General features: G+C 40.0%; 3 protein-coding genes across 7 annotated transcripts; 2 read left to right on the top strand and 1 right to left on the bottom strand.

Moving 5' to 3' along the window:
* The first annotated feature begins 799 nt into the window (after positions 1-799).
* dazap1 (DAZ associated protein 1) lies at positions 800-28,251 on the top strand. 4 transcript variants are annotated; one of them, XM_050054660.1, is made up of 13 exons: positions 800-934; positions 2,141-2,181; positions 4,257-4,423; positions 4,985-5,050; positions 7,613-7,720; positions 7,954-8,002; positions 13,880-13,962; positions 17,254-17,401; positions 17,579-17,611; positions 18,230-18,379; positions 20,776-20,940; positions 24,626-24,718; positions 27,359-28,251. In XM_050054660.1, the coding sequence occupies exons 1-13, from the start codon at positions 903-905 to the stop codon at positions 27,529-27,531; spliced, it is 1,308 nt and encodes a 435-aa protein (XP_049910617.1). In that variant the 5' UTR covers positions 800-902; the 3' UTR covers positions 27,532-28,251. The 4 variants fall into 4 exon arrangements, with proteins under 4 accessions (XP_049910617.1, XP_049910615.1, XP_049910616.1 ...); XM_050054658.1 differs by lacking the exon at positions 24,626-24,718 and having other exon boundaries at positions 7,616-7,720; positions 18,209-18,379; XM_050054659.1 differs by lacking the exon at positions 24,626-24,718.
* Positions 28,252-28,922: 671 nt separating this feature from the next.
* Positions 28,923-46,992, top strand: LOC126396263 (dipeptidyl peptidase 9-like). Of its 2 annotated transcripts, none has more exons than XM_050054200.1 (21): positions 28,923-29,081; positions 32,167-32,257; positions 33,327-33,571; positions 34,164-34,276; positions 34,610-34,783; positions 35,166-35,334; positions 35,433-35,543; positions 35,741-35,869; positions 36,396-36,457; positions 36,538-36,638; positions 37,414-37,591; positions 39,148-39,307; positions 39,799-39,878; positions 40,378-40,548; positions 41,225-41,360; positions 41,586-41,731; positions 42,810-42,956; positions 43,299-43,451; positions 43,612-43,754; positions 44,031-44,142; positions 45,685-46,992. In XM_050054200.1, exons 2-21 carry the CDS (start codon positions 32,202-32,204, stop codon positions 45,775-45,777), a joined length of 2,679 nt encoding a protein of 892 aa, XP_049910157.1. In that variant the 5' UTR covers positions 28,923-29,081; positions 32,167-32,201; the 3' UTR covers positions 45,778-46,992. The 2 variants fall into 2 exon arrangements, with proteins under 2 accessions (XP_049910157.1, XP_049910156.1); XM_050054199.1 differs by lacking the exon at positions 28,923-29,081 and adding an exon at positions 31,748-31,972.
* A 1,723-nt stretch (positions 46,993-48,715) lies between these two features.
* On the bottom strand, positions 48,716-52,133 carry LOC126396264 (angiopoietin-related protein 4-like). Its single transcript, XM_050054201.1, has 7 exons — positions 51,426-52,133; positions 51,060-51,170; positions 50,831-50,921; positions 50,129-50,242; positions 49,723-49,818; positions 49,344-49,628; positions 48,716-49,237 (listed from the first exon to the last, which is right to left on the bottom strand). The coding sequence occupies exons 1-7, from the start codon at positions 52,116-52,118 to the stop codon at positions 49,056-49,058; spliced, it is 1,572 nt and encodes a 523-aa protein (XP_049910158.1). The 5' UTR covers positions 52,119-52,133; the 3' UTR covers positions 48,716-49,055.
* Positions 52,134-60,948: the final 8,815 nt, after the last annotated feature.

Raw genomic sequence — 60,948 nt, 5'->3', positions numbered from 1 at the left:
TGTGGTGGTTGTTTTTTATGAGCTACTGGACGGTTGAATTTTCCTTGGATGGGGGATGAATAAAGTTCTTTCTATCTATCTGTTTTCTATGTAATGACAGTGAGAAGAAGACTGACTCAATGTGGAAAAACTGAGACATACAGTTGAAATTGCACTTATTTTTCGTAAGACATCTCAGGCTGTTTATCTGTTTTATAACAGAATGAAGGTCTACAGAGTCTACTGAGAGAGCTGATGGTACTTCTAGGTTATTGTGAAATAGCTTAATTGATCCAGATTATATGAGATCAAATTTGGCTGTATGTAGCTCATGAACTAAAATGAGTTTAACACCCCTGCTGTAGACAGTGTGCTTCCAAAAGGAGGAAAACTATTGATTTTGGTTCACACATTAACTTATTCATTCCACCATGAGCCTAATAATCTTTATATTCTGTCATCAAACCCATTATTTCTTATGAGGGCTTTCTGCTTTTTATTATTTTCCTCATTATTAATTGTTATTAGGGCTGTTTTATTACCAGGTTTTCATTGTAGCAGCAGTTTCCTGATAGGAATACTTAATGAGCTAATAAAAGGACCCCTGGGTGTACAGCATTTAGCCATCCTTGTAGGGTGGTTAAAAATAGTCAAAGGAGTGACTGCGGATTATAAAAAAAAATAGTGAAGACAGTGAGTCCACGCCATGGGTGCAGTAATAATACACGTATAACACATGCATGGTGCGGACTAGTTGGGTGTAATGTTCCTTTAAAGGCCGCTGCCCCCTGCAGCGTCGTCATTGCGCAGAACAGTTTGAACCAAAAAGCGGAGTGACCTTCCTCCGCTCTCAGTCTGAGAGGGGCAGCACTGAAGCAATAAGCCGGTCACAGCTCCTACAGTCCCCCGCTATAGCCTCAGAAATGAACAACAACTTAGTCGGAGATGAAGTCGGGTAAGAGCCATTTAACGAAGCCTTCCGCTGCGGACGCGTCAAACTGTAAACTGCATCGTAACTTATAATTAGCGTGCTCTCTTGTCAAGCTGTCATCTGTCAGCTAACGTTAGCTAGCAGGCTAAGCTAGCTGTAGTAACTTAGCGAGATCGCTAGCCCGAGGAAAGACGGCCAAAAAGTGAAAGTAGTCTTCAAAGTAGCGCAGTTGTTGGTGTTATTGCTTACAGGGAAATACACTTTGTTTATCCAGAGTGCTGCCACTCGGCATGTCAAGGGAATATGGTGAAGAGTAGTTACTTATTTCATTGTTGTTTCCAGTTAGCTCGAAGCACCTGAGCTAGCCTAGCTAACGCTTGCCAGCGAAGCGAAAGTCTCCTCTTCTTGACTTCGCCGATGCGAGGACATTTAGCGGACACTGCTGGAGGATGGAGCATCCTCGTCTGCAGCAACCCTCCACTTTTATCGCAGCCGCCACATTCACCACGAATGTGTTTCAGCGGTGATCTTAATCATTAATGAACTCGCTAACTTGGCTAGTTTGATATTAGTGCCGCTTAAACAGCCGTTAAACTTCCAGTGCTGCAGCCAGCATCGTAGTTCACCGGTCCGCATGCGGGGAACCGAGCAGCCGCTGTCCCGTCCTCCGCTCCGCTCCGGCTGGAGCACACTCGGTGTTTCAGAGGTGGAGGCTGGAGCCGGAGGCAGTCAGTGCCCGCTGGAGCTCCTGGAGCCAGTTTGTCAGCTGAGTGCTGTGTTAGCTTGCTAAACGCTACGGCTCTGTCCCGGGGTAACTTACGTGGCAGGAGGTTCATAAAAAGACCGTTATTGTCGAGGCCATTGCAGTCAGTGTTGGAGGACCACGGTGACATCTACGACTAGGACTGGACCTCAACATGAGTCACACTGAATACATTTTAACTGAACCTGTGTGTGTATCTCCCTCCTTTGCACCAGCTTTGGTGGCAGCGTTGCCTCATGTTGTGTAATATCTGTGTACTTAGCTGTTCAGTCGGCTGTAGCGTTGTTATGGCTCTGAAACTGCTGTCAATCTTCTCTGTCTGTGTTTTCAGTCCAGTAAGGCCCTCTAGACAAGCAGAAATGTCCCCATGCTTTTTGTCATGCTTTTTGTAAAACAGTTTATCCTATACTCTGACTCAAAGTGATCTTTAATGGCTGACTTACTTGTCATTTATCTCCTCTTTGCAGGAAACTTTTTGTGGGTGGATTGGACTGGAGTACCACACAAGGTAAGTCATGCTGTTTAACCTGTGAAGGCTCAGTCGCTTCATGCAAACAGAGCTGTTAAATGAACTGACAGGAATTTGTCAAGGTGACACTGATGTAGCTGCGTGGATTTGTTGTCAGGCTGGAGGATCTGGTTGGTGTATGTTGAGACATTAGAGTTTGAATGGAAGTTGAATAAACTATAGATTATCAGGTGATGTTAAGCTTTGACATACAGAGTAGAGCTGGGCAATACCGTTGAAATGTCCTATTGTCAAAATTGTTGTTAGTGTATGATACTTTGCATATGACAGTTGGTGTTTTCATAACTTTAATAAAATAAGGGTGCATGATATAGTCTCTGACAAAATCATTACTAAGATGCCATGATGGTGTTGCAGGTAGAGATAGTCTTGTATATTTGTTCTTTGATCAGATGTTGCCTTATTTAAATTATTCTTTTGCTCACCTTATATTTATGCTAATGTCACATTGTTACAGCAGTTATAATTCTAGATGATATCAAGTGCTGCATGATGATATTGATGTGCTTATATGACATGGTTTGGACGATATAACACCACTGACTGATGCATTTTAATATGTATAAAATATCAACTCTTCCACTCTGTCGCTCCCTACCAAAGACCCATTTTTGTCTTTTTTTTTATATGGTGGACAGGGGATCTTTAAGAACATATAGCAGGTCAACAGTATATTCCACATAGAAGTGGTATACATCATCTAAAAGCAGGAAAGCTGAATAATAATTTAAATGCAGCTCAGCACTGTGTTTTTCTAGTCATACATATGTAATAAACGTGTTTTGGTAAGGCACCCATTCAAACTTTAAGGTGTGCAGAGGCTTAGAACATTATGATGAAAGTATCTGACGGCCATTCCCATGCTCATTATTTCTCATAAGTTGTTCCCGCAATATGATACCATATGTTACACAGATTTAGCTTGAAAACTTCAAAATTACAGCCTCTGAAAGACAGTAATGTCGGCCAAGGACGCTGCTGTCCCCGCAGAGTGGAAGAGGTTAATGTCTTGATATTAAGTAGAAACATATTGCAATGCAGCGCTGTAGCCCTGCAGAAAACACCACATTGGTGCAGCTGTACGGTTTATTTTTGTGTCTGTAGACTGCAGTGTATTAATGCAAATATTCCAAGAAGTGTCCTCCACACACTTTTGGTGAAGTCTACTTGTGGCCGCTGCTGCTCTTTATTCAGCTTTCCTGTGTTTGGATTGTCATTGGGATTTTTTGATATTTTCTCTCTTTTGATATTGCATAATTACCGATGAGGCGTTGCCAACACTGGTAGTGGAGTTGACCCCCCCTCTACGTTCCCCTCCCCGGACCTACCCAGAGATGGTCTAGATTGTCCAAAGCCCTTTACTGGCTCATGCTTGGTTGGCCATTGTATAACTTTGAACAAGGGCTTGCCTGTGTTAACAGCACTGTTAACATTAGTATCTAAACTACACTGCTCTGAGCTTGTTTCCCTAGCTGATGCCCCAGGGCTTCGCAGCAATGAGAGAAGCTATTGCGATAACTCTCCAAAGTGGCTCCTCATTTGTTCAAACTTGCATGCCTTGCTACTGTGGGTGTGTGCGGGCGTTACAGTGGTTGGGTTTACGTTTGGTGTTCTTTAACATGACAGTGGGTCAGTGCTTTGTCTGGTCTTTGTGAGTGTCAGTGTGTGACTTGAATCTGGCTGTGCTTTGTTTTTGTGTATTTACATAAAAAACAAAGGTAAAATCCCCAATATTCTACCATAAGAAAAAAAAATCAAGGTCACTGAATGACTTGTAGTGTTCCCTGTGTAATTTCATAGAGTGGGGCTTGTGTTTTTCCCCCACATCTGTTTTGGTTTGTGCAGGTTGAAGTGCTGAAGATATTTTCATAGCGTCATGTATCATAATGAAAGCATGAGTTCTATAACTCATGACTACCCTTATTTGTGTTGAGGAGGCAAACTGCGCTGAGTTGTGTCTTCTATTATAATTCCACATTTGCTGTATTGTATGTTTCTGTGCTTGTTTTAATGAAGCACCACTGTTACGTAATTACTTTCTTTCTTTTTCTCAGAGACACTTAGAAACTACTTCTCACAGTATGGGGAAGTAGTAGATTGTGTCATCATGAAGGACAAAACTACAAATCAGTCGCGAGGCTTCGGCTTTGTCAAATTCAAAGACCCCAATTGTGTACGGACAGTGCTGGAGACAAAGCCGCATAATCTTGATGGGAGAAATGTGAGTATTTTAAATCAAAGGAGCAGATAGTCAAATCATCCCCAGTAATCTGCCTGCGCATTGTGTGAGCAATGTGGGGAAAAAAAACCTCATACTGTATTTCACCATTCAGAATAGTTAGAAGTTATTCAAGGAGAAGCACAGTTATGCTGTGGGTTGTACTTGCCTGCAGACATTAGTACAGATGATGCACTTTGCAAAATTGTGACATTTGTTTGCCCAACAAGACTTACCTGTTTAAAGTCAAATTAGCAAAACTGGCAGTTGAACCTGGATTTCTGTGAGACGACTGAAAGAAGCAGCAGTTGTTAATCTTCCTTCTGCATTAATGCTTCCATACAGCTCATAATGGATTACATTTTACCACCTTTGTTCTGCTGAAGGAGGCGGAGAAGGGCATAAAATTTTATTGGCAACATATTTAAATTAATGTCAGTAAATGTATTTCACAGTTTTGTTAGGCGAGTCAATACACTGTAATGGTTTCAGTGGAAAAGAACATTTGAAGGTGCCTTTTTATTTGGGGCTAATGTCAAACGTTTTCTCTCCCCCCGCTGTCAGATTGACCCGAAGCCATGCACTCCCAGAGGAATGCAACCTGAAAAGTCTCGAACCAAGGAGGGCTGGGTAAGAGGAATCTGATTTCTACTGGGAAGGGTAGGCTAGGTGTTTCTGCTGGAATAAGACTCAGGCCATCAGTCTCTCCATCCCCTCCTCCTGAGGTTGAACTCTTTTCATGGGCCTTGAGGAGACCTCGAGCTTCATTTATAAAAGCTGTCTGACTTTGACCTACATTTTGTTTCTTCAAAGAGTGCAATAAAAACAATCACTGTATACAGCCTTTATAACTTTGAGAATGCTTGAAATTCATTTTGGGCTTTGATAAATCAAGGAAGCATTAGCAAATTTATAACTTGTAACAACCCCACAACGACCTCTATTTGTGATGAAGGGACTGCATCAATATAAGCAGATATTTGGTACAGCATACACTTGCCGGGAATGGACACATGATGAAGTCACATTTTCCCAGATTTCACAAGGGTGACTCATAAAGAGGTCATAGGCTCATGCCACCATGCTAAATATTGGAGTTATAATAACTCTTTCACATTTAATTTTTTGAATATAGAACATCATTTAGTACAATTTAATTTTCTCGCCATCTTAAGCTGAAACATGTTCTTATAACCACCCTCCCTCATTGAATTAAACACAAGTAGGGCTAGAGTGCTGCAGGGATGACGAAGTTAGCATCGCCCTCTGGTTCCCTTGACAAAAAGTCAATGGGATTTTTCTTGTAGATTTTGGGTAATTGCAGAAAATAAGCTCTTTGGCAAACAAAAGTTTGGCACTAACATTTTGTTCAGGAAGATAATCTTTATAAGTTAAAACCACTCTTATGATTTTTGAAGTGTAAATGCGATCACCGAAAGTGAAAAATGGATGTTAGGCTGTAAATGAACTACACCATGGTCGCATGAGTTCAGTGTTGCCACAGCTAAGTTTCCAACTTGTAAATTTGATTTTTCACCCTTGCCACTTTTACAAAAGCCTTTCAGTTAGTGCAGGGAAAGGCAGCCTGCAGCTCCAGGGACACATGTGGCCCTTCTTAAGTGGCTCCATGTGACTCTGATGAAAAAAATCACATGGAAATAATTAACATTTTTTCAACATTTTAATTTTCAGTAATCAGTGTTGTAAGCCTTAAGAAATTCACAAGTTTTCCAGTTGTAAACATGTGTAGCCTATACACTGAAAAGGAAAAAATGTTTAATGTTTTGTCATACGAAATATGTGTCCTGCATCTAAGGCCTGTCGCCTTATCTTTAAAATTTGCCGAAGCTCAAAAGCGGTGGCTAGGCTTGAGTCTTCCTCGCTAGGCTAGTAATGGAAATTTAAAAAAAAGAAGAAAAAAAAAGAAAAGTCTCAGAGGAAAACAGAGAATTAATTGTGCATAGTCAGATTTAATGTCTTTCGCCACCAAAAATGCAGTGTTAAGGTACCAAATAATCATAAATAGCTCCCTGCAGAGTTGCCACCCTATGGTAGAGCATATTAATGAATGCTCATCTAGACCTCTGAGTAATGTTTATAGGCAGTGTTACCTTCATTATAAGGCTCAAATATGTTTCGCGGCTTCACACAAATTTTTTGTTAATTAATTTTTGGTTAAAAAATGGCTCCTGATAGTGAAGGTTACTGGCCCCTGCCATAGTGTAACCTGATCTAGCTAGTGGTCAAGATATAAGATTTGAGTTAGAATACTTTACAACAGTAAAGTGTACAGTGTAAACACAATGAGGCTATAAAGGTGGACTAATGAGTAGATAAGTTTTGTGTTCGGCTCAATGATGTTTAATGCCCTAGACAACCTCTGTAGTCTCATATAGCCACATGTTAGCAGCCTTCCATTTTAGAAACCTTAAAGCTTAGAAATTCATGAATGGGTTATTTACTGATGTATTTCATGTCATAGAACAAAACGGGAAAATCTCTTATTATCTTCTCTTATTTCAGCCATTACACTAAAAACCCATAGACTTTGAGACGAGGTAACTGGAAGTGCAAACATGTTAACTCGTTTCCAGGTTTTAGGACTCATTCCTGCAGCACTCTATAGCTCTCAGCAGGGAAATGTTTGAAATCTCTGCAGCGACTTGAGTAATTTGTGGGTCGATCAACAACCCACTGCAGATCTTTTATGGCCATTTTGTCCCTTTGGGCAGTGAAGGTTGTAGTTATTGCACCTTTGCAGTCAATACAAGATTTTAACATGTCAAATAATTGGCTGTAAGCATAAAGTGTGAGTCAGAAGCTTTTATAAATGAGGCCTGCTACTGGAACACTTGCACTTGAGTAGCTGCTGCTGAATGTTTTCCTAACAAAGCAGAAGATTTAATTGTTAAAAAAATCCTTGTTGTAAGCAGCCTCTAGCCTTTGCAGCATGAGTGCAGCGCACAGCAATGGTGAAATGCTTAGTGGTTGAGAGTAAGTGGAGGAAGCCGTGCTCTCTGATCTGTGGAGACTAGTGTTTGCATTGACATGACATGTTAAGAATTATACCCCAGGGCAAGAGGAGAACCTAATTTCTTCTGCACTGTCTGAATAGATGATGGCTAACTGGCCCCTTCCCAGAGTGATCCTTTAACAGATATTGAAATCCATACACTCCCTGTTTTCTTTCAGAAGGGCAGCAAAGCTGATAGCAATAAATCAAAGAAGATATTTGTAGGTGGAATCCCCCATAACTGCGGCGAGCCTGAACTCAGGGACTATTTCAATAGATTCGGAGTGGTGAGTATTGCCAAGTGCATAATGCCGTTCATATCGTAATTAAGACTGCTTGAATGGATGTGACATTGAACAGGGTCGATACTATACTATTAAAAAAATAGGGAATTTACTGTGGGATGGGATTGGACAATTAATTTTTTCATTCAATTTAAGGCTGAATATTTAATTTGTTTAAGAACAGACCCTGTCTGGTTTTCTAAATGGAGCCACTGTTTCCCTTTGTCCCATTCAAGGTCACAGAGGTGGTAATGATCTATGATGCGGAGAAGCAGAGGCCCCGAGGTAAAAGCTGATCCCGTTTTTTCTCTCCCCTCTCCATACCTTACCATCTTAAATCTCATGACAAACTATTCTGGCCCAAAGAGAAAAAGCCCATTCACCCCCAGATATTCAATTCAATTCAAACACTGTAACCCATAACAGGAGTTTTATGTGTGGGGAAGACACACAATAAAACACAAAGGCATGCTGGATAAAACCCCGCACAAAGTCACCACAGCGTACAATCAAATGGAAAATCTGACTTGACATTTCAAGAGGTGGAATGAAAAGCTCAGTGTAAAACCAAATACACCGCTCTCCTGTGAAATACATGAAATTCTTAAACATTTATCATTAAATCAGTACCTTCAGTTCATGTAATGGTTATACATTTTACCGTGTTACATGCATGTAAAATGCCCACGTGACACGATAGTTAAAGGCACCTTAAAAACCTTGTCTCTGCCTTTGTCACATGCTCAAATCTGCAAAGTGTTTTCAGAAATTACATGCTGTTTTATTTGGACTGATGCAGTGTCCTTCATGACCTTGTGTGACAACATGAGTCTGTTCCATGGACACATTTCTACTCTGTTAAATAGACAGCACATGGAAACACAGATCGGTTTGACCTCACAGGGTCTTCATCTGAGCTGAAATAGTGTAAATGGTCATCCTCAAGAGCACCTCAAGGTTCCCTGCACTTGGGTGATAATAATCACTACATCAAACACTACATTCATAGGCACAGCTAATTGTGCACATAGGGCTCTCATACATGTTATAAAACCTCTGAGGAAGATTTTTCTGATTTAAACAGCTCAGTGACATGTCAGATTTTATATGAGGATGTATTAAGAATTACTTGGTTTAAGTCCACTCGTGTTACAGGATAGATTCTGTCTTAAAACAATAGTCAGGGGGTTATACAAACATTTAATGAGCATTTACTTTGTGTAATTATTCCTCCTGTTCACACTGGCTGTTAAACGACACCTTCCTAACATGTTGCCAGTGTAACTGATGGGGAGAAACAATCCACAGTCCACATTCATGTCAATGTAATCAAGTGTTTACTTGAAGCTGATAAATGCTGCCTCAGCAGTGTAACTCTTGCAAAGTAAAGGTCTTTTAACGACTAACCGGAGCCATATTAGGAATGGATCTTGTAAAGGCCAGTATGAACAGGAAGAATGATCACAACAAGCAAAACCTGTTTTAATGTTCAATTGGGCACCTGACTATTGTTTCAGTACAGACTTGAAAACACATGAACATAACCTTTAAAGGACAAATCCACCCTAAAATAAATAGTGACTTTAGCAGGTGATGTACTCAACACTTTAACTGCTTTTCCGCAGTTTTTTGTATTTGTTGTTCCCACTACCATTTATTACTGGCCACATTTAAATGTGATGTCTTTATTTATTTATCCTTTATTTAGTTAGGAAGGTCCTGTTGAGATATAAGATCTCTTCCTTTAGGGAGTTCCGGTCAAGACGGCAGCACAGTTGGCTTAGTCAGTTTCACATAAATGTTAAACCACATCCAAATAGCTGGTGCAGTTAAAAGTTTTCTATTAATTGATTGGTTTTTTTTTTTTTTAAATCTAACTAAAATAGAAGGAGTCTTTGTCTGTATGTCTGTCATTCAGTCAGCTTCACACTTGGTGGGTGTATTGTTGATGACCCAAGAAAGTGCAATGTCAAGTGGAGCTCTTGAGATCTATGGGACATATTTACTAGTAGTGTGTTATGTACACACTGTGTAGTGTGTTGAAAGGGGACCACTATTAACTGTTACACTGCCAAACGGCATGCAGGGTACAGTACAATCAAGAACAAATGAAGAAAGAGAGACCAACTTAAACATTTCAAGCATCAGCAACGTAACTTTTGGAACGACTGCTTTTGTTCTCGGACTCAAGGAAGAGCAGTGTTGAGTGTGAAGTTGTTCGGAGGAGCGGCTCTCAAGAAAGCTACAAGCAGCAAAACCAGAGGCCAAGCAATCGGCCCGCTCCGAAAGGGCGCGTTTTTATAGGGCAGTGCACTACAGTTAGAAAATAGCAAAAAATGTGTGTCATAATTTTCCTTAACACTTAAAGTGCTTGTTTTGATCAATCAAATGTCCATTTTCAGTGAATTTTTGACATAATGCTTAAAAAGTGACGATTAATTGATGACTTGATTGATCAGTCTCTAAGATAAAGTTTGACTTAAGAAATTGTAAGCTATTTAAAACATCAATGATGAAAAGAAGAAAAGTCAATTCAGACATTTCAATTTGTCCTTAGAGTAGCATTTGATAAAGCAGAATGCAATACAGCTACCAGGTGTGTCATATTTTAAGGAGTGTAAGCCCTGAAATAGGACTGGGTGATATTGAGAAAAACAAATATGATATTTTTGACTAAATACCTGGATATTCATATTACAACAATATTGCAGGGTTGACTACTGGGGCCTTCACACAGTATTTACAAATAGAGATTTTTGATAAAAAGAACATCAGTGATGTGGATATGATGTAATGTTCAAGGGTATTTTTTGTCAAATGAACAACGACTACAAGAGCAGTTGTTGCCATTGAAAAACCTGGGTCACAGACTCCCTTCAACAGTGCAATTTAAGTATGTATAAAACAATGATACTTAAAACAATATCCAAAATCTAAGATGATATCTAATCAATATCATGATATTGATAAAATATTGATATATTCTCTGCCCTTCTCTGAAATATGAGAAAGTATCTCCACTAAAACGTATAAAATGCAAGACGTTCATGCATCTAATTGAAAGGTTTTTTTAAAAAGTGGATGGGAAATCACAAACTAAAGGAGAGAGGGCAAGTTGCAGGAAAGTAGGTGCTCCAAAAAATACAGTACTTTATCACAACATGCAACTGGCATATTGAGACCAGTTTGAGTATCTGAAGGGGGGATTTGTCCTTCAAAGAGCCTGGTTTCAGCCCAGACACTGAAGGTGAATATTATATTGTTATCACCAGAACAATGGGACCAATTTAAAAGGTTTTACTTTGCTATTCCAAAAGTATCTCTCTTACTTACAGTATTTCCTGACAGTAGAGCTGACAGACCTTTAAAGTCTCAGAGGAGTTTGTCCATTTAATCATAAATGTATCATGAGTTTATGACATGTGCTGACACTTTTAGCATGGATGGCCTCACTGGGAATCAGACCCAGTGCCACTGGCAGTGTTGGTGTCAGACTCTGCCCGCTGAGTTACAGTCACAGCTGTTACATCTGCATTTGTCCTACATAGCAATGATGCAGCGGCCACTGACCCACAACATGTATTACTGCTCTCCCTTCAAAACCCCCATTCATTCTCTATTGGGAGAAACCCAGAATAGTTTGTCATTGGAATTTAACATGATGTATTGCACCAGTAACAACCATTACATAATCTTTAATAGTATAATCAGTTTCTTTTACTAAAACCATTAGACTTTCAACATTGGAATAAGTTTTCTTTGCCTTGATTTAGACGTAATCGATACATGTATCTTAAATGGCATAGTATGTGTTTTCCCATATGTAGAAAGTTAAGTATTTTTGTAAGTAAGCCCTTTCTATTTTTCTTTCTTCTGTCCCCCTTCTCCTTGTGAATGGTTTGAATGTGATTAACGGTGTCTCTTAAGATTTGTCTTTTCTCCTTTAGGTTACTGTGCATTGACTGGTAGCACAGAGGTACAGGCCAAATGTAAAAGCAACCAAATTTATTACTTGGTCAAAATGGGGTGTGTACAAAGGTGCATCAAATTGTGAAACTGGCTGAAGGCTTATCTATTTTTTTGTGGTTAGAGAGAAAGAGTTTGTTGAGGATTTGCCTCCATAGTTTTACAGGAAGTGAGGTAGTAGTTGTTAAATGAGTTTGTTTGGTGGAAAACAGGCACAGGTGTTGACGTGCATACTCTGAATGGTTATTTCTTACATTTATGATTAAAATTGGAGGGTGATGTGAACTTTATCATAGTAAATAGTAGCTAAAAAAATCAAAACATTAAAAATCAAATCCATTTAAGTCAAATGCGAAGTTGGTATCTTAAGATGTGAAATACTTTAATCACATAATATTGCAATAACACAATCATAGAAAGAATAAATGATTAGGGCTGTAACTAATGATCCTTTTCAGTATTTAATCAACCATTTACCTTCAATATTAATAAATAAATTGAAGCAAGTAGTCGAATAAGAATAAAAACAAAGACTGTCCAGCTTACTTTATGTAGAAGTCCATGGTACTGTGTAGGCTGGCAGTCTGAGGAGCATCTAAGGCACTCTGACTGTAAGTTTAATCCTTTATTAATACATGGATGACAGTCTTCATCAGGTTAATTTGGTTTATAAATGTCAGCTAATATTTACAAATGTTTATTAAAAATAAATTTTCCAGAGTGCCCATGATGATGTTTTAAAATGTCTGGTTTTGTCTGATCAACAGTCCAAAACCCACTGGTATTCGGTCTGCAATCATAAAAAAAGTAAAAAAAATAAAAATAAATAAATAATAATTAATTAATTAAAAAACAGGAAAATATTCATTTCCAAAAAGCTGAAACTAGTTAAGTTTTTTTTAGTCTTTTTTAATGTAGAAAAAAAGCTTTTAAGAATAATTAAAAAATCAAAAAATCAAAGTAGGTGTTGTGGCTCTATAAATGATCATATTTAATTATTTTCCAGTTCTACGTCTAGTAGTCTGAGCCATAGTTCATTGACTACAAGTTTTGTCTCCCTGTCATCAAACATTTTTTAGGAACACATCGTTTTCATCAGTAGTTGAAATCTGATTTGAGTAGTAAGTCTTTAAAATTTCAACTTGAGTGTAACCATTTCGCTGTAATGGAGATATGTCAGACTTTAATGTGTCAACTTGGTATAAATTTAGATTAAGGACGGGTCATTGACAGATGTTATTAATAGCAATAGATCTTGAGGCTTGGGAACGCTTGGCATGGTACTAGAGGTCTCTAAAATCTCACTCGTCTCGTAGGACGTTTAATTGGATTCAGGTTAGGTCCCCAAGTAGAGCCGTGCACACAACCCAATTCTGCCATAGTGGAAAGTTAATCAAGTTGAAAGTAGATCACTGCAGCGCGCCGCGGCCTGATAACGCTCTGAAAAGTCCTGTTTTAGACGAGCTAACTGAGCCGAATTGTTGGGCCAAAAAGTTCGCATTCTAGTTGATGAACTTTGTATGTTCCCATGAAAACTCCTGATCAGAATCAGCAACTCGTCACTTTGGGAAACCAGTTGTGGCCTATATCTTTGTGTTACCGTTGTGAGCAATATTTTAATTGTCCATTGTAGGCTTATCCTGGCTGACTCAAAAGTAAAATACTGAATTTGGGAAAGCTTGGAGAAAGCTTTAGGCATTCTACAGTTTGTGTTTCTCCATGTTTTTGTGATGCATTAACAATGGCTGCTGCGAGTGTGTGCTCCACAGCAATATACCAAGGGACAGATCAAGGTGGGGTTTGGATGAAACGGCATGAAGTAACAAAACGTAGTATTGGTTCAATTGGCATTTCTTAATGTGGAAGGGTGGAAGATCATTTTGACTTTTTTTATGTGACATTTCACATTAAATCAAATGCTGCACTCATCATTCTTCATGTTTAGCAGTTAAGCAGTCCTGTATTGTTATCTTCACAAAACATTTCCCTGCACAGTAAAGAGAAAAGTTTCCTTCAATCCCCCAGGCTTTAGTCTTGGATTTGTGTTGCTCTGCAAGTCTGCGACATCATCCGAACCCCAGGAGCCTCTTGCTCAGTCTTGACGGATCCTCACTCTGCTGAAGCCCAATACTGTTCTTCATCTTGTGTTGTCACAACCCCCCCTGCTACCTTGATTCACTCTTGGTCGTTGGCTAGGTTTTGGATTTATTACTTTCGAGGCCGAACAATCAGTGGACCAGGCTGTCAACATGCATTTTCACGACATCATGGGCAAAAAAGTGTGTAGTTGTAGTTTTATTTTACCCTTAAGATCAAACAGAGGCTTGGGCGACAGAGTGAGAATGATACTGTGATGCTGTTTTATTTGTGCATTTCCCAGTGGCTTCTTCATTGGTGACAGCATCATACAGCACAAAATTTGCCTTTAACATCTCAAAATGATCAGGCTTCTAATTCATTTACTCATTTTATTATCATTATTATTATACTTTGCTCTGAACACATACTAACTTCACACTTATTGCTATGACTTAAAGCTTCCAGAAGCACAACGATCCTTTATTCATGCTGTTATATTACAGTTTCAGTCGTCGCCTAAGGCTTTGTTTAAATCGACCACTCCTTTAGGATGTCTTAAGTACATTAGATTGTACTTAAAATATTAAAGTAACATAATTTTGAAATATGATAAAGCAACAGAAAAGACAAAGCTTCAAAGCTGGATTTCAGTGACTATAAAACACCTAAAGGATTGGTCCAATCAGTTCTGTTTCTTTTGTTTTCTGATATTTTGTTGGCAGGTCACTTACACGTCAACATGTTTTTCTTTCTGTTTCTTTTTGTTTCTCCTTTTGAAAAGTTAAAGAAAAAGCTCAACTCAGTGACCTCAGTTGAAGAATCTCCACACTGTGTCCTTTAGTTCTCGAAATAACAAATGACAGTTCTCCCCGAAACGCTGCTTAGGATGAGACACGAGTCGCACAATAATATTTGCATGTCACTTCTTAGTGTTTGTTTTAACTCAGTGGGTGCACCAGATGGATGGGGTTTACTGCACAAAGGCAATTCAGATAGTGTCAGGTAAGCTGTCCATCCGGGAGAAAACTATAAATGCATTACGGTGTTATATTTGAGACACACCTCCTAACCTTCTGGCATTTCATCTATTGTTCTTTTGCATGAGGCAAACACCACCCACCTGGCATCTCGGCTGAGTAAAACAAACCATTAAAACAATAAAGTACAACATGGTACATATTGGGCTATAATTGGTCCTGACACTTGGGTTTTAAAGGCACTTTTAAAGCTCTCATTCATTAGTAGCCCGCCCTTTTCCCCAATAGAGACATTTTGTAATTAACAGCTTTTAAACCACTCTACAGAGATACCAGAGGAGAGACACAGTCCCCTCTCTGCCCTCAGTAATGATTTGTGGGCATAAGAAAATGATCAAAGTCAAACACAGTGTAGTCAGTCATATCATATCCATCACATGTATCTTGTTTCTGTCCTTGATCTTTACATGGCTGCATTAGTGTTTTGAATATTTGAAGGACAGTCTGCGACACTTGACACCCAGAAGACCTCTGTGCATGTTTGGCATTTGAGGTTTTTAACTCATATTGACAGCATTAAAGCTGAGTTAATGTTTGCTGAATAGTGTTAATCATTGTGGTGTTTCTGCGTTGAATAATGGGGCCTTCTTGTGCTTTTATTTGAAAGTGGACAGTAGCTAGATGACAGGGAATAAGGGGAGAGAGAGATGGGGAATGATACGCAACCAGGCTCCCTGGCTGGAGGAAGTTGCGGTTTGTTGTCAGCACCTCAAACCACCTGACCCCCCAGGGTGCCCCTCCTGTGTTTATACTAAACAAACTACAAAATTAAATTGTTTTTTCTTGTGTGCCAATTCATTTTTTTCTCCCAGAAGAGAGCTACCAGACAGGTTGTTTTGTTTAGACAAGGGGATGTAATGGCTTCCCTGAGCTGGATTTAAGATGTTTTTTAGTATATTAATCAATTATATTGAGACAATACAAGATACTTTTATTGAAATGTCACTGTTTATTACATTAAAAAGATGAACTGAATCCCATTTCCCTGGTAAATGGTTCAACCTGTATACTCTCCAGTGGTACCCGCCCCCCTTGACTTTGCCCTGGTTTCCAGCAGGAATCAAGGCTTGACTTAATCCATTGTTCTTGACTTGACATTACCTTACGCTGGGACTTGAGGGAGGTGGGGAGATATGAGTTACAAAATTAGAAATTGGAGCACATCAAACTGTGGAACAAATCCCAGTTCTGCTGTTGGGGACTGTACAGAAGTCATGGTATCCATCACTCGTAGCTGTGATGCCCACGGGAGAAAGTGCTCAGGTAGCTGCCGGCGGCAGCGAGGCCACTGCCGGAAACATGTGCATGTAATTAGGTCGACAGAGAAGGAAGAGGGGAGGCTGGGGAAGGTGGCAACACCTTAAAGCGGGGAGGAATTTGTGATTCGTTTTCCTCCTGCAAGGTGACCCCAATAACTCAACCCCTCAGTCTATTTCTGGTCGCCCCCCCTAATCTCAGCCTGTTTCTTTGCTCTGGTTAACTGCTGGTAGCTTTGCCTAGTTACAGGAAGGACTTATTTCTGTTTTTTGGGGCAATAAATTTATGTTTGACCCATGGCGTATAACTATTACAGCAATGGATGACATTTAAAAGTAAAATTTAAGTAGTGTAATGGATGGATGACGTCAGTTTGCAGAGTGTTAACGAATTGTCAGTGTTAAGGCAGTGATTACCAAGTAAGTGTTGTTAATTGTTTTAACTGAATCATCAAAAAGAAATTAAGGTCACCATTCTTACATTTGAGATTTAGGTTGTATAAAGACGGTGTCCTCCAGCAGCAATTTGACATTATGTTGAGGTCAAAGTGTTTTGTCACTTGTACTCAATTAAAAAAATAATCTCACTTTTGACACAGTATGAAGATTCAATTTTAGACTGACTGAAAAGAATGTTTATTTGTATTATCTGCATGTTTACCTTATATATTCTGTTAGACCTGAGATACAAATTTCTCTCTACATCCATTTCCCCCCCTAAAACTTATTCCAAATAAAATAAAAATGAGATTCTTTATAAGCGTTAGCTGGAGAAAGGTAAGTCATAACCTTCCATTAGATGTCTTTATCATTATATAGGGCAATTCATTTGAAGAAAACAATAGATCTATGTTTCTCAGGTACATCTTAAGAGGCCATGACCTGGAGATGATGGATTTAAAAAGAAAATGTGCATCATTTTCTGTCTTTGCATTATGATTTTAGGCCACTGTGAAAATCTCACTTGATAATTAGTACCTGAGACACATAGCTGCACATGGCTACACACATGGCTACACAGTAATATTAACTAACATAGTTGGCCCACATTATTCCAATAGACGTAAAGTGAAAGATCTCAAACTGGCCCAAAATGTTGACATTAAATAATCAGCGGTAGGACAGGTCTGTCTAGGTGAGGGACTTGATGGGCCTCATACTGGTGTTGCCAATTGTGCCCTCCTTGTCCTTTGTCCAGGTGGAAGTGAAGAAGGCTGAACCTCGTGACAGCAAAGCTCCTGGCCAGCTTGGCCCGGGCCAGTGGGCACCCAGGGGCATCTTGAGTGCAGCTAATGGTTGGACAGCACAGCCTGCCCAGGGCTGGCAACAGCCTTACGGGCCACAGGGTGAGTGGGAGCAGAGCGAGTGAGGAAGACACTATAGTAACTGTTTAAATGTGTTAAACCTGCTGCTCTAACATTAACTTTGTTACACTGTCAGTGTGAATGTGAAACTGGATTCTGTGAACATTTTACATTCCAGTTATTGTCCCCAGTCTAAAATGATTTTTTCTCTTCCTGAAGGAGTGTGGGTGTCGACTACCGGCCAACCCATAGGTAGGTGTTTGATCTGCACTTGACAACACACAGAAAATATCTTTCCTTACCGTTTTAGAGAATTAGTTGTTTTTCTGTATGTTGCATAACTGTGAATTGATCTGCAAATAGATTTTGTGTCTTTGCCATGTGATCATGTGCTTATCTTGAAACGCTTGTGTCACAGAGCTGGGCTTGCACTCTGTGTGGCCAATAAGCTGATGACAGTTAACAGCACGTGTTATCACTGATTCATAATGGCTGAGGCTGCTGATAATTTGCTGCTTGAGACAGATGGCAGCCTTGAATAGATTCCAGCCTCCCTCTGCTATTGGTCAGGCTCGGTTTCATATCACCACCTCCGGGTCAACCTGCAATGCTCACTGCAGCGTCAGCCTTGCGCTCTCTCAGAAGATACTTTAGTTTATTATTATTGTTGTTATTACTATTTATCAACATTATGTCTGTTTATTCAGCTCTGCAGTAAGACAAATTCAGATTGATCTGTGCTGGGCAGGCTCTTCTTTTCATAATTACTGTTATTGCCTGTGTACTTTATTTAGGTCTTAATAATTTATATAAAACATATATTCATGTGAAAACATTTCTATATAATAGATCTGTTCTCTGTTGGAGCAGGCGGGTATGGACCCCCGTTGACAGCAAGCCGTGGCACCCCCACACAACCTCCGTCACCTTTCAACGCATTCCTGGTCACGACCCCGGCGGGCAGCTTCGCTGCACCTCAGGCCTACCCTCAGCAGGGCTACAGCACAGCACCTCAGTTTGGTCAGTAATACTGACACACTCACTCGTTACACTTGAACGTCACCACAAAGTAGTTACAGGTAAAATAACATATGGAAAGTAACTCTGTGAATTAGAGAGTGAGTTCAAGAGTTTCTGAAAAGTAATTTTTCACTACGGTCACAGATGGTCGACTGTCCTGTGTGTTGAAACACTTCTTCTCTGCCACAAAGTGTTCTAATTCTTATCTCTAGTACTTTTCTCCCTCAGAGTGAAAAAGCCTCACAAAGTACATTTGGATTATTAACACTGAAATGGGTTTGTAAGATGTGTCAGTGGAATCAGGTTTTCAGACAGCTTTGCTGCTGCTGTGGTCATGGAGGAACCTCCACCCTATCAGAGATGGGCAGTTGGGCTGCAAAATATTGTTGTTTTTCTTTCATTGTGACGCCCAGTGGTCGAAATGAGGGGGCATGCCATCCCCTTTGTTAGAAAATTGACCAAAAAGCACCCCCCTCTTGTTAATCTTGACCAAAAACCATCCCCCTTGTTAATCTAGAATCTGTGTGTGCAGGCACTGACGTAATTTTGGGGGGGGGGGGGGGGGGGGGGGGGGGGGCACAGGGGACATGTCCCTCGCACTTCCCGTATCTGTGCCCTCCGTCCCACGCACTTTTTACAGCCGTTACAACCGTTCAGTTAGTTTTTAACATGTGGTAACGCGTTTTTCCGATCCGTCTTTAAACGCACCATGAGTAGGTGGCGCCAGGCGGCATACACACGCTGTCCTGTTGTGATCAGAATCAATCGCACAGACGAGACGTGTGCTGCTGGGCGGTGCTGCTGAGTGTTAACTATGTTCAGCAAACCAGCCAGCAAGAAGCAAAAAACCTTGCACAGTTTCTTCCAAACAAACCGTGTAAGTTCAGTAATGCTGTTGCATATAAATATTGTTAGCTAAATGATGACTAATTAATAGATGCCAATGTATCAAGTTAAGCTAGTTAACAAGAATACTAATGTTATTGTTACCTATGTTAAATCACTTGCTAGCTAGTTTCATGCTAGGAATAAACCCACTCCTCCTTAATTTCTGCGCAGAACTTGTGCTCATTATTGCTTTGCACATATTTTTTTAATCTTTATTGCCATAATATAAAGAGCAGGGTCAGGGAGGAGACAGTGGACCAGAGGCCAGCAAGGATGATCATGCAGGGTCTTCACAGGTGAGGAGAGATTATAACTGACTGAGAGAAAATATCTATAGCATAAACGTGACTTTGAGGTTAATTTCCACAGCTATGTCACCACTACTATTCCTAATTCTATTTCTAAATTTTGCTTTGCACATTTATTATCTATATTATTGCAATAGAAGAGGGACAGGGAGAAACCAGGCAGGTATCAGGACAGGGACCTGACAGCATCACCAATTATCAGCCCAAGGCTTCACAGGTAAGGAGAAATTATAACTGGCGAAGGAAATGTCTATAGAATAAGAGTGACTCTAAGATTAATTTTCACAGCTATTTCAGAACTACTCTTTTTTATACTCTAAAATGTTTTTTTTCTGTACTGCAATAGCAATACTACTGCAATATTTGTGTTTTTAAAGGCAGCAGGTATAGGTCATGCCATTTTTCTTTAGCTTGATTAATTTTGTACATCTATGCTGTCATATTTGATGATGTGTGCACGCAAAAAATCAAAGCAACATTGCATCCCCCTTGTTAAAAATTAACAATTCAACCACTGGTGACGCCTATGCCGACTTGTACGGTAAACACATTGCAAGAGAATGCAATATTGCACTTTGAATAATGTAACAACGTATTAGATTACATTTGGTCTATAGGCACTGTCCTTTCCGATACACATCAAGCTGTTAACTCTGGCCAATAAGACACAGCTTGCCATTAGAGATGGTCAAACAATAATGATTGTCCAAAGGCAATCGAGGAAAGAGTTAGGTCGGGCCAGGGAGCAATATTTTTATGTGTGTTTTATGTCACAATAAACATAATTTTGGCAAAATTGTCCCTAACCTAAATAGTTGATGTCAGTTTGTGTTTTTCTTTAGTTTTGTCATTGTAAAATTGGTCTTAAATTTCAATCTGAGTGGCATTAAAAAAAGTCTTTAAGTCTAAATCTAATTTGCATTGCGCTGTAGTAGCAGAGTGGTCACAATTTCAACCGACCACTGATACTTATAAAAAGCGTGGGTGTAAAACTTTTATTCATACTGGCTAAAGGTTTTTGTACGATGATGCGGTGTGGTCAACAAGGTTGACGAGACTAGATTACTTGTGAAAGAGATTTTATGTTTTACTCACCAACACTGGCGCCGGCCATCTGATGTATGGCTTTTGTACTCATATGTAATAAAGCATCTGTCATAAACTAACAGTCACAGAAATAATCTTATTACTCTCCAACAGGTTACAGTTTCGGCACACCACAAGCAGACCAGTATGCTCCACAGGTTCCCCCTCCACCCACAACTCCGGGAACTGCACCTCTGGGCTTTGCCCCCGCCACCACACCAACTCAGGACTTGAGCAAAGCTCCCACTGGGCAGCCTGACTTCCCTTATAGCCAGTATGGTAAGAAAAGCATTGTGCATTAAGCAGTTTGCTGCCCCTTTTCTCTCCCATTTGATTTGTATTCACCCCTCGGCCCTGCCCATCTCCCTGGATATTTTATTGGGTGCAACTACAGCTCATTTAAGTGCGTATCTACAACCCTTAGACAAGCAGGAGCTTGCTCTTGGTACCATTTAGCTTGAACTGCTCCACATGCAAACATGCTTTTTGCATACATGAACCCCTCTGGCTCTGCCATGAAGATGCTGCTGAAGTTTAACCATATCCGGGAGTCTTCAGCAGTCATTTCTGTCGAGTTTTTCCAGCTGGTCTGTGGATTGGTAAAAAGATTGGTAGGTCTTGGTAGGTTTGAATTAGATCATCCTGCCTTGCAATGTTTTTTTTTTTGTTTTGCATTTTTATTTTATTTTATTCTTTTCAAGGGAGTGCAACCTTCTCCTGACCGACTGTACTAAACATTTCACTTGGTTAAAATACTCCTACCTTTTAATTACTCCCTCCTACATCTCCTCCTCTTCCTCCCTGTTGATGACTTTGCTGGCTTCTTTTCCTGGTCTTGACATGATAGCCATAGAAGAGCACCAGCATGACAATATTTTGCCCGTGAAACCTTATATCTGGAATTAGGCATGTCCAACCTGCCAAGCTACCTATCAAAAATGTTAAACGTGTTCATCAGTTTATCACACCGGAGCTTTGCATGCTTGTCTGCAGAATGTTAACTTTGACCCTCTGCCTTGTGGATACATGCAGATATCAGTAAGATTCCTGGGCAGATCAGTGTTTGACTAATGTGTCTGTAGGTTTCGTTTTCTGGTGGGTGTCTTTGTGGTCTTTGAGCTGGACTGCGTTCAGCCAGGATAATTATTCCTCCTGGATCTCTACTGAGCTGGTAAATTCTTGGCCAAATTTCAGTCAGCGTGTAGAAAATAAGACATTTCATAAAGCCACTTGAAGAAAATGATGTGCCTTTTTAATTTCTGTGAAGAGGTAGCATCTCCAGTGACACTCTCTATACTCATGAAGACAGAGATACAGTGAAAGCTAACCAGCATCCATGGAAAAGGAATAAGCTTCATTCAACATCCACCCATTCAGTCACATAAGCACACAGATAAGAGTCAGATGTTCATTCGAAAGCTACATTCAGTTTTTTGGCTGGCTGGTATTTTTCTTCTGACTTGGCTTACAGCTGCTTCACACTGCTGGATCTACATTTAAAGCAGCCATGTGATTGCTGTCAGTCAGGACAGGCGCCCATCTTGTTCAGTGTTTCCTGCTTGTGCTTATCTTCCATCCAGCTTTTTGCATTTTAGTGTGCGCTGCCCCGTTCAGGCACTTTAGTCCAGTAGTCAAAGTCAGCAGTAGCAACACAGTCTCACAAAGTTTTTGTGAAATGATCAGAAAATCAGAAACGCTGATGATGTTGTGGACACAAGTTACACAACTCAACCATGACAGTTTATGTGACGATATCAGGAACTGGATACGACACTATGATTAGTAAATGGTTTAGGTTAGACAAATAAAGGAAGTCCGATTTTCTGTTACGTTTGGCTTATGTGGAGTTAGGGAGTTAATCTGGATCATGTAAAGATTAAACCAGTGGTTCTGCATGTAATTATTCATTGACATTTTCCAATGCATACAGTGTATGTCAATGATTCCCAACTTCCAGGCAGGCGCTGGCTATACGTTTTGTTATAGTGTACTGTGTCACAATAAACATTTTGTTGACTCTTTCGTCAAAACCCCTTGTTGGTGCATTCAAGAACACTGTGACATTGGAAATTTGACTACTGAAGAGCAACTTAATATGAGTTTCGGAACTCATTACCTGTCGGTCTGAAAACGATAATAATAATAATAATAATAATAATAATAATAATAATAATTTTATTTATAAAGCACTTTTCAAGCCATGCACAAAGTGCTTTCCAAAATAAAACAAACAAACAAGCAAACACAAAAGACAATAAAAACCATAAAACATAATATGTGATTAACTGTAGGCCATAGTGTAGAGGTGGGTTTTGAGAAGGATTTTTGAAAGTTGTGATGGAATCTGTTGATCTTATGCTGAGGGGAAGACTGTTCCATAAGCGAGGGGCCATCACAGAGAAAGCACGGTCACCCTTTATTTTTAATCTTGAGTGAGGAACCATTAATAAATTTTGCTCCTCTGATCTCAAAGGTCTGGCTGGTGAGTACCGTGTTAAAAGTTCTTTAATATATTCTGGGGCCAGATCATGAATTGCCTTATGGGTGATTAATAGAATTTTGAACTGAATTCTAAAATTAACGGGCAGCCAGTGCAAAGATTGGTGTGATATGACATGACCTTCTTGATTTGGTTAATAACCTAGCTGCTGAATTCTGAATAAGCTGTAGTTGTGAAACTGAGTGAGAGTTTAAGCAGGTAAAGAGCGAGTTACAATAGTCCAGGTGTGAAGATATAAAAGCGTGAATAACTTTTTCTTTGTTGTTGTAGCTGAGCATGTGTCTGATTTTTGAAATATTTCTTAACTGATAGAAGCAAATTTGAGTTGTCTTTCTGATGTTGTGTTCAAAGGATAAGCCCCTGGGGGCAACGGCCATATATCCAGGGATCCAGTATAGTCAGCAGACATTCAGGGTAGACTTCCTCCTTCATATGCTAGTTATTTGGGCTAATCTTTATAAACAAATGTCTGTGTATGAATGCAGATATATTTTTTAAAAAGCTAAATCGTTGTTAGAAGATAGCCGATGAGTTTGAGATTCCATTTTGGCCACTGTGTTCCTGCTCTCCACACACACACACACACACAAACACACACAAACACCACTTACCTGCCACCCAAACATGATTGGTCAATGCTACTCTGACTATAAACACGTCCGATACCAAAGTCTTGTGCCGTTGTCTACAGATTCTGCATACATATGTAGATATCTGTTTATAGAGATTAACTTAACATTGTCCCTTCAGTTATGCCCATGGTAGTGATATTTTTTCAACAGTAGGCTATAGCTTAACTTTGGGATGTTAAAACGTCCTTGAATGACGCGCAAACTCCTTTGATTGCACGCTACTCAGAACAGGGGTTTCACCAATAACCTAAAGTTCTGAAAATGATCAGTGCTTGCAGCTCAAGTACACAAAACAGTACCGTACTGTGACACAAAGATAAATCAAGTCAATTTGAAGTCAATTGTCTCAGCGTTCTGAAAGTGAGGAAGATAGGAAATCAATCTAGACACTTACGGCATTTGTTGTGACGTATATACAGGTTGTATTCAATGGACTACAGCATGCAAAACCACTGGTACGGTTGATCTAGTGCCAGTTTCCAGTTGCTTCCCTCTCGTAGTATTATCTTGGTGGGGTCTTTTTTTTTTTCTTTTTTTTTTAATTACGTTACTTGCATCTTAGCACATCATGCACATTTCACAAAATTTAATGAGACCAGGCTGGCATGATTTAAAAAGTCAGGCGTGCTGGCAGATAGCTCACACACTCACACTCCATTCTGTTTTGACTTCCAGATGAAGCTGAGCAGTGATGCCTCTCCAAGCATAGTGCAGACGCAGTAACTGAGTACAAATGTGCAGCTCTGTTAGCTCAGCAAGGGGGGAACTATGATAAGTAGTCGGCCAGCAGTATCTGGGTTCAGTCAACCTGGTCTCCTCATCTCCCTGATAGGCTTGGGTAACTACCCTCAGGACCCCTCTGCCTACGGACCAACGCGTCCTTCTCACAGTTATGGTCAGGATGAGCAGGGAGGATATAGTGCAGGTAGGTGCCAGCATCGTCTTCTCCAACCACAAAGGTAGCATTTGTTCAGTACTGTAGTGTTTATAGAGCTGCAACCTGGTTCTTTTTCTCTTTTCTTTTGCTCAGTGTTTCGTATTTTGCATGTACATTTTGCATGTACATACAAATTACTGTGAATACTCTTGTATAGTAAGACACAGCCGTCGACTGTCAGCTGAGTGGATTTGAAAGACATTTACATTTAAATTTGGCACTCGTAGCTCTAAGTAGTGATCTCCCTCAGTGGCTGTAGCTTTACTATACCAAGACTAACCATGTCCTCCTTTTTTGTCCACTCTCTCTGTCCGCATTGCTTTGCTGATTATAGAAGGATGATCTAATTGTCAGAAAATTTGTTCATGGTTCAGTTGTCTCTATGCATCAGCAGTCCATTCACCCGTTGTTTTTTTCCCCCATGTACTGTCTCCACATTATAGCTAAAGGGATGAGAAAGGAAAGAAGATTTAAAGGAGGACACAATGGCAGTAAATTTCCAATTCCTCTCAGATTCTTCTGTCAGGCGGTCCTGTCGGGACTGCTCCCTGTTCTTCAGATTTCTTATTTTTTGTTCCGTTCATGGAGCACTTTGAACACCCTAAAAGATATGTGTTGTATTTTCTAACTTTTCCTGCCTTTATTCTTTCTTTCTGTCTTTCTATCTCGTCTTTTCACACTAGTTATTTATAAGGTTCCCCCATTCCAGTATTTAGTAGTGATATTTCAAAATCAGTGCTAACCTGGGTGTTACCAGGGTAGGAAAATAGCTGACATGATGCTGGAAAAGATTTGGCTGCAACTGGTTTTCATATTCTACCAGCCATTTGATATAAACCACTCAGTTTGTTTCACCCCTGACGTCCCTTTGGCTCGGACAGTGGCTGGTTAATTTTGGGTTGCCCCAGCCTCTTTTTTTTTCAGGCAGATTAGCTTCCTTCCCTGGGTGTCACTTTGATTCCCTTGTCTGTTTGCAGGGACATGGTGCCATCCAGTGTCTGAGGAGAAGAACATTGTGCGTGTTGCACTGATTATAAAGATAATCTAGAGATTGTTTTCCCCAATGAAGCCCGGTTCAAGTGATTTTTTTAATTCCCCTGAAATTGTCACGTTTGTCTTTATACATTTTAACACTGTTACAGAATCATTTTCAACATTAAAGGGCTCATTGAAGGAATACAGTATTTACAGTATGTAGAGGAAAAATCCATCATGAATCCTCAAGTCTTGCTATACAGAAACACACTATTATTCCAGTCTTGGTCCATTAAGTGGTTTGGTGTTTCACAGTTCAGTCATGTATAGAGCCCTTTATCACAGACCCATCTCAGAGCCCTTTGTAGCCTAACAATAGAAAGAAGCACATCTTTTAGATCCCAATATATATGAAATATGTAGATCTAGTCAAAATTTAATTACTGGACAAAGTAAAAAAAAAAGATATTAAATTGATCTAATTTACCAGTTATCAGGAAAAAAAATCCAGTGTATTAAAGGCTGATTATAAAGTAGTATGCTGGGGCTAGGCTTGGGTGGTATCAATGCACGGTATATCAGAGTATTTAAAAATCCTGACGGTATTATTTTCAGTACTGTCAAAAATACAGATGCTCCATTTTAACACTCAGATGGAGATGCTGTATCGAGGATGTATTGGATGTAGTGCACAGCACGCACCACCATTCTACTGGTGGAGCAGGCAGCTGAGCTGGGAAACATGGCGAGAGATGGGGATAACGTTACAGGTAGGGTCGGGCTGGGAACAAATTCGGCCGTGGTTTTCCTCTGGACCTGCCCTATTGCTACCTGCTAAAACGGAATGGAATTGAATTGAATTAAATAGATTTACAAAGAGTTTACAAAGTGCTTTGACAGACAAAGCAAAAGAAGGATACTTGGAAGACAATATAACGAGTAAAAACCAAATAGTGAGATCAAAAAAAGCAGGTGATATTGATTATAAATACAAAACAAAAAGAGTGAAATGATGTTAAAAGGAACACAAAGACGACATCACATAAAAGTGGGTTTTGAGAAGTGATTTTAAACAAAGTCACTGATTCTGCGATCCTTATCTCCTCACGCAGGTTGTTCCAAAGCCAAGAGGACCTGATGGCAAAAGCAGAGTCACCTTTAGATATAAGCCTTGACTTAGGAACGGCCAGGAAGGCCCTACCTAAAGATCTGAGGCTGCAAACTGGCTCATACTGGGTCAACATTTCTGCTGTATAGCTTGGGGCCAGACCTAGATGTGCTTTAAAAGTGATCAATAAAATTTTAAAATCAATACTAAAGCAAACAGGAAGGCAATGCAGTGAGGCAAGGATTTGGGTTATGTGATGTTATTTGTTAAAACCAGCAAGTAACTATGATGATAAACTTTTTTTGTGACTTACCAATACTTCCAATAGTTTGTTGTTCAAAAAAATTAAAATATTAAAACAATAACAATTGGAATACACTGTATAGCTAAAGGGTAACGGGGTGGATTTTTCCTCAACATTAAAATAGTTTTTTTAGTAGGCGATGTTTTAAAGGAGTAAGGCTTCTCCCTAAACACCCTGTGGTGACCAGGACATTGACATCATATTCTCTCCCTCCTGCTCTTTCCTCTGTCACCCACCACAGGGTACGGGCAAGACCTGACAGCTTTCAGCCACAGCTTTGCGGACCCCAGCCAGCCGACGGCTTCGTACGGGGCCCCGACAGCACAGCCCGCCGCCGCCCCCCAGCCTGCCGCCACCGCGTTCGGCAGAGGGCAGAACCACAACGTACAGGGCTTCCACCCGTATCGACGCTGACCACCACCTCTGGGCAGTGGCGCTGTGTAAAGTTGAAAAACAAAAACAAACAAAAAAAAGAAGTCAGGGAAATGTGTGTTTTCGCTAAAAAGCAAAACTGGAGTTCTGGATTGTTCTATGGGAATGTTGAATGCACACAGTTTGTGAAACAGAAACCTTTGTGAAAGCAGGGATTCCAGTAAATTCAAAATGGGGTCTAAAGAAACCCAGGGTTTTTTTTGTTTTTTTTTGCATAACTTAATGAACGTTCAGCAGAAAGAAGCTTTTATCCCCCACCCCCATCCCCATGTTTTATAGTAGAACTAAACTACTTTGCAATAATTTTGATTGTCTGGTCAAACACTAGCACAGAGACTTTATGTAAAGAGACTTGCATATAAATATGTATATTTATGGTGGACACAAATGAAAACAGGGTCTCAAGTTTCCTCAGCTTTAAATTCTAGGGAAAAATGTTTTTATTTTTCATTTGGTGTATTTTGTTTACTTTCTGAGCCTTTAAAGTTTGTTTAAAATTGAGATTATGAATATATATATATTATACACAAACTGTGCAATTTTTTAAAAAGAGAATTTTGTACTATAAATGTACACTTTGCTTGTTTTTTTATTTAAAGATGTAGACTTCCCTCAGGTGGCTCTTTTGGGTGCATTTTTTGCACTTACGCAAAAAGAAAAAAAGGACAAATTATTACAAAAAATAAATGTTTTAAGGAAACAGCTTGTCCCAGATGTTTGTATTTTGTTGTGGATGTATTTGCGTCAGTGGAAGACCTGCAAAGTAGAGCTGAAACAATTAGTTATTCCATTAGTAGATTGAAAGGAAATTAATTGCCATCTTTTTAATGAATGTTTGATTGTTTCAGTTGTTTTTGTAGCACAAATGGCAATGCCAGCGTTCAGATTTACTTCCTTTCTTCTTTGATAATGTATACTAAATAAGAGTTTTGGACTGGGTAAAAGACTTCTGTGGATGGCATATTTGGCTCATAAACTTTGATGGATATTTCTTTTTTCATGTCATCAAAAAAATATTTAACACACTAAACGATTCAGTGGTTAGAAGAGAAAATAATCATTAGTTGTAGCCTTCAAGTCAAAAGATGAGTCAATGACACCGTTTTCTGTGATTAAGTTAATATTTAACAAGCTGAATACCATCAGTATTCAGACGATTTTATGGTGATGAACTTTAAAGAAAACACCAAAGATTTCTAATTTTTTGCTGGTAATATGGTTTTATATTTCCACAAAGTAGCATAAGGGGTATTTCTGCTTTAAACTAAATTAGTTTAAAGAATAAATACAATCCATAAATTATTGGAATACGCAGATAAAAACTTGACGAACAACATCCGGGTCACAGGTCATAATCCTGTAACGTTTGATTTCACAAACTACTTCCGCGTTGTTAGCATATTAGCATTAAGCTACCTGCTCTCTGAAAAGTAGTTCACTCCTGTCATTTGTTCAGACCCCGACCGGTGTTTCCACCAAGGACGTTTCTTCGACAACAGGAGAGAAGCTTTCAAGGTTTTTGGGCAGAAAGTGTAAGCACTGAATGAATGAGTGTTTACTGTTTTGACTAGCTTCCGTTTTGGTATGTTAGCTAACGTTAATGGGCGGCTAACTGCTTAGTACCAAGCAACGCAGTGTGCACAGTGCGTTTAATTAATGTATGGTTAGGATTTACTGGGTTTGATGAGGAGGGCACACTTAGCCAGATGTTGTCTATGTAGTGTAAAGCTGTCGTTTACTATGTGGACTCCAGCGTCATTAGCTGATGAGTCGAAAACGAACCTATTTGTTGTCTGTTACATGAGCTTGATTGTTTGTCTGTGGATAAGTTACTAGACAGCATACATATTGTGGCAACAGACTGAGGGGATGATGCCCGAGGTGCTGTGTTAAAAATAGTGCCGAAAATTACATAATGGCGTATGTACATTCATAGTTGATGAGTTCATGATAACATATACAATGTCTTGTCAGTGAAGTTGTTGAAGCCACATATCAACCAAAACAAATAGCTACTGGTAACTGATTATAAAACCAGAAACAGAAAGTAGACACAAACCTCACTGGGGGGCTTTTTCATCAGTGATTTAGCTTTTCTCTTGTTCACAGGAGTTTATATTTGCTTTCGATTAAAAACACTTTGTTTTGGAAAACAAGTCTTCACAGGACTGTAAACTAAGCAGAGCTCCAATTTTCCATAGACATAATGTTTGAGAATACCTACTGCTGCATATTACATAATATTTATTCATGGATTCATTTAGTCTGAAAATAGTAATATATATTTTATTATTTGACCCTTTTTTGCCCTTCTTTAGGGGATAAAGGGGATCTTTATGGAGAGATAGTAGGTCAAAGTATATACCACATAGAGGTGGTATACATCATCTGAAAATTGGAAGCGAGAAAATTAATTTGATATGCAGCTCTGCGCAGTGTGTCAAGTTTTTCTAGTCATAAATCTGTAATATATATTGTGTTTTGGTCAGGTGCCTATTCAAATTTTGAAAGTTTAGGGTGTATGAGGGCGTAGAACATTATGATGGAAGTACATGATGGGCATTCTCATGCTCTGTTACATCTATATAAGTTGTTGCAGCAATTATTGAGTTGATACCAATTGCTACACATATTTGGTGCTATTTTTTACTTATTTTTTTTAAACCACTCGAATTGCACTAAATACTGCTGCGACTGCATTCGGCTATTGATGCACTATTATGCACTTTAACATGCTGCTTAGATTTTTAACTGTGTTGTATTTATTATAGGCATTTAGGTTATAAATTATTAATTAGAGGTTTATCTTAAATATTATTTATTCTGTATGCTGCTGAACCTGGGTAACGAATTTAGTTCTCATGTTTTTAACATGTATGAATGACAATAAACTGAACTTTGAACCTTGATAAAAATGACTAAAAACCCTCCAAAATACCACATTAAGACACCAAGACCTTAAGGGACACCATAGAAAAATCCATGCTGTGATTTGGTATCAAAAACGTTTGACATTTGCAGATTTCTGTATAAATTGTCTTTTTTTCGGGGGTTGGATGGTGAGCACTTCTGTTCTGAAAACTGCTGAGAAACCCCCTTATTGTCAATATACCTGTGAATGTCTGAGGTCACTATAGGTCATTTCATTCAGTGATGTGATACAATGGCTGCTGACATCATCACACATGATTACATTTGGGCTCACTGAATCCACAAGAGTCTCTGTTTCCAGTCACACCTCGTTTACACAGTTCCAATACTGTTTAGGGACCCCAGTCTGCAGAAAGATTCAAATACAGTCAGTGAAAATAACACATTTATACTGCATGCAAAAAACTGCACGGTTTTTGTCTAAAACTACATGGGACTAGCATAAAGTGGTCATATCTGTAACGACAAGACTTTTGGGTATTCATAGAACCCATTTTCATCAAGATATCTTGAGATGAGAGTACAAGGGACCACTGTGAATTGGCCATGCTGTTTCTCCCTCGCCAAAATACAGCCAAACTTTGGAGTGTGATTTTGCTCTTTGGCTAAACAACAGTTGGTACCAGTGGATTCCTTAGGTCCTCTAGTTTCATATTATATTATTATCATCACTCTAGCTTTATAACCTCAGCCCGCCACAGCCTCTTAAAGTCAGGAAGTCAGCTGGGATCACCGGTGGCCTGGCAGGTCTCAGAGGGTTAAAGGCAAGTATCACTGTGAGGCTATGTAAATATATATCTGTGTTTATGAGTGTGTGTCTTTAGCCCTCGCAAGCATAATGAAAATCAAACATGCTTTTCATACAACATTTAAATACATTCAAACATTAGATATAAGGTTTAATATATAAGTTTATATCTTATAGAATGTAAGTCTGACTTTTAGTCAGCAAATCCACTTAAGGATTTTAACCTTATCTCACTGCCTTAATCAGCGGATGGAGTTTGAGCAGTTGTTATCACCTGACCTGGAACTTAAGTCATGTGATAACAGGTTGTATCTCGGGGAGAATGAATGAATGAAAAAAAACTAACCTTCAGCCTCTCCTCCTTGTTTCCCTACACCATAATTCACTCAAAATGACTAATGCTAAATATCTGAGTATATTTGTTCTTCTGACAGACGCATGAATTGGCTGACCGGAGCTACTGTAGTGTTTTCTGGAAATAAACTTCTGTAGAATTAGCACTTTATATTGGCCCCAGGCAACACAACAGCCTACAGTATGCAGCCGACAGTAAAATGTAGAGTGACAGTGTAACATTTGCCACAGTTATGACACAGACATTGAAGTGTCAGAGTCATGCAGCTGAGTCACTCAGTGAGACTCCATATCAGGGACACAGCTGGAAGTGTGGCGGAGGTTGGCTGAAGAGTAGAAACACCTCGATGAAGCAGCACAGAGACTGCCCTGAGCGGGGCCGTTACTTCGGTAACAGTTTTACTGTTGATAGCATGTGAGCTTAGCTCAGGGCACTGTTTAGGTTTTTCATACATTAACTTCTGTTAAATGATTTGATTGTCAGTTAGACCAGGTGTTGAAACCATCTGTAATTAGTTTTATCTTGAAACAAACCTCTTTGTTTGACGTCTTCAGTTCTCATGTGTTCACCTGGTTTCCCACAGGGTGTCAGGTCTGGTCCAGGGTCGTTGAACGGTTAATGCACAGAGTAAAGAGGCTGAAAATTGAAGACAAAACAGAAGACGGCCAGGAAAGGTATGGGGCATTTTTACAACTCACAGCTGTTGGAACCATTTTTATTTGGTTTTCATTTTCAGTCATTTTGATTTAAGAACAGTTTTAGTCAAAGCAAGGTTCTTTAATAGTGTTTACTGCCCAGAAAGTTTAAAAGATAAAAGACTTTGTATTTTAGAAAATGACCTGGAGGGCAAAATCTGTCACTTGGCATTTAAATTCTGCTGGGATTAATGAAAGTATGTATGCTGACCAAGATCTTGAGCTTGCAGAACCAGTATTACTTTTAAGTCTGACATCATGTAAAGCTTTGTACTAATCTGGAATACTGTACTTTTAGTATGTTTTATGTTTTGTTTTTAATGTTATTTTATCTTTTTTTTTTCATTCATTGTGCTTTTTGCGACCTAAAAATATTTGATTTTTATACAGCCATGTTGTGAGGCTGTACTTTGGTACAGCGTTGTCCTGAGCTAAATGCTAAAGTTAGCATGCTAACATGCTCATGAGTAGGTCATTGTTACCATCTTTACCATCCTACTTTAGCATGTTTGCATGGTGACAATTGCTAATTAGTGCAAAGCACAGCTGAGGTTGATGGGAATGTCATTAGTTGTGCACAAGTCTGATCATAAACCAAAGTATTGCAATTTTAAGTTTTGACCTGCTAGTGGCAATAAATGAAAAGTTTAGGGATCACAAAAGTCATTAGAATTCCCTCTGAGAGGGACATGAATTTCAGTACCAAAATTCATGATGATCCATCCAATAGTTTTTGAGATATTTCATTCTGGACCAAAGTGATGGACATATCAACAATCACCATTGCTATCCATAGAGCGACGCTGCCACCTTGGCTTTATCCAGGACTTAGATCAGTGTTTCAATGTCAGTGTCTCAAATGGCGGTACGCATACTCAGGGGTACTTTGGAGTACTGCATTATTATATGACTACAGGACTAATACGTAGTTTGGTTTCTGTCAGACTTTAGGTTATCAAAAATAGATCCACATTTGCCAGTTTGCTAGTTACCTTCCCATTGTGATTTACTGTAGATGTCTCTGACCGGTTTGAGTGTTTCTCCACAGCGTCAAACAAGCACTGGCAGGTATGACGGGGGTAGACGAGCTCTCAGACAGCACAGAAGTGGTTGAGATGGAGGATGTGAATCCCACCCAGTTCCAGGTGGAGAAGCACACATGGGACGGCCTGCGGAAGATCATCCACAATGGCCGCAAGAACACAGGCGTGGTCATCAACAAGGCTCCACACGACTTCCAGTTCATCCAGAAAGATGAAACCAGTCCGCACTCCCACCGCATCTACTACCTTGGTGAGCACGGGGGCCTGAAAGCTGGGAGCTGTCACAGTTGTTGAAATATCTTTTCATTTTCAGGCAGAGTTTGAAATTAATACATGCTAAGTGCCAAATAATGTAAATTTCTACAATAAATGTCAAAAAATGTCACAGCTGAGATTGGGTGCTTTTAGTGGGCGCTGACTTGTTGGCCTGTGGATTCAGTTGCTTCCTCGCAGTCTGTTAGAAAAACAGCATGCTTCTGTGAATAATCTGTGGATACAGCTGGTGAGTCAGAGCTGCCAGCCTGCAACTGTTTTCAGACTCATTTGATATCCACAGAGCTGCAGTAGATCAAGTCGGTGTGTGCTGGAGAAAACCTGAAACTCAACAAGAAACACCATTTTGCTTCATGGCCGTCTCTCTGCTCTTTACTGTTGCAGCTGTAGCGCACAGAATGTCTGCAAAATAGTTGCTGCTCTTTGCTGCCATGTCTCAGTTAGTTGTAATGTGTGATATCATCTCCAGAGCTGTGTCAAGTGTCGTGATGTGCACCACATAGAGCCTGTAAAACCTGTACCCATGGTAGCTTGGGTATTGACTATAACAAGCATCTCTGCTCTCACAGGAATGCCTTACGCCAGCAGGGAAAATGCTTTACTCTATTCAGACATTCCCAAGAAGGTCCGCAAAGATGCTCTGTTGGTTTTGAATTGGAAACAAATGCTGGATCGCTTTCAGGTGAGAATGATTTTCAGTCAACTCTGACATTTTAGTGTGATTTTTAGTATTCTTGTTCAGAGGATGATCATGAACCACTCCTTTCATAATGGCTTCTTTCTTCAAGGAGTTTAAAACCATTGTTATAAATCCCCCCCCCCCCCCAAAGACAAAATAACCTAGTCCACGTCATGTTCTGTTTATTAATACATTCATAATGATTCCCTCTTTATTGTAGCGTGGTAGTGTTTTCTTACCGTTTGTTTTTCATGCCCTGAACAAACTCCCTTTGACTTTGACCTCGCTCAGCCAGCATTGTCACATTGTGTGTCCTCCTGTCACCCCTGACCTCAGGCCAGCCCTCTCCACGGGGGCTTCTCACGGGAGGAGGAGCTGCTGCGGGAAAGGAAACGTTTGGGGGTGTCTGGCATCACCTCCTATGATTATCACCGACCCAGTGGCCTCTTCCTATTCCAGGCCAACAGCAGTCTGTACTACTGCCGTGACGGTGGAAACAACAGCTTCATTGTGAGTTGAAGGACAGTTCAGTAAGACTGTCATTGCCACATAACACAGAATGACTGTCACAGACCTGCAGGTGTTAATAAGGTTTCTGAACAGTTGGTCAGTGCCTCAACAGTTCTCACTTATGGGGCCTTATTTAAACAATCTGTAGGGCAAGTGCTACTTGACAGAGGAAACAGAGCCAGCCTTTTAGCTACTGAAAGAATCAATTAAGTAACACTGCACACCTTGTGCGTAAATGTGCACAGCCGTTCTCAGAAGCAGACAGAAGCTCTGGTCAGACTTTAGAGCAGAAAATCAGTTGATGTTTTTAAGGTTTTCACTTTTTATCAGTCATTAAGTGTGGAACTACGTCAGGTGTTAACCTCTCTGTGTGTTTGTGCAGACGTCTCCCATGAAGCCTGTCGAGATAAAGAGCCAGAGTGCAGGCACACGCATGGACCCCAAGATCTGCCCCGGGGACTCCAACTTTATCGGCTTCATCCACAACAATGACATATGGGTGACGAGCATAGAGACGGGTGAAGAGAGGAGGCTCACCTTCTGCCATAAAGGTCAGGACTGAGACGGTCAGATGTTCGTAGAGAGTCTTTCCTGGTACTGTGAAGTTTTTCACACAGTGGTTGTGTTTTTTTTTCTCTTTTCATCTTAGGTATTGACAACCCAAAAGAGGACCCCAAATCTGCCGGCATAGCCACTTTTGTCACACAGGAAGAGTTTGACCGCTTCACAGGATACTGGTGGTCGCCAGCTGCTCGTGAAGGTGAGAAATAGAGACAACAGCAGGAGGCAATCATAATAATCATAATGTAGGCAGTTTTAAAATGAAGATTGATTATTATTAGATGCATAATTACAAGAATGTACTTATATGAGACAAAATGCTTAAAAACATGGGTCAGGTTTGTCCTGTAAGCAAAACTGTCTTTGACTGGTTTTACTGGTCTCCCTCTGCTTCAGAATCAGACGGTGGTAAGACTCTGCAGATTCTGTACGAGGAGGTGGACGAGTCTGAGGTTGAGATCATTCATGTTCCATCTCCAGCTTTGGAGGAGCGGCAGACGGATGTCTACAGATACCCACGTGCAGGTACGCATGCACACACACACACACACACACACACACACACACACACACACACACACACACTTTACACACACACACACACACACACACACACACACACTTTTGATTTGCACTATGAAATATGTGACGCACTTGTTGCTTCTGGTAAAAAGAATATGATAAAAATAAATCTGCAGCAGGCGACTTTATTTAAAGGTGGCCCGTGGAGTTTCAATCAAATAAGTTATGTTTACATTCGGTGTTACTCCAAAAAATACATTGTGTATATTCTTGAGGTCTGACAAACATGAGCTGAATGCATTTCCTTCCTCATAAAACATTTGCAAAGCCAAGTTTGAAAGCTGCATGGTTAACATCCATGTTTACTTGCTGGCAGAGGTGTCATTGTTGGTGCTGTTGTGGCACGTTAAGAATGATAAGATCAGAAACTGCTCCAATGAGCTAATGCAGGTTCAAAACTCCACTTGATGACAGAGGTTTCATGTGTGTTTATATGTTGGTACGTAACTCAGTTTTGTTTTCTCTCCAGGCAGCAAGAATCCCGACATTACTCTGAAAATAGCAGAAATCAGGACGGACAATCTTGGCAAAGTGAGTGCTTGTGCAGTGCCGTGTTAGTTTACTCTTCAGAGAGATGCCCAGATGCCAGCTTCTTGTTGTTTCTCCCTCAGATTGTCAGCACACAGGAGAAAGTGCTGCCTGCTCCCTTCACCAGCCTGTTCCCTAATGCTGAGTATATCACCCGTGCTGGATGGACAAAAGACGGCAAATAGTAAGTTCTTTAAGATGTAGAAAAAACACCACCCATAGCTTTTAAAGGTGCAGTGTGTAACGCCTGACCACATGCTCCAAAAAGTTTTTGTGGTGAACCATTCTAGATTTTTTCAGTCTATCTGCTCCTGGGTTTATACAACCTAAATTTACAGTCGTCAGTTATTTTTAAAAAAACTGATATTAAGTAGCACCAGGGCAAGAATATGCAAAGTTAAACCAAACTGCTAAAATTCTGAGGGATAGTCAAAATAACACAGCTACCTTATAATCTTCACCTGTGGCGTTGACCTTTTAGTTTATGTTATAGCTTGCTCTGCTTAGTTTAACAAGACTAGTAGCAAAAAAACAGCCACATCAAAACCACATATATCGACGCCATTTGGAATTTTTTTCAGTGTGGTTTGTTCAGCTTTGAGCAGCTTTTCTTCAACCTTCCATGTTGAACTGAGAGTAGACTGGACGGTACAGTGAGTCACTATCACCTCTCGAGGTGATAGTGGCATTACAAGGCGGGACTGGTTAGTTAGGGTTAGCATGCTAAATCAGTAGAAAACTCTGCACCACAGTTGATAGATGTCTTTGACATAATGTCAGAACTGTTACCTCACATTCTGTTGATAATGTGAGTTTATTTTTTGAATGTCTTTAACTAAACTTCTGGCCATATCTTCCGCATTGTACCTTTAAACCTGAGCTCTACAACTTCGTAGCATGGAGTCGGTATACTGCGCATGCTCACACCTGTCACAGCTCTTCCTCTCTCTGTGTGTCAGTGCGTGGGTGGTTATGATGGACCGACGACAGCAGTATCTCCAGCTGGTCCTGCTGCCTCCAGCGCTCTTCATCCCTGCACATCAGGACGAGGCCAGCAGGCAGGAGAGCCTGGAGGCCCTCGGAGACGCCGTCCAGCCCTTCGTCATCTACCAGGAGACTAGCGACATCTGGATCAATGTGAGGCCCGACACCACATCTTTCTAAGACATTTTTCTCTTGCCTGTTCCATCCAGTGGTTCAGAAATCTACTTGCCAGAAGTCAGTTTTTCCTTCCCTCTATACAAATTGTTTTATTTGCAGTTATCAAATGACAACAAAGACTTGAGTTACCTGTCATGAAAACGACCCTGTTATAGAAGCCTTGCTCTCAAACTTGCGGCAAACTTCACAATACATTGGAGTTTCGCCCACATCCTCTAACGCCACCCAACTAAACTCCTGTTTACAGGATAATATGAATAACCGCTTGCCCTTCAGTTTATAAACTATTGTTGATCTCAAATCGGATACTTCTGTACTTATACTTGCTATTTAAGTGCATAAGTGCTTTCACACTGAGAAGTACAGCACTCATAATAGTCAAAAAGTTGAGTGTAGAACGCTGGACACTTCTCAACCTCAGTGGTCACCATTTTGCCTACGTAGCGGAGATGGCAGGACCACAAACACATTTCAAACTTGTAAAATGTCAGCTGACTACCGCTTTATTAGATTAATTCTGGAGTAATTTGGTACCACAAGTGATGACACAAATGCCAACGGCACATTTATCATCAAGCATTGAAGTCAAATGTGTTGAGGTGTAAGCTATACCGTCTGCGATCATGGGTTACATTGGTGTTTATGCATATTAAATTGTCGTCTTCCCTGCAGAGGATTTTAGTATCAGATTTGTGGTCAGATGCTTGAGTTGTAAATATTTGCAAAATGCAGCAGCTATCATTAATTTGGTAGATCGGCTGGTGATAGAGCCAGCCAGTATCAGCCACAGACATCCATAACATGTTGCAAAAGCACGTTCATTTTAACACAATAACTAAATAAATAAATAAATACAGAAGAAGACGTGAGAAAACAAGCAGCCATAGCAAGAATATATTTTGGCAAGTGATAATCATTGTCAAATGTTGGCAATGGTGCTCCACCCAGTTGTAGCTCACCAAGCAGACAAATGTTGTGACCGTCATGTCCACTATGTGTGCAACAGCTGTGTTTGATTTGAGACAACACTACTCTGTCAAAATTTGTGCACTACGCAAGCAAGTACACAGTGCACTACATGCAAGCGTTCTAATAGAAGTATCTGATTTAAGATTTTAGAAAATGTTATTTTCCTGTGAGTGCCTGGTCAGGGTTGTGCATGTGCAGCTCTCAACTGAGATGAAAAGGAAGCAAGACGGCTCACTTCCAGCGACTTTCATCAGCATCTTTGTAAAAAAAACAATGTGTTTATTTCTATTTTAACAACTTGCGCAGTCGGGCAAGTGAGTTGCTAGATTTACTAGCTTGTCGTGGCATTTTATTTGCCCTTATAAGGCTCTGTTGGTATTGAAAATGAAAGGTTTCGTAATTCATGTCGTGGTGCTTTCTGTCACTGTGAGCAGCATGCAGTCAGTTATTTGTTGTGGATTGTTTTAGCCCCACTTAATGATTTATGCTGATAAGATAGGTTAATGTTTGACATGTCGCTGAAATAGTGCAGCTTTCATCATGACTGTCTGATTGTCTTTCAGGTCCATGACATCTTCCATCCATTCATCCAAACCAGTGATGATGAGATCACCTTTATCACAGTAAATGAATCAAAAACAGGTTTCTGCCACTTGTATAAGATCACCTCGGTGTTACAGCGGGGCAGCTACAACTGGGCCAAAGGCTACACACACTCTGAAGGTAACACCATCAACAAGCACAAAAAGTCACAGTTTGTTTGTTTCTTTCTTTATTTACACACATAAAAGTTTTAAAAAGATACAATACATAATTTGGGAAGGAAATGAAGCATTCTGCGGGCAGCATATTACAGGAAATAATTTCAGCTGTGTAATAAACACAATTTGTATGTATCTGGATAATTTTAGACATAGTAAAAAAAACGGAGGGATAGTTTACCATAGACCTTGACAACAATGCATCCTAAAAACAAAACCTGTTTAAGTTTCGTTTTGGTGTGGTGTAGTTTTTATTTTACTGACTGTTTCTTGTTTGTCTGCAAACAAATCTTTAAATCATTGTCTCAGTTAAATAGTACTGTGTTTTCATGAGGCACCATGTTCAAACATATTCTGAAATGATTTATGTTAAGTCATTTAATGTCCCCTGTGTTGTCAAACAAGTCAGTTGATTAATCAGTGTAACACTTCTTTTCTCTCCTCCCTCACCAGAGGATTTCAAATGTCCAGTTAAAGAGGAGGTGACAATAACCAGCGGGGAGTGGGAGGTGCTGGCCAATCACGGAGCGAAGGTAAAGCCCTGCCCACATATCTGTTCATGGTTGCTGACATTTAACTGTATCCAGAGCAGCACTAATGAACCAACACCACCAACTCGTCAGTACACTGAGTTGTAAATAACATTTGAGATGCGCTGCATGATGTACAGTGAGCAGAGTTAATGGACGTCAGAGTTCCTGCAACAAGACTTTAAATAAATAAGATTGTTATGATGTCTTAATAATTTTTAAGTGTGATAATTGAACTGAGCCAGTGTACATATAACTGCATGTTTTTGTAGACTTCAGCCCCCATTATACACAAACTCATAACTGTCAGTGTAAAGAATATGACACAAGAAATACCAGTGTAAAACAAACTCTTGAAATGAAAAGCACGACAGTTATGTGCAGTAACCCAAGCAAATTAATGATGAAACCAACATTGAAACAAGGTGATTTTTTTTGTCTTGTGTGTGTCTTCAAAAAAACACGTACAAACAGTGTCTCTTGTCCTGTGTTGTTTGTGCAGCGTTCGTCCAGTCCTCAGATTTGGGTGGACGAGAAAGCAAAGCTGGTTTACTTCCAGGGAACCAAAGACTCTCCTCTCGAGCATCACCTTTATGTTGTGAGCTACGACTCACCGGGGGAAATCGTCCGACTCACCAAATCTGGTTTTTCCCACAGCTGCTCAGTGAGCCAGGTATCTCAACACACACACACACACACACACACACACACACACACACACACACACACTCCAACTCATAATAATCACTTTTTTAAGTTTGTGAATGGGAAGTTTTACTCAACTTTTCTCTCCATGTTCCCAAAACAAGCTGCTCAGAAACTATTTGTGTCATTTAATATTTAATTTTTTATTATGTTTCTTTAACACGTCAGATGACATAGTGTCCTTGTTAATCTTTTCTTCTGAGTATAAGGCAACTGATGCAGACATTTCTGTGGTAGTGGTACATTTTTTGCTTGGTCCCAACTTGTTTAGTGCTACATTTGCCAGTCATACATCTTAAATTTGTGATTAACAATTAGGATCTAACAGATTATCAGGACAACACTTGTGTTTTATTGTAATCAGTCAGCGTCATTCACCTCTGATATAATTGAGGCGTCTGTCTAAAAGTGATATAAAACTGTTCTTGTATTTGTTTATTTCACAAGTGTGCTATAAGTGTGTCCATGCTGTTTCACTTTCACTTGCACAAAATATCATAAATAAGCACCCTCACCCTTGTTGTCCTGCATGGTGGATTTTTAAAAAAAATTGTTTTTCTCTGTGGATTTCTGAAGAAACATAAATTAGTGTAGATGCTGTTTTTAACCCTGTTTTGCATATCTGTTTGTTTTCTCCCTCGCAGACCTTTGACTTGTTTGTCAGTCATTACAGCAGCTTGACCACATCACCTTGTGTGCACGTCTACAAGCTGCAGGGCTCCGAAGACGACCCACTACACAAAGAGCCTGAGTTCTGGGCGAGCATGATGGAGTCCAGTGGTACTGAAAACAAACGCTTTGTTGAGATGAAATGAAATGTTTTCTGGCAGCTGTGAAAGTTTCCTTTTTCAGTTTGTTTTTCTCTACCACAATATGACACTCATAAGTAGTGATTTAAACTGTCTGAGACGTGTGTACATTGTGTTTAAAAGTAAATTCCCACGACATTATATTACATCAATATATATTTATATCTCATTTCTTTTGTGTCTGCTTTTTTCCCAGGTTTCCCATACGAAACCAGTCCTCCAGAGATCTTTAGCTTCACAGGGAAGTCGGGCTTCGAGCTGTACGGCATGCTGTACAAACCAGACAACCTGGTTCCTGGCAGGAAGCATCCCACCGTTGTTTTTGTCTACGGCGGTCCACAGGTTTGATCTTTTCCGCTGTCTCATTTGATTCACGGCATGTAAGCCTTAGGAGCAATAAACAATGACCAACATTCTCTTTTTGTGATTATTTTTAAATGTGGTTAACTGAATGCATCCCAGCAGGATTTGATATTAAGAAGGTTTCCTTCGGTTTTTGATCTGTGTTTATCACGAGTGCACCATGCTATGACAGCACAATAGTTAAACTGAAACTTAATGAACCACCTCTCGGCTTAGCAGCTCTTTATTTTGCCGCTGAAAGGTTTAGATTGTTATTTCAAGTGTCTGGCAACATTATAGAAAGGATCCCTACAGAGACAGACCTTTTTGTTACATGGTAAAGCCTTTTTTGTTTAACCAGGAACAGCCCTGTAACCACCATCGCCAAACCCACCAGACTCCATTTAAACAGTGATTTTCGTGTGTAGCCAGCATATTTTCACATCTGACTTGTTGAATTATAGTTATATTGTAACTAAACCAGAGTTGGTGATTGCTGGAATGGTAAAAAGACAAACCAAGACGTCTTTTGTGAGTTTTATTTTGTTTTCAGTCCAGATTAAGTGTGTTTTACAATGATGAAATTACGGTTTATTTAAATGGAGTCTGGTGGGTTTGGGTGCAGCAATTTCTGGTCAGTTTCTAGTTAAACAAGAAGCATCTGAAAAAATATGCTTCTGCAGTGATCCTCTCCATAATATTGTCAGACAACATGAATATTAATATGAGCCTGTCAGCGGCAAAAACAAGAACATTTAGTGGATGTACATTAAGGGTTCACAAACTACACTGCAGCCTGTTTGGCTCTCACTCAATACTGGACCAATTTTAAAAAATGCTGTTCCCATTAGTTTCTTAGACACATAAACATGGGAAATAGTGTTCAGGATGAAAAATACGAAGCTACCTTTGAAGGCACGTTGCTGATTTTTTCAAACAGGCAGATCAGCAAGAGAAACTTGTGAGTGAGCAGTAAGAGTCCTGCTTTCGGACACTTTAGCCGAGCATATAATTTAAGTGCAACAGGGAATGTTTTCTGACCAAGTGACATTGCTATGATCGTGTTTTTTTTCTCCAGGTCCAGTTAGTGAATAACTCTTATAAAGGAGTGAAGTACCTGCGGCTGAGCACGCTGGCGTCTCTGGGCTACGTCGTGCTGGTCATTGATGGACGAGGGTCCTGTCAGCGGGGTCTCAAGTTTGAAGGAGCTGTGAAGGACAAAATGGTAGTTGTCACATGAATCATCTGCTTCAGGAGAGACTTGTGTAGAGGAATGAACAGTGTTTTGTTTAAATGTTTTATGTCTTTACAGAAGTAATTAGATAATTTACTGATAATAACAGTTGGTGTTTTATGACCTCATCACTATATAGCAGAATATGTGACATCAATTCACATATGACTGTTTGTAATGAGAAGATATAGTCCCTTTTCCCCCTGCGTTTGTGTTGTAGCACTTTTTTTAACTTGGATAGTTAAATTTGTGCGTGTGTTCACATTGGATGTAGATGGGCAGTGAAAGGGTGTCAATGCCAGGTGAGTTACTTTTCTGTTCTCCTCCAACCAGGGCCAGGTGGAGATTGAAGACCAGGTGGAGGGTTTGCACTACGTAGCTGAGAAGTACAAGTTTGTGGACTTGAGTCGCGTTGCTATCCACGGCTGGTCGTATGGAGGCTTCCTCTCCCTCATGGGCCTCATCCACAAACCTGACGTCTTCAAGGTCAAAACCACTAACGTTTCTTTACGGATCCTTCAGCAGTAGACAGATTGATAGATGAATAACTCAATCTGCACTTTTAGCTGCATTTCCAAATACACTTTATAGCGGAAGGAATTTAAAAAAACGCTTCTGTCTGACTTCCCGTTTATGTCTTTTTCAGGTTGCCATTGCAGGAGCTCCGGTCACGTTATGGATGGCCTACGACACCGGCTACACAGAGCGATATTTGGACACGCCTGAAAAAAACCAGAAGGGATACGAGGCTTGTTCAGTCGCGCTGCATGTTGACAAACTCCCCACTGAGTGAGAACTGTCATTATATATACAGACTTTTGTACTAATGCTCTGAATTTATTGCTAATTACTTACTATGTCCACAAATCAACTGTGATAGACGCCCACTGTACAAGGCAATATTATACTGTAGCTTGTGTCATCCACCTCACAGCAAGGCTGATTTCTGCAGTTAATGAGGTCAAGGTGTACAATTTGATTTCCTGTAAGCTGTCGTATCAGTTACGTTAACTCAAGAGAACATGACAAGAGAAACTAAGAACTTCATCTCTCTGTTAAATCCAGGCCCAACAGGTTGCTGATCCTTCACGGGTTTCTAGATGAGAATGTGCATTTTTTCCACACCAACTTCTTGGTGTCTCAACTCATCCGGGCAGGGAAGCCTTACAGCCTGCAGGTAGGTGGATTTACTCATTCATACTGACTTTAATGAAGCCACTTCCACACAAATGCGTTCTTGATCACCATACACAAAATAATTTCTGACTCCATACTGACACGCCTAAATATGCATATCACATTACTGTTCACATGCACATGGCAGTGTAAACAGGAAGCAGATTGTCTACCCTGCGGTTGGTTGCTTAGTTACAGAAAATAATAAGGAGATGGCAAAAAGATCAGATTTCTTTGCTTAGACCGACAATGAGGTGAAACTGTTACTGAGAATAATATGAGAATGAGCCGGTCACGGAGGTGGAAAACAGATTGGGAGTCATTGCAAAGCAAATACAGCTAATTAGAGTGGTCCTGGTCGGAAGCACTATCCATCTCCGAAGGAAGTCATGGTTAAGGTAAATTAGTACTCGCACATGGATGATGAAATCACAAAAAGTATTTAGTGATAGCTATATTGTTCTGACTTTAGACGCCATGATTGATAAGACCCAATCAGAAAGCAAATGTGGTGAGTGCTCCTTGATTTTACAAAAGTCTCCAAAAGGCAACCCTGGAGTTTTCAGAGGAAAACGAGGTAAGCAGCGTTTTCAGATGTCTCACCGAAGGGGTCCCGAAACAGCAGAGTAGTGTGGATGCTAGCCGTAAATGTAGCGATAATGAAAGTGTTTTAAAATGAAAATTATTAGTGTGGATGTAGCGTCAGTGATGAAGGTGGGAAACTGAATCTGGATGTGTTTTTTCATGAAGTCTGAGGGGGTCAAAACAACACAAAACTTGTATAAAGAATGAAGAACAACTTAATCATGAGACCGACGGGTCATCATACAACACAACAAAGCACATTAAAATAGGATGAGTGTAAAAGATAAACAGTTATGTTGGCTCTTGTTCTTCAGTTGGTCTCTTTATTTTTAATACATTAAATTTAGGAGGAAGGAAGGTGCAAAAGCTTCTGCAGTTTTTCTAGTATTTCAATCCAAGACAGGCTTTGGAAAAATTCAGAAGTGATACTTGATTATTTCTCACTAATCCAAAAAAGTATATCTACAAACCTGGAACCTGACTACTAACATCATGTATCATTTTGTTAGATTCAATATATAATAATCGTAATAAAGACTAATGAATTAACGTGACGAAGAAGTGAAATACTCACATATATGCACTGTATATAAATATGTAATTTAACACAGATGTTGAAAAGCATCATTGCTTTGTTTTGATTTGGACAATATTTTGTACCTACATTATTGGGGCTAATTGACTGCACACCTCAGAGATTAATGTTCTCTTATTTTACACATTCATTGAAATTGAAGTCATTTTGAAACATGAAACTATGTGGTGTTTTCCTTTAATGTGTCACCTTGCTGTAGAACTCTGTCACAAAACTTTGGTTGTTTATAGCGATGAAATAATCAGTATACTTTGTATATGCACATGTGTAGTTGTTGCAAGGTGCTGGAAAAGCTTAAAAATGTTTGATGTAAGAATCCAGCTGATCCCGAGATGGTCAAACATGTTGGTTTTGTTATTCCAGGTGTATCCCAACGAGCGACACAGCATCCGATGTCCGGAGTCTGGAGAGCATTACGAGATCACGCTGCTGCACTTCCTCCAGCAGAACCTCTGATAAGCCTTTCTACACACTGACCTTCCCTTTCTCACTTCCTAACCTCCTCTTCTTGTCTCCTCTTCTCCCTTTCCTCCATTTATTTAAACCTGCACCTCCTCCCACTCAATTTTATGATGCTCTGAATGCAAGCTATGCCAAACCACATCACACCTCAAGAGTTGTTTCATCAGTCTTAAAGGTGCTGAAGCATTTTAGCATCAATTAAAGATTACAATATTGACATTCAGATTTTAGTGGAGTCACCCTGAATGAGACCATCACTGAGAGAAAAAAGTCTTCACACTGTATTTGACAGTGGAGTGGGATCTGCTAAATTGCTTTTAGCCCCAAAACAAGCAGAGGGCGCCATTCGCCCAGAACAAACAGGGCTGAGGCTTTTTAATGTCGACAGGTGGTGGAACGAAAAAAATCACAGTGATGATGTTGATGATGAAAATGTTGATTGTTGCACCATAAACAGAATTTTTCAGCAATGCAAAAAGTATAGAAGTCGATCTGCCGCGTGCAGACGTGTGCAGCTTTCTCTCTTTTTTTGTGCCTATTCCTTTTTTATTGAGCTGTGACTTTGTTTTTTTGGGACCCAACTTATAAAGTTATTGTTTTCCTGTGTCTGCAAATAAACACTGGAGTGAAGATAGTAAACATGAAACTCTATAAGAGCACACATGCGAGCTCTTAACCCCCTTTGTGGTGTATTCTGTGCCCTCGTGTGCTCTCATAGATAACCTTTTATGTACTGTGCCACACTTTGGCAGATTTACAAGGAAAAAAAAAGTTACATGCCACATTTTTATTGTGTATTGTTAAAAAATATTTTTATGAATACTTATGCATTCATAGAAGGTGGAAATATGTAGCGACTTGTTGCTGTTTCACTCACTCGCTTGCTTTAATTTCACGGAGAGCTTCTCTTTCTTCTTCTGCTGCTGAGGACTTTTGCACATATTACGTATATTTGCCTTGGTGCCAACAAACTGACTTATAAGATGATGTATGACACAACTGTTGGCAGTCTGAGGTGCCTTGCAAGAGTTAAAGAGCGCCCGCTCGTATAGTATATATCAGGGAATCTGTCTGAGGACCTAAGACAATAAAATGCCTTGTTTCGTGTGCGTTTGATGACCATCTGTATGAACTACCGTGACCTGTTTCATGGTTAAATGTACTCTCAGATATTGAAGAAATAAACAGAAGTGAACAATCTTTTCCAAAGTCTTGTCACCAAATGAAATGTATTATTTTTAAAGGTATTTCATATGTATTTTTTCCCCTGTAAAATAACACAGAAAATAACTCCTCTACAAGTTTAGATAATTTGTATATAAACAGTTTGGGCCTTTTGATATGTGTTGAGGTTTTGGGGAGAGGAGATGAAACAAAAAGTGATAAAAATACAACATGAACCAACTTCATGACCCTCGTTAAAGATGCCAGATACAGAAACTAAATGCAAATATTTTGTAGAGGAGTGAGAGAGATTCAGGGGGCTTATGAGGACACCTTCTCAACACAGACATACCAGAAGTCACCAACCGAAAATCACACATTTACCCCAAGAAGCTTCAAAATCTGCACTACATGAGACTTCATCCTTGGACTCCCCAATCAAACAGAGAAAAACGACACAACGAACACTCAATAAACATATGAATAACCTCAATACAACGGTTATTTTGGTGTCTGGAGTTATGCTGAAAAGAAGCAGCTAGAATAAATAAAGACTTTTATCCTATTCACATATATCACATAATGTACATATGGAGCTTTATCCCTATCTTTATTCAAGAGAGTGGTCTATCAGTTTGAGAGCATTATTTATTGATTTCATGTTCAAAAACCCTGCCCTCGCACTCAAATATCCTCTGCTTGCTCTTGGATCTACTCTGTTTCTGCTCAAACTGTATGCTCCATATGTAAAGAGGTAAAACATAGATGCAACAGAATTATTTTACATTTATGACAAAGTTCAAAACTGATCAGAAAATCAGCTGAAAACATTTTACTTTAGAGCACGAGAGAGACTTTTCGTGTATCTAACCCTGACACATCTGCATTTTTAGTATTTCCACAGCAGGGAGCAGCAGCATCAAACAAATCCTTCTCAACCCTTTGAAAATCACGAGATGTTTCATAAAAATTAGACTAGGTTCCAAATAATGCATTGGATGCTCCTGAGAGCCATTAAATCAAGATCAGGCAGATTATAAAGTTCCCTATATAAACATATATAAAACATGCACCTTTTAACTATGATGCAAGAAACACCTAAATTACATTTGTGTTTATTCACTTCACACCAGACATGTAGAATTCCCCAGTAAGAGATATTACAAGTAAAGGAAAATATTGATTCAAACAAGCATATAAAGCTCAGCTCTCCTCTCAGCTTGCTTTGCCCGGGGGTCACGTCTGTAAAATGACAGGAGGCTAGGGACCAGTCAATAGATAAACATTAATAATTGATATATGTAAATAATTAGCCTGGACCTCTGTCTGGGAGTCCGTGGTGCTGTCTTTTAATAAACAAGCTTCATTTTGATGCTTTTTTTATGCACTCTGTCACCTTATGTACATTCAAAGTCCCACTGTAAATCAATTTATTTTCACTGTGAATTAAAAGGTCATGGGGCCACCCAGCACCCTGTCTGACCTGCGGGCCCTAAGTTGAGTGTCAGTGGTTCATAGGATTGCCTTATATCTCACATATATGTTATATATAATCATATATTGAATCAAAGTTTGCATTTTATTTGGAACTGTATAGAGACTCATTATAAAATGCGTTACTTATGCAAGCTGCTGTACTTGCAATGATCATTTTAAGAACTTAAAGTGTTTCTCGTTATGGTTTGTCATTCATCAGAGGAAGCACATGCTGCTGGGTGGTTGCTGTGTTTGCGTGCAGTCGCCTTCAACCATGACCAAAGACTCAGGATTTATTAAACATTTAAAAAACTTTATTTTCATTCATTTCATATAAATGAAATATAAAATATTTAAAGTGTATAAATGTTAAAAACAATACACTGTGCATTATCAAAGAGGTGTTTAAAACATATACAGTAAGTAGAACAAAATAAGCTTAAGGAACCCTTACAAAGGGAATAAAGTTACTGTCAATATGACTGAATATATCCACTGAGACAATGAGTTGATCGTATGGCACAGCATAGAAATATCTGATGATCCAGTGCGTGACAGCAGAGATCATTCATTAAAGTTAAATACAGTCATGTTTTCTTCAGTCCTGTGCTGTCTGAGACAGACTGATCTGCTTATTGCTTTATTGTGGCAGGGGCGATCTTCAGAAGAGTGGTCTTCACGGAGTTGCTTTGCCCCTCTGTGGACGTCCAAAACATCCTTTGTCTTCTGTGATGCTGTTGTCTGAGCATGTTCGGCTTTCTGGGATATTTGCCGTTGAGGTTTGACTCACCACAGCTACTGAACCACCAACCACCTGCAAGAGAAAGAGCAGTTTTATGAATAACTTCATTTATCCTGTCATTAAGCCACTCAGACAGTTAATGTGTATTCAGGTTGTAGGGTCAGTGAAGCCGTCGTACCTGAGAGCAGGTCAGCACAGTTGACGTCTGCAGCAAGGTCGTTGTCTCTGTCGGCTGTTGAAAAAGGAAGACCAGATTCTCCAGTTGTCATTATTGCCTCCTGGTTACCGGATGAAGACTCCTGCTCCAGGTGGAGAGCGAACTCCTTCTCTTCTCCATCAAGTTGGAGTCGGTAACGAGCCTCCTGCTGCTGCTCTTCCACCCAATCAGAGACCTCCACCTGTAGGACGTACTGGCCTTGTTTGGAGATGGTGTGGATGCTCTCCAAGCCCAGCCAAAACTCACCTGAAGGGATGAATGTTAAGATTAATTTTTGCCACTAAGGTTTAGTGACGCAGATATTTAAAGAACTTTTTTTTTTTGCTGAGCTTGTGCTCACCATTCAGGTTGCCGAAGCCTTTCTTGTAGCTTTCCCAAAGTTGGTTGAAGTTCTGGGATCCATCGTAACGTTTCTGGATGACTGTCCATCCACCTTCTGCAGAGAGAGGAAGAGAAAGATTGAGCTAACGAGGCTTATAACACAGAATGAATGTTTTATTGTATTGACACTGTGCTGGAATACTCTACTCTTCGTTGGCCAAAATGTGAGAGTGGTTTAAATCTCTAAGGGTCTGTCAATGCTGAAATGTGCAACACTTTGAACTTCTCTGCGTAGGTCCCTCTTGTTAGTGTTTTTACTGCTGATTCAAACTGTTGTAGTTTTGGACAAAAAGTTGCCTCTTTCAGCTTTCAGTCGTGGAACAGTGTTGTTGCGCAAATTCAAACCAGACGGCCTTGAGACTCACCTGAAGTCATTTCACAGAGGACGTTGAAGGGCTCAGAGTTCTCTGGCTGGATTGTGTAGACGCCGCTGGCTCGCTGCCCTCGTGCAAACAGATCTTGACAGTCTCTGGCCCAACCTGGGAAAAATCAGAACACAGAAAACTCTGATCAGTCGAGTTCAGGTTTGATTTCAGAAATTCACTCCAGTACATATGCAGATACTGATTACATGCTTGCTCCTTGTCCTGACAACACTCAGTACAATAGGTGTGTTTTTGAAAAGTCCTCATTTTCTCCTGATCTTTGGACGGCATGTGAGCTGCTCTGCCAGCGAGTCGTGTAGTATAAATTCAGGTGCAAAGGTGAACTTTTTTTCTCCTTACATCACTTGGGGATATTTTAATAGCTCCTATATTGGTCCACTTGGTGCTGTTAATCCTGTAAATTCCCTCTCTTGCTGCAAATTGTTTTAAACTGGATGACGTTTGCTCAGATTTTATAACTATTTTATGTGATCTGTAGACGTGTACTTAAAAGGGATTTGTGTTTCACCTCAAAATACGTGTTTGTATACCTTTAGTACTTAAGGAGGAATGCCCGGGGAAAGTTATTTTTTCTAAGGTGGCTCAAGTTTCCCCTCAAAGTGTATAGCCTCTCACATCAGCTATTGGTCTAAAGGTTTTTCGACATCATTTAATTATTTTTTTTTAACTGTGTTTTCTTACCTGATGCGTCTATGCTCTGCTCTACTGGCTCTCCCCTCAGTGCCGTCTCTCCATCTCTCCGTCGGTGTGACTTTACTCTCTTGTTTCCAACCTGGTGGATCACAGAGCAATGTCAAAAAACTGTAACGTATCACTTACATTATTGTTAAGATAAATGTAATATCTTAGTTAGGTATCCTCGGCTAAATCATACGAGGCATGTTGTGTATTTGATTGTGGTGTAGCTCACCTTGCTCTGCAGTGTTTGCAGGTGTAGACTCTGCTTCTCCAGTTTGTCTTGTTGCTGCTTGATTTTCTCCACCAGTGCGTCAATGCGTCTGTTCTGAGCTGCCACCAGCCTCTGGAAAAATAAAACGTTTCGTCAGCATGAGGGCATCATTGTGTTTTCAATATAACATCCCTCCCTGTAGGATGGAGGTATTTAGGTGGTATTGATTCATATGTAGATCTCTTTTGGCTTCAGATCAGCTGTTGAAGTCTGTTTAAAAGTTAAAATGATCTCTGAAGGATCTGGACTCCAAATATGACACAGGCCTTTACAGTTTGTTTTCATCCACTAAGCTGAATTAACATGAAAGCAGTATTTTTCTCTCACCTGGACAAGTGGGACTCCCGTGTGCTCGCTGTTGTTGCTGTCCAGTGTTGGCTCTTTAAGCATCTCATCCAGCCTCTCCTCCAGTCTGTCCATCCTGGTGTGGATGTCCTCGCTTTGTGTCCGCCCCTCCTGCACCTTCGCCCTCACCTCCTCGACCAGCTCTGCCACCACCTTCTCCTTCTCCTCCTCTCCCTCTTTGCTTCTTGCCTTCAGAGCTTCATCTTGCTCCTGCTGCTTCCTCTCCAGTTCGGCCACCGTGCCGTTGAAGGCCTTCAGTTTGGCGTTGATGTCTCTCATCTGGACTTTGGTCTTGTCCACATGCTCCTTCAGACCCTGGCCCAGCTGCAGGAGGCCGTGAGCCACCACGTTCACGTCGTCCCAGGAGGCACGTTTGTCCTGGGCACCTCTGTCTGTGGGGAAAGCGGCCACTGCGTGCACCAGAATGGTCAGCAGGAGAATGACAAGCTGTGGCATCTTCATCTTTGTGTCCTGCTGTTTCAGTGTGAAAGCTGCTTCTGATTTCTCTCTCTGTCTCTGTTGTGTGCTGATGGGCAGCACTGTGAGGTTTTTATAGCTCAGTGCTGCAGCAGAGGGCTCCTCTAATTGGCTGCTGGATCTTGGAGGAGGGGATGGAGGGAGGTTGGAGGCGTGGAGAGTTTCATAGTGGGTGCCCTTTATGAGGACTTGGATCATGATGCAATGAAAGGTCTAAATTACTGATTAAACTCTTGCTGATACAGGAAAGAGACATGGATTCTGTTATAAGCTCAGCTCTTTGTGGGTGAAATAATTAAAGTTTAATAAGTAAGTAAATTAAAATTTCTTACATGTAATCTGAGCTTTTTCCAGCTGTGTTCAAATACTAGCAGCTAAGGATTATTTTTACTATTGACTAGTTTTCTGATTATTTCTAAATTAAGTGATTAACTGTCTATAAAATATCAGAAAACACTGAAAAATGAAAAATCACAGTATCCTAGAGCACAAGATGACATCATTACAGGTCATGTTTTGACCGACCAACAAGTTGGAAACCCCAAAATGTTTAAATACCATTCCAAGAGCAATCATTTAATTTTCACATTTGAGAAACCATCAAATGTTTTGGAATTTTGGCTGAAAAATGACTTAAAACATTTAATGGATTTTCAAAATTGTGGCCGATTGAACGTTATTTTGATCGACTAATCAATTAATGTTTGTTTGATTGTTGGAATTTAATGTAACATGATAATCCCACATCTCACAGGTTTCATTTGTTCATATTCTGTTTGCATTAATACTTTGAAAACTTAAATTACTAACTTCAGTGTTTTTCATCCCTAAAAAAGAAAAACAAAATTCCAGTGTGACATCCATAACAGATAAAAAGATAGGTGATTCAATACAGTGGTTAACAAGATGACCACATTTTGTATCCTCCACAAATAAAACACTGATAACTGAATAAAATTTATCTCAGTAAGTGAAGCGGGGAGTTGCTGTGTGTCCTCAGGATGAAACAGGAATGCTGGAAAATATTCAAAGATGGAGGAGTCAGTGTGAGAAGTAGGGGAAAGTTCACCCCTCAGGCCTCTTTACGGACTCGGGCCTGACAACACAATCCAACAATCACACGCGCACCACGTATACACCCAGACACAAGGCACGTGGTGTACTGATGAGGTACAGATGACATGACGCACACATGCGGTACATTTCCGCAAACCACAGCTCTGTGATATTAGTCCAGGAAAGCATTTTTAGGAAACACACATTATGTTGGTCAGATTAAAAAGGGAACTTTCCTGTAAGCTCGAAATTATGTTGTAATGAAAGGATCAGTTTATGAATACATTTAAAATGTTCTGCATCTATTTAAACAATCAATCGATATTTTTTAACCTAAAATTACAAACATTTGACATTTCTAGCTCCTAAATTGTGAGAATTTTCTGCTTTTCTTTGTCTCACATATTGATTAATTGAATGTTTTTAAGTCTTGAACTGGTGGTCAGACAAAACACATAATTTGAAGATGTCACCTTGGCCTTTAGGGAATTTATTATGCTCATTTTTGTACAGTTGTCCCCATGTTTTTAAAACATACTAATCAAGAAAGCATTTGTCAGTAAAAATAGAATAATAAATAGTCCTTAGTAACAGCCCTAGTCTTATAATCAACATACTACATACAAAAACAAGCCATTAACCTCTGAATATAGCGTGTTAACACTGGCTAATTATGGAGAAATCGGTTTTATATGTGTTTTCTTATAAACCAAAGTAATAGAAACATTCAGATTTTGACCTGATAGTGGCGCAAGAGGAAAAGTCAGATTATTAATAGCATTATTACAGTTCATCGTGATGTATGTGGGACATGATTGATTCCATAATAATTTTAAAAAGGTGAGTAGACATTTCAGTCAAAACCACGAATGTGAACCTCATGGCGGCACTAGATGAAAAGTCGGGATCACCCCAGTCAGTAAGACAAGTTTGGTTTTAATTAGGTATTTGATGCTATAAAAAGGGGGTTTGACGTCATGACTGACCGCTGTGTGCCAGTCTGTGAGCTCATCATCAGTGACGCTACTTGCGATTGGTTGGACAAGTGTCTGTGCGAGAACTTGATACCTCAGAGGTCGCTACTGCGCAGACTCGGGCTCCAAATGACATCACAGTGTGAGATGGCAGTGGTCAAATTTGGGATGTAGATGTGTTGTACATCTTTACACACAGTCAGTGATTTATATGTTGTGTTTTTAGGAATATCTTAAAGTATACCTTAAAAGTTTGACTGTCGTCACCGAGTAACAAACTGTTGTGGAAATTCATTTATTCTTACCCTCTGACACATACACCAAGAAATAGCCTGTCAGGAATAGGTGGTTTGGAGGCTTTAAAACTGCTGAGACATTTGTTTAATTTTAAGGTCATGACTCAAAGTGAAACCAGACAGTCAAAGAGGAACTATATTTGCATGACATGTTGCACAGTTACAAAGTACAGTAAGATAAAACTTAAACAAACATTGATGCTCGTCTCACACATGAACCAAGAGACCTGATTTCAGTTGTTTGTATTCCTAATATAGCTTTGGGACATCTAGCTGCCTTTACATCATTATTGTTTGCACGGTCATGGTGTGATCCTGTGCACGTATAGTCTGTGCTGCAGACTTTCTGCACGTATCCTCCAACCTCCCAGCTCATGTGCTCCGTCCTGAATCAGCTGGAAGCAGGAAGTTTTACGTCCCTACTCAGCTGTACTGAGACACAATGTTCGAATTGTAGATGAAGTTGTGTTTGGACGAGGCAGCCTGCATGTCCATGGCCTCCATTACAGTAACAGCTGTTTCCTGTAGGTTGGAATAAAAATGTTTGGGAGGTTTCAGACACTGGAAGATCTGCGTGTTTGTATTAAAATTAACCTCATTTAAATTTGTGGTGGTAGTCAGAAAATGTTGAAACTAAATCCTCAGAGTCAGGATGTTGAACAGCAAACTGAGGGCGTTTGACTTTTTTTTTTTAAGTCTTTGTTTAGTTTTAGTTTTTTAATGACACTGTCAGCAAATTGTTGTTTGTTGCCCATTACAGGCAGTAATGATCTCATGAGTGTTGGCCATTATTAGTCCAGTATTTACATATACTTTTACTTTTGTTTTGGTCTTCACCAACTGGGAAATATCTGGCTCTTAGGCTACTAACAACTCCGCTATGTGCACCAGGTAGTTGCTAACTGTTTCTGCTGTTTGGTGGTGAGTTGGGGTGTAATGGTACACAAAAGTCATGGTTTGGTGTGAGTTGTTGCAGCAGAAAAAAACATCCCCAAATCTACAAGAATACCTGTCTTTCCATTTATTTTGAACAGGCAGTAACGTTAGAGCAAGAGTCAAAGACAGACTCAACCCTCCTGCTGAGGACTGAGGGAGCATTTTGCCCTCAGGCATCTATGTTTTCACTATAAACATTAGGAACACTTCAAAGACTTCTGTGTCACACTGTATGAATGCTAAACAAACACTGTACCAAAAGGAAACCTGTCACAATAGGCTATAAACTGAAAGCATCTCTTTTGATATGAAATTGAAAATATCAAAATACACATTGAAACTTGTGCATCAGAAGTGTGTGTCAATTAGTTTCACCTTGGCTATATTTAAATATTTAGGCACCCAAACATTTATCATCTTGGTGATCAGCACATCTTGGTGATGCTGTGAAACGTGCATCAGTATGTTTAATGTATTTCCATTCACATGACCAACAACAGTGAAGCAACACTGACACATCGTTTGGATCTCATAAAAAAAACCCTCTGTTGTTGTAACTGAACGGGAACCCGCAGGTCAGTCAGTTTAATTTGCACTTGCCATAGTGTGACTGACCTCCACGCCAATCCACTTGATGTGCACATGTTGCAAACGGTGTTCGTCTAAAGTTTCAAGAAGAACTCACGCTTTTGAACTTTGGATCTGCGTTACGTGGTTCAGTCTACGTGTATTCTGCCTTTGGCTGCACACGCCAAATTTTGACCCCTGTGACAGTTCTGCACGAGTACACAAACTGCCCCAGCTCCAGTGCTGAGCAGGTTGTGTACAGTGGGTTGTTAAAGATATTTTTGGGGGGGCGTTTTTGCCTGTAAATGATAGGACAGCTGAGTGTGAAGGGGAGAGAGAGGGAATGACATGCAGCAAAGGGCTGGAGTCGAACCCGGGCCGCTGCGGCAACAGCCTTGTACATGGGGCGCCTGCTCTATCCACTAAGCCACCGACGCCCCATGCAGTGGGTTTTTAGAGGTTGTTCACGAACAACAGCAGCTTGCTGCGGCTGAAAACTACACTTTGAGAGCAGTGAGAGTGAACCAAAGCAGTAAAGTTGCAGGTAAGATGGCGAAACAATGAGCTCAAACTCAGTATATAGCTACCATAGCAGCTGGTCTCAGAGAAAAACCTCTTAAATCCCACCATTCCCTATCTGCTCACCACCAAACAGCAGACAGACACAGTTAGAGATGAACACAGTGGAGCATTTAGCAGTTTAAGAACCAGATATTTCCCTCTGGAGTTGGTGGAGACCAAAAACAGAGCTAAAAGAGACTGAATACGGGGTTTACATTCATCAGGTGGTCAGAAACATGATAATAATAATGTTGCTCAGCATCTGCAGGACATTTAAACAGTTGACTCTTTACAAGCAAGTTTGAAATGTCAACTTGATAAGCCGATAATATGTCAGTGTTTTTTTTTTCCAAGTGTTCAAACAAATCAGTTAATTCAATTCAGCTTTAAAGTGATGCCCCACAGAAAACCCTGCTTTTTGAGTAAAGAATACTCTTCAGACTTAAATAGTTTCTTTAAAAGATTTGAAGCTTGTGCCATCAGATGAAACACTTTTAAAACAAATTTAAACTCTGCACCTTTTCAGTGACAGGAAATCTGGTGATTAAATGAAGGATTTAAATTTTCTAAAACGTTTGTCAATTTTTTCGAAACTTCCCCTAACATAGCCTACTTACATTTAGAACTAATGTGTTAATGCAAATCAGCTCTATGAACTGTGTATGTGTGTGACTGTGTCAGAGTTCAAATGTAGATGTTGATTGCAGTTATCTCCCTGCATATTTATTTCTGCTTTTCAGTGATAGTAATGACATAATAAGAGTTACACATGCATGACTGTATCTGGTGGATGACACACTGACCGGCAGATATCTCATAAAATGATAATACTGTCTCTAAACATCAGACGAACTGGGGTTATCTGCACATTATAAATCTTAACTCATCACACTTCTCTTCCTCTAACACATGCAGAAACATTCCTGAACCTGGTGGGCAGATTACAGCAAGACAACATGTCCCATCAGATCTGCACATGTATAGTACATGAGCTTCCACACCGCTGGGCGGGGTAGTGTTGTTGGTAGTGGGGGTAGACTGTGTTTTTAGGCACCAGTGGGTTAGTGTGTGAAAGGTGAGGACGATGTCACGTGTCTGGTATGTTGCATCAGCCTCTCAGAGGCAGAAACTATCCGACTGTGTTTAGGATCAGACATGTTCAGCTGCAGGGGCGAGACAGACACGCTCGAAGCCCGCAGAGACGAAAACATCCCCTCTGGATCAGAAATTATTTTTAACTTTAATCGGGATCTTCAACCTCGAGTGTTTGAGTAGTCTTTATCAGTTAAAACAAACACAGCTGGTTCACAGAAACACAAGATGAGGACACAGAAAACCTAAAATTAGCGACTAGAGATTGATTTGATTTTTAGATGTCGTAGCAGAGGCACAGATTTAACACACCAATCTTGGTGATGAAACTATCCTGCCTGATCCTCAGGATGTGATTCTTTTTCACCTCAAGATTATCAGAGACTGTAATGTGATTTAATGAAGTAGTCTCTGCTATAGATGACTGTATGTCCATCGATCCCATTTTAATATGTTCTTATTATTCCACCAGTTTCATTTCAGATCAGTTTGTTGATTTCTTTGTAAGTATATACTCAAACACCATTATTGATTGAGGCAATAAATACATCAGAATTCTTTTTACCCTTTGGATGGATCAGTTAACTTCATTGTTGGCGTGCACAGTTAATATAATTTAAAGGAGCACTTTGATATTTTAGGGAATACGCTCATTTGCTTTCTTGCTTAGGGTTTGATGCATAGACTCTAAAAATAATGGATGTAGCTACCGTGACGTCATCCATTGACTTGTGGACTTCCATTTTGAAGCCTCGAGTTCAGTGTTTCAGCCGTCGCCATCTTGATTTTTTGGAGCCAGAAGTGACCATGATCGGGTGAGAGGCTGAAGCTGTGTAGGAGCGAAGGGTATATCTGACTAGGCCCGTTTCCACTGAAGACGTTCCTGGTACTATTTGGGGGGCAGGAACTACTACAGGAACGTCCTCTCACTCGGCCCTCTCAACCGCCGTGTCTCCACTGAGAGAGCAGAGTAGGAGGAAGGTTCCTGTAAAGTTACGGGCTCTGGATGTGACTTAATCGTTGCGCGACCATTTTGACCAGGGCGACGTAGGGACGTAGTTAGCTGTTAGCTGTTAGCGGTGTCTGTATTAACTCAATAAACGGTCCGTGAAAAAAATATTTTTTCCAGCGGATGTCTTAGTTACAACATGATTGAGCTAACTGGAGTAGTTTCATGTTGTATCCGACAACAGGAGGCTTTTAACAGATGACGTCCTGATGTTAGCTTTGCTGCTAGTGTTAGCTGTCCCTGTCAGCTGCAGCTACTGATGCTTTCTAGACATCGTGATTTCCCAAAAATGAATAAATACCACACATAGCAACACAAAACTGCTTTGCTAGCTCAATCATGTTGTAACTAAGATATCCGCTGGAAAAAATATTTTTTTCACGGACCGTATATTGAGTTAATGAGTTAATACAGACACCGCTAACGGCGAACTCTATATCTATTGATTTTCAAGTATTTATTTACCAAACATCTGGGTACATGTCTTCAGACCGGCTGACTAAATAGCACCTCATTTCTCTTATAGTCTGTCCATGTATCCCAGCGTTGCACGTGTCCTTGCTTTAGTCCTCAGGTACAAGGTCAGTTTTTCCATGGAATATAGTTCCTCTACAATATCCCTCCACTGTCCTGGAGTTGGAGGGTCACATTTCAGCCACTTCCCAGAAATGTCCTTTTTACATGCCAGATAAGTGTCTGTCCTTTGAATAATGTTGTCAGGTATTAATCCCAAGTACAAAATCTGTGGGTCCCTTGGATCCTGAAAGTCTCTCAAGAATCAGAATAATCCCATCTCAGAATGTTTGTAGTTTTATACATGACCAAAATATATGTGAATGATTGGCAGAGTCTCTTAGCTAGAGAGATTGTTTTTTGTACCAGACTGTAATAATGCTTATTTCTGTTAAGTTGGGCATTTTATCATGAGGGTCCATAAGGATCAAATGGCTTCTGGAGGCAGCCTCAAGTGGCCGTTCAAAGAACTGCAGTTTTTGGCACTTTCCTTGGTGGCATTTCTCAGCAGCGGAAGTTTCTGCTTGGTTAGATGAGAAGATTGATACCACTCTCATGTCATGTACGATAAATATGAAGCTACCGCCAGCAGCTGGTTTGCTTAGCTGATCCTAAAGACTGGAAACAGAAGGAAACTGTTTGCCTGGCTCTGTCCAAAGATGACAAAATCCATTTACCAGCACCTCTAAAGCTCAGTATTAACACATTATATCTGGTTTGTTTAATCTGTACAAACACTGAAGGGTAAAAATGACAAGTTGTGGTTTTACTGGCAGTTACTTGGCTTGGACTATTTCTTGGCTGGGACCAGTAACTTCCTGGGTCCTTGCCAAGAAAAAGCCCGGCTCATAAACCTGTAAAACCACAAAAACCAAAACAAAACCAACTCCCCCGCCGTGTATAATTGACACATTAGTTAGTGAGCTAGAGAGGTTCTGTTAGGTGGATTTTGTTGTCTTTGGACATTTATAGATACTTTCAATTGAAGGGCACAAAGCACCAGAAATCCTATTAAAAAATACCAGAACTTTAATGTTTCGTGCTTTTATTTATTTATTCATGTCCCTATTTCAAACAGTAAATGTACCTATTGGAAAACAGACTTCCGTTCTGGCTTGTCTCTTCAGTTTTTTTCAGCATCTAGAGGGCAGTTCAGTTCATCTGGCAGAAAAGAAAAGTGTGTGAAAGGTAACACTAGCGTGTAGCTTATGTTGATGTCATGGGGGATTCATAAAAAGCGTCTGTTATTTACAGTTCAAAGGTTGGTCCGCCATTCATTCACGTGCATCTCACTGACCTTTTACCCAGATTCCCCCCACACAGCATCTGTATCCTGTGCTCCTGCCTGCTCGCTTTAGGACCTGTTGCCTTTTTTTTTTTTTTACAATCCAATTCTCCAGTTTGCACTTTAACCTAGAAAGCAGCGTCGTTTCTCCGAGGCATCCACTCCCTGATCAAAGAGTGCAACAGAGGCGAAGGTATGTAAGCCAGAGGTGGGCTGTGTAAATACTTTTCCTGTTTTCATGTGTTAATGAGGCTTTAATGACTTCTGTGAAACACTGAAAATATACATCTCAAGTTATTAAATCAGCACCTGAACCAAAAAAACAATACAATAGTGATGGTCGATACATCACTTTGATTCAGACTGAAATATCTCAACAACTACTGGATGGATTGAAATCTCATTGAGACATTTATGATCCTAGAGGATGAATCCTACTGATTTTCACTGATGATCCTCTGACTTTCCCTTTAGCGCCACCATACGGTCACAGTTTTCACTTATCCTGTGAAATATTTTGAGATCTATTAGATGACATGAAACAAAATTTGTACATAACATTCATGGTCCCCAGATAACGAATCTAAAACATTTTGATTGACATCAGTTGAGACCAGGGGTCAGCTGCATAAAACTCTTTATAGATTTACGACTAAAACTTTGTGTATACATGAAAGTAGAAATGTGCGTACACATTCTTTTCGTCAGATTTATAAAGCTGTGCGCCTGATTCTGTTTA

The sequence above is a fragment of the Epinephelus moara genome, chromosome 10 (assembly GCF_006386435.1).
Source record: "Epinephelus moara isolate mb chromosome 10, YSFRI_EMoa_1.0, whole genome shotgun sequence".
Classification (NCBI taxonomy): Eukaryota; Metazoa; Chordata; class Actinopteri; order Perciformes; family Serranidae; genus Epinephelus; species Epinephelus moara.
The sequence above is the reverse complement of the archived record's forward strand: the minus strand, read 5'-3'. Positions and strand labels throughout refer to the sequence as shown.

What these genes read in the sequence shown, in the direction of transcription:
- dazap1 (XM_050054660.1), top strand. Translation starts at nt 903, where the DNA reads ATGAACAACAACTTAGTCGGAGATGAAGTCGG. An exon ending in ACGACATCATGGGCAAAAAA is followed by an intron (nt 13,963 to 17,253) that starts GTGTGTAGTTGT and finishes TCCTTTGTCCAG; the next exon opens with GTGGAAGTGAAGAAGGCTGA. An exon ending in CTTCCCTTATAGCCAGTATG is followed by an intron (nt 20,941 to 24,625) that starts GTAAGAAAAGCA and finishes TCTCCCTGATAG; the next exon opens with GCTTGGGTAACTACCCTCAG.
- LOC126396263 (XM_050054199.1), top strand. Translation starts at nt 31,816, where the DNA reads ATGACACAGACATTGAAGTGTCAGAGTCATGCAGCTGAGTCACTCAGT. An exon ending in TGAGCGGGGCCGTTACTTCG is followed by an intron (nt 31,973 to 32,166) that starts GTAACAGTTTTA and finishes GGTTTCCCACAG; the next exon opens with GGTGTCAGGTCTGGTCCAGG. An exon ending in AAATGCTGGATCGCTTTCAG is followed by an intron (nt 34,277 to 34,609) that starts GTGAGAATGATT and finishes CCCTGACCTCAG; the next exon opens with GCCAGCCCTCTCCACGGGGG.
- LOC126396264 (XM_050054201.1), bottom strand. Translation starts at nt 52,118, where the DNA reads ATGATCCAAGTCCTCATAAAGGGCACCCACTATGAAACTCTCCACGCC. An exon ending in GCAGAGCATAGACGCATCAG is followed by an intron (nt 50,243 to 50,830) that starts GTAAGAAAACAC and finishes GATTTTTCCCAG; the next exon opens with GTTGGGCCAGAGACTGTCAA. An exon ending in CTGTGCTGACCTGCTCTCAG is followed by an intron (nt 49,238 to 49,343) that starts GTACGACGGCTT and finishes TTTCTCTTGCAG; the next exon opens with GTGGTTGGTGGTTCAGTAGC.